The sequence below is a fragment of the Eucalyptus grandis genome, chromosome 10 (genome assembly GCF_016545825.1).
Source record: "Eucalyptus grandis isolate ANBG69807.140 chromosome 10, ASM1654582v1, whole genome shotgun sequence".
NCBI classification, from domain to species: domain Eukaryota; kingdom Viridiplantae; phylum Streptophyta; class Magnoliopsida; order Myrtales; family Myrtaceae; genus Eucalyptus; species Eucalyptus grandis.
Window position 1 is genome coordinate 12,460,438 of NC_052621.1, and position 60,948 is coordinate 12,521,385.

A 60,948-nucleotide genomic window follows, 5' to 3' on the forward strand; every position below is an offset into this window, starting at 1 on the left:
TCGAAGCATGTTGATTGTGTCGTCAATCTCACAGGAGTAAATTTGTATCGTTAGTATTTAAAGGGATAAATTGAATATTGTCAATTTTTTTTGCATAGAGAAAAGGTAAAGATTTTAATTTACTTATCCCTGCATGGGCTGGGTCGTATTGTAAGACCCCATAGATGGATGGGCCTTGGACTTCATGTTACTCAGGCTAAACAAATGATTTCTATTGGGTCGGATTCGTGTGGCCAATTTGGGCCGTAAAGCAACAGAACCATGTAGCTCTCAATCGATGGAAAACAAGGCACACCAATGCACACGTCCGGTGCAGCTCTGCAAACCCAGTTTCGGCTAGTCCGGCCCCGGCAAGAGCTCGGCGAGCGCCCGCCGGCAACTCTGCATCTCATCCCTCCGCCCTAAGGATAGCTCGTCCCCATTTTGCAGTCTCGCCATTGTCCCGAAATATCCGGCGGGACCGGCGGCTTAATGGACACCTCGGTCAAGTAACCACACACCGCAGTAGATGATCGCCTCTCCATGACGAGCAAATTATGTCGATCAATCCACATTGGAAAGTCGCTGCACTAGTTTTATTTATGACGTAATAACGTCTTCAGTGCAGAAAACATCTTCTCGTCTCGTGTGAGTCTGTACCAATAATTTTTCTGACTCCATCTGGGCCCTGATTTACTTTTCCAAGCTGCGCTATCTGGTTTTCTAGTGATGGAAAATTACATTTTTTTCCTTTTGGCGAAGAAAATCAAGAATTACATGTTATATAGCATAATTCTATTGTTCCATGTCAAAAAAAAAAAAAAATTACTCATTTTTCTTTGTGCTGGTAAATTTCAATAAATAAAAGTAAGTGCTCAAAACTGTTGGTAAAAGAAAAAGTACCAATAACTTTCTTCAAAGGAACTTATTGGTAAATTAGCAGTAAGTTTATGAAGTCACCATTTTTTCATAGTTTGTAAATTAGCAATATCTTATCAGTTAACTGAGTTTTAATTGCATAACTTATCAAAGCTCCGAATTTACTTATATGAAATTATCCATCTAAATGAGAATGATTTACCAATTTTGTTTAGATTAATTGTCAACTAGTTTTAGGTTACTAACATCCATTTACATTAATTACCAACATTTAATTATACTTTAAAAAATGTGTCGACTTTTCAATTGGGTTACCATTTTTTATTCGTTTTGGTTAGCAACCCATCATATTTACTAAAACCGGTTTGATAACCCAAATAAGCGCTGAAAACTAAAAACTAAGCACATATTGAGATTAACCTTATTTGATCACCCAAAATAAAACGAATTTAAATTATTCAATGGGATCAAAAATCCTCCTAATATAGTAAGTAAGGGACTGGTTACTTAATTCTATGAATAGAAAATAGTTTTTTGCTTGGATAAATAGTGTCGTTTCTTGGCCTTGTAGCTAAAGCCCGAACTCAACCTCAAATCTCTAAATTCCCACAAATCAATCCCTCTCATTCGAGCCCTAATTCGGTAATTCCTACGAGAAACCCCAATTCCAATCTTGGCGGCTATAGTTGAGGCAAAGATGAAGATGAAGATTCTGCAACAAAACGATAATGAGTGATCATGTTAGGTTTACATTGAAGTCTGCCATCTTCAATTTTTGACAAAACACAAGGAGAAAAGGCAGAGAATCAGTCCAAGTTGTAACTTCGACTGTGATCCTTCTAACAGTGTGTTGTCTTTTTATAATCCATTTGCATTTACTTGTGTTGATCTCTTCACATGTGATATGTGATAAATTACTCAAATAAAGATTGGAGAATTTATATAGAACATGATAAATTTTAGAAATTTGTAAGAAAGACAAAGAAGCGTTATTGAAAAAAAAAAATCAAGAATGTATAAACAGTAAAAAAGAATTGGTAACTTCATCGAGTTATCAGTAAGTTATCAATAAATTATTGAAAAGTAAACTTTTTGACACTTACTATATTAGAAATCTATCAATCTATTGGAAAAAGAAAAGGGAGGAGTTGCTTCCAAAGCGAGTTTCCTCACTGGTACCGGTAAAACAATGGCTAAAAACTAAGAGAAAGTCAACTCAAATTGCACATCTAGAGGCAGCCATTCCTTCCCTCTAAAGCTATCAATTTTAACATCATAAAGAAACAAGGTCATCACTGAAAAAAAGGGGTGAAGTTCATAATTCTTCTCAAACCTCTCCACTCTGCAACGCCCTTCACCGATCAAACTCTGACCTCCGAAATGCAGATCTCATCTCTGCTCTCGATCTTCATCCTCTTCTCTTCCTCCTCGCTCGCCTACGCTTCAGGAGTTCACGGTAAGTCTCACTATGTTCCACTTCGAACGCATGCAGAGCTCAAAGCTTCATTGATCTCCTATGTGATTGGCTTCTCTTCTTCTTCACATCTTTTTTCTCTCCAGATTTCGCGCCAACTCCAGAGCCATCTTCCCCTGCTGCCGCATTTCCGCCATCAGAGCGCGAGCCACTTCCAGACGACGGCTTCGGGTTTGCCTCTGGCGATTACTCCCCGCCGGCACCACCACGGTCATCCAATCTCCCGTCGCCTTTGCCGGCTCCGGCGTTGGCACCAGCGGGGCAGAGCGGTCTGTCTCCGGCCTCGGCGGAGGGAGGAGCAAGAGGAAGTGCGGATGAGGACTCCGGCGAGAGCAGCTCTCCGCCGGCAGCAGCGGCGGAGTCGGAGGAGACGGTGAGGTGGTGCACGGTGAGGGGGGAGATGGAGGATTGCCGGTTCCTCCTGAATCTGTTGAGCCAATCTAGTAATTACACTTGGACATGGTAAGTTTTTTTTTTTTTTTTGGTCGGTAACATGGTAAGTTCAAGAGAATAAAAATACCCAGCCTCATAAGTTTTAATAAAGTAAAGGAACAAGTGTTTTGAAAATTCTAAACCTTGTTATGAAAATATAATTGAGTTCTAAAAATTTCAAAAAATGTAATTAAGTCATAAAACTTATCACGAAAGTAAAATTAAGCCATAAAACTTACTAGAAAAAGGAAATTTAGTCCGGAAATTATCAAATTGGTTCAATTTAGTCATTTTGTTGATTGCACTAGTTTTATGATTTGATAGCGCTGTTTAAAAGTTTTGGAACTCGATTGTGCTTTCATAACGGGTTTTAGCATTTATTTGCACTTTTTTTGTGACTCAATTGTATTTTCGTGACATGTTTTTGGATTTTTAGTACACTTATCTCTTAAGTAAATGATGAAAAACCTTCACAAGTTTCTGCCACATTTTTCGCCTCTTGCCAGTGTCATTAGAGACAGCACCGCTGAATGCCTCGACTCCATCAGAAAAGGCGAAGCAGACATCATAAACTTAGAAGCAGGCGCGGCGTTCGCCGCGTTCCTCAACTCTTCGATGAAAGCCATTGCAAATGAAGTCTACTGCAACCGCGCCGAGTCCTACGAAGCCGTCGCCGTTGTCCCCCGAAAGTCCTGCGAGGCCAAACGAGGCCTTAGCCTAATGGACTTCAAGGGCCACCGGTCTTGCCACGGAGAATACTCCTCTGCCTCCGGGTGGACCTACCCCATCGATCACATCAAGAAGTCGGTCGGTTCCACTTCCGATAAGATGGATGATGTCGACGTTGCTGCAAATTTCTTCTCCAAGGTCTGCGCTCCATCCAGTTCTGGCCTTGGCAGACGAGGGATTTGCAGCGGATGTGGTGACGAGAATGAGAACGGCACTAGCTGCGACCGGGACAGCTTGTACTATGGCGACACAGGCTCGTTCCGGTGCCTCATGGAAGGTTTGGGTGATGTTGCGTTTGTGAGAGGAGATACTGCTCTGCTTTATTCCATGGAAGGGCCTTATAACCAGTCATGGTCCAAAAGATCAGTAAGAGACTTCATGTATGTATTTCAACTCCTGCATATAGCTTGAGCTAAGTAGACATTACTTGAATTTTGCAGTTTGACAGTTTATGATTCAACAGGATCATCGATATAGTCTGATGCTTCCATGTAATGCAGGTACTTGTGTCCGCAGGGAGGCTGCAGAGAAATAAATGGCTACCCCGGCGCTTGCTCGTAAGTTCTAAGTCTTGTTAATTTGCCCATAGCATAGGCTCAGATTGGACCGTCCCCCGAAAAATAAATCTAGGCCAGAGAAAAATGAAATTGAGCAACATTGTCGAGGCCCTTGTCTGTGATCGGGCGATGATCAGTTTTACGCACCGTGTCTTTTGATCATTAAAATGGATATGTATCAGCATTAGGAAGTTCATTTGAGTCAGAGAGCATAAGCCTATTCCCCTACATTAATCTTTTAAAAAATTGTTTAAAGGTGCGCCAGAATAGTAAAAAGACGGTCCGTGTAAAGCAAAGCAGATGTATATTCGATGTTGCGCTTGCAGATTAACCAAAGGCAAAGAAGTTACTAATCTTGACAGTTTAGTCTCAAGTAAATTAAGCTGCCGTTTTTTCCCCTTGTTCTTACTGACCAAAAGCCTACTGGTCATGACAGATTCGGAACTGTTCCAGCCAATACAATCATGGCAAGTAATTCGATCCAAAACCACAAGAGATTGCACGTCCTGGAAAGATTGGCGAACTCGTCCTGGATAGAAGCTGCCTATGTGGAGAGAATAAGCTCCATCCACATGGTCAGTCCAAGGTACAGACAATTTTTTCGTTCGAATTCATAAGCAAATCAGTTCATCTTGTTGCAATTATGTTATCCCGAACGCAAAGCACTTCCTTTCTGCAGCACTCAGGAGTTCACACAGATCAAAACGCTCACGCGGTCATATCTGGGGCGATCAGCTTCCATTTCTGAGAGCATACAACATTCGAAGACCCAGAAAACTGAGAGCTCTGCCTCTGGCACAAACTCATTCCCAGGTCAGAGCCTATTCTTATAAACAAAGGGAAAAGAAAACCTTGTTGCAATTGTTTGCAATTGTTCTCATTCTCAGTTCTCAACTGAATCATCTGTTAATGTCTGCGATTGTTCGACAGATCGGTATTCCATGCTGTGGGTGCTTCTGTCAGCTGCACTGGCGTGCTGCTTCTGCAGTGTATGATGGGGAGAAACCAGGCCTCTCTTCGGTTGAAGTGATATTGCAATTCCATCTTACTGGGTTTAGTATCAATAGAATGGAATGTCGTATTCTAACTGAAAAGTAAGCTGTGCTGTATCTTCTTGAGACAGTCTTCGTTTGACTATTACAACATGAAAGCGAGTGTATCTGGGCAGAAATCTTGATTTGGAAATTGATATTCCCATTATTTCCTTTCTTTATATAGACTCACAAGATCTATATATTTCTTTTCTTTATGGATACGAAGCATTAAGTTCCTAAGGTACTTTTGGAAAGACAATATCTTAGATTCGCCAAATATACATCTTCACATCTTGCCATGAAATAAACTAACGTTCGCTAGCCTATAAAGCAGCAACCCCAGCATTGCCTCCGCAAAAGAAATTCTTAGTCCATATCTTTGCAAGAAATTCGAAAGGGAGAGATAGTTGAGTTGCTACTATTCTTCTTTTGATTCGCAAAAGATGGAATTGAAGGCGTCGATGGTGAGGTGCGTGGCCTTGGCCTTGGCGGTGGTGATGCTCGCCACGGTGGCAGCCTCCGCGATGCCCGAGATAGCAGCGACTGTGATGCCGGCCTCCACGACGGCCAACATAGGCGCGAGCCGTGTCGAGGTCATCATCGATTGCAGCCAACCGGACTGCACCAACAAGTGCCGGGCGGCGTACGGGGCCAAGCTCATCCAGGCTATCTGCCAGGTCTTGCCGGTTGGGAAGCTTTGTGTCTGCCAACACAAGCCTTGAGACTCGATGCGATACGGAAAGGGAAGAGAAGAAAGGGACTCTTGAGTTAATACTCTAGTTTTTGGTCCCAGTTTGCTTTATAAATGAAGAATTATCTTTTTCTCAGGTGTTTGTTTCTTTTTCCGAATGTTTGGATTATGTTACTTTGTTTTCTCCAATGGATGATATTTTGTGGGGAAGATCGCACCTAGTCCTTTATATTGATGTATCATGGCCGAGCCCTAAATCAAATACTCGACATTCAAAAAGTGTAAATCAAATCATAAATCTTCACTAAAAGGTGTATGTACGTCAGAAAATTGAATTTGAGTTGCCACATAGGCTTTTCGAGTGTTGCACGGTGCTTTTTTTCACCGAAAAGATTGAAAGTGCACTTTTTAAAAAAGGGTTTAAGATTTGATTATACTAATTGAGAGATTTAAAAATTAATTGCATTTGGTACCTTAAATACAGCACTAATCAAAAAGTAGAGAGTGGTGCTTGGCTGCTGCCCGCATATCAACAGATTTGGGTCCTTTCTTTTTAACCCGATTAGAGTTAATGTGTTATTATAATGTTAAAGTATAGGCGCGAGTAGCTGGGTAAGTCTTTACTTATGAAGTACGAAAAGGGTAAAAAATTGGAAAGTGAATAGACACATTATTCCGATCAAATATATATATGTACGCACACCATAATAATAAATAAGTTGTAAATAATTTCCTAAACCAGATTGATTTTCCAAGATAACTACAAAGTTCTGGATTGCGACTTGATTGTACATTGAAGATTCACATTTGATACACTTCGTGTTATTTAGGCTCTATTTATTATATGAAAAAAATGATTTGAAAAAACATTTGATAAACTTAATTGCTTATATAACTTATAAAAATATGATCAAACGGAAAACATTTTCAATTTTCACAAAACATGTTTTGACTTAATTTACTGTCAATAATGAAATTATTTTAATATAAACAATCATTTTCATAAAAAAAAATATTTTTTGAATCATTCATTTTTTGTGAAATAAAATAAGTTGAAGATTTTGATTCATGGATAGTAGTTCATTGAATGTACCCTCGCATTCCTTGATAGGCTAAGCAGAACAAAGTTCAGAAACTTTTGAACTCCAGACAATTAGCATGATTCATAAAAGACTCGTAGCAAAGGATCACGGGATTCGTTACAGATGATCACGAAGGGATTTTACAGGATGTGTCCAACTCATACAGGAGACTCTTCTATCTTTCTCGATGTCGTTTCAAGGCGAGACCGTTCTGGGAATGAGGATGTCCCCGATGTTGTTGTGCCACGGATCAGCAAGGTGCGTCGCCAAGTTCTCCAGGGGCCCGGTGCCAGGGTAAGCCGTTTGCTGGATGCAGAACCCGACGAACGCCAACAACGCCAGACGACCTTTTCCCCAACACATTCATAGACACAGGTTAGGCAAATTCAAATACTCGATCGGAGAAATTTCATCAATCAAATGTTAGTACGAACTGCCGACAAGAGCCTCAGGAAATATTCTCGAGACCGCATCGGTTTCTTACCGTTCTTGATCTCCTTCACTTTGAGCTCCTCGAACTTGACGGGGTCCTTGGAGTAGCCGAGGGGGTCGAAGGCGCCGCCGGGGTACTTCTTCTTCTCCGGGTCCTTCTCCATGCTGCGCTGGTGCTCGACAAAGGCGATGGAGATGAACTCGATGGCGAGGATGGTGGGCAGAGTTCCCCACGGCACCGGGTTGCCCAAGTAGGTGGCCTGGCCTCCGGGCTTGGCCGCCCACTCCTGCGCTTGCACCCAGTTTCCTAAGCCCAAGGCTTCCGGCACCAAGATCCCGGGCTGCGACATGCACAAGAGCAATTAGCCAATTAAACAGTACACTCCGAGAAATCTTAAAGAGAAAATTGAAGAAAGAAACAGATCATCTTCATGAGCCAATCAATGGTTCAGCAGTAATTCTTGAATCTCAAGAACAAAATTCTGTCATCTACATTTTCCAAGCTGCATCACCATGAACTATCTTGCACCATGATACCAAGTCCATGTATCAGCTACTAGGTAGTGCAGTACAGAGTACTTACAACAGCGAGCATAGCCCATCTGCAGTGAATGAGTTCAGACTCCTTGAATCTCTCCAGGTTCTCCGGGACTTCCCCGAGCCGAAGCGGGTCGAACCCGAAGTCACTGCATCCACGGAAACATCCTTTCAAGATAGGCCGCAATCGAACATGCTCTTAGTAGGGGTTGCTGCTATCAGCGTCGAGATTTTGCTTACCCGGGTGCCGAGCCGTCGAGGTAGGGTGGCCGGGGCGAACCGGGCATCCAGTCGGCCGACATGGAGAAGCGCGACACGGCATTCGTGGAGGCGCCGCTCGGGAGTGGGACGGCGGCGGCGAACTTCGACTTGGAGGAGGAGAGGACGGATGGGAAGGAGGTGGTGGAGATGCCGCAGCTCATCAGCGAGTTGGCGGCCATCCTCGGAGACCGGAGACGATTGGTGAGTCTTCGGAGAATGGAGCGCGCGAGAGAGAGAGAGAGAGAGAGAGAGAGAGCGAATGAATGGACGAAGTGGAATGGAGAAGTTCGTACTAGTTGTAGCAGACAGCTTTGAAACGAGGAGATATTAGCGAATCCGAACGTAGGTTGCCATTGGCTCATTATCTGCAGAGACCCAATGGGATTGCGCCACATGTGTTGGTCGATCCAGTCTGGTGTGTAGGTGGGATTTTTTTTTTATTAGATCTATGTATGGCTTTTTCTATGGTGGAGATTTGTGCTGCATTATTAATTCAAGTTTTTCCAGAAATACTTGTGAAAAATGGAAAGAAAAAATGGAAAAAATAGCTTTCCCTCTCTTCATGGGCGTTCTTCACATTTATGAAGGATTTCCTTTGATCTGTTTCTCGATTTTTTAAATTTTCAATTTCACCTAAAGACATGTAATATGAGATTTTCGAACTTCAAATTCTGCTCTTAACATATCCAATATGAAATATTTGCCCTCTCAAATCTAGTTCCTCGAGGCGTCTAATTATTTCCCTGACATAAAAAACTACGAAAGATCTTCCTTCTTCTTTAGACTTCCATAAAATCCCTGTGACTGTGCGTGGGGCCGGCAAAATGTCCATGCAAGGCCACCCGCCCCGCTCGTCGTGAGGCGGGGATGGAGATGGAATTCCCACCGTGGTCGGGGCGCAGGGTGGAGATGGGGACTCGTCAACCCAGCTTGCCTTGCTTTTTTTTTTTTTATTAAATTTTTTTATTTGATTATTAGTTGTTATCTTTATGCTCCTATTATTAATACCGCAAAGTTACTCATTTCGAAAATGCCCCTTGAATGTATATCCTGTTACATCTAAATAATTATTTTCTTAAAACATTTATACATTTATTACATAGTCATTCATTTTAATTAAATTTGGTTGGGGACAGAGAGGGAAAATTTTCTACTCACGGGCCAAGGATAGGGCTTAGGGGTCAAGGGTGCCTAGCAGGGAATTTTACGAGAGGATTGAGTCTCTCACAATTTAATTGTCAATGAACTTTCAAATTGTTCAATGGGACAGCACTTGATTGGTCTAGCTGAGAAAGTTTTAATCTGTACCAAATACTCAAATGGCAAAGAGTTGGGCAGCCATAGCCTTCTCGGACCTCTATTGAAAATTGGAAAAAAAGACCCTGGTAATTATTGCACCGAAGATACAACGAAAACATCTAAAATTTATCTCAAGGAACACCCAAAAAGTAAGACGACTGAAATCAACTCTAAAGCCATACCTGAGGTGGTGCGCATGCGCATGTAAACACTTGATCTTTCTTTCCACTTTCCGACGTGGGACTTGGTCCAGATGCATTCACGTCACAAACTAGGCTCTAATCATCCCCATTGTCCGCGCAACGAGCCATGAGAAGAGCTTGATCAGCATGTCCATCTCTCTCTCTCTCTCTCTCTCTCTCAAAGCAGCAGCAGCAGTAGCAGTCGAGGTGACTGCCCAAAGCGAAGCTCGATGGAGGCCACTGTGCGATTGCAAGCTTGGCCCAAGGCGGCCAGGCTAGATTGTGGGAGGAAAAGAATTTTACATCGAGTGTGCGTTTATTTCACGGAAAACTCAATTATAAAGGAAAATGTTTTCCGGGAAAGCATTTTCCAAAAATACGGTTTGTTTTCCTTTGTTTGGTGATGTATAATTGAAGATGTTTTCTGCCGTTTAGATCCCATTAAAAAATAATTTCACACTTCATCACAGGAATTTTTTTTTTCCTAGCTGGCTTTACAAGGGTGAGCTCAATTCATTTTGCGAAAAATAACTTTAAAAAAAAAAAAATTCGAATTTTCAGTTGTTTTATAGAAAATGAATTGGTTAGGGAAACATTTTTCATCAACAAAAAAATGTCCTCTAAAATAGAGGAAAATGTTTTCCGTTTTTAAAAAGAAGAAGATATTTTCCTCACTTACTCTCTCCTGTTTCACATCCCTACTAGCCCACTCTTGTTTCTTCTTTTTTTTCTTTTAAAATATTCTTTTTTCTCCTTTTTTTTTCCTTCTATCTCAGCCGATCGTCAACCACAAGCAAACCTTGAGTTCACAGCCTCAATCAAGCTTGAGGCTCACTAACCTGTAGCGAGCTTGAGCTCGCTGAAATTTGGTGAGCCTCGAGCTCACCTTTGGTCAGTTGCCAACCGTCACCATGGCTAGCGACCAATCGAAGAAGGAGGGAAATAAAAACTAAAAGGAAAAAAAAAATTAAAAATAAGAAAGTAGAAAAAATTTAAAAAATTTAAAATTTCGTTTTTATAATAAATAATTATTAAAGGGTGTGCACGAAGAAAAATCAAATCAAATTTTCCATACCTAAAAGCGAAGAATATTGTATAGTTTATTTTCAAGTTTCAGCAGAACACCATGAAATATTGTTATTTTCCTAAAAAATGGCTTCCTAGTAATGGCACATTTTCCATAAAATGAATGGACTCTATCCAATTCTTAATTGAAGACTTATATAGAGAGTTGGGTGCTTCATCACGTATGCAGATTTAGGAAAAACTATTCAAAAAGTCTTAAACTTACTATGCAATGGCCAATTCATTCACATATATTTTAATTATGTCAATTTAGTTCTAAATCTTTTGACGATTTGTTAATATAATCATTCCAATTAATTTTGATTGAAAATTATTAACATAGACTCTAATTATCCTATATGGCGCGGATGACACTAACATGAACAAAATTTGAAATTTAACAAAAATTCCGAATATTCTTTCTTTCTTTCTTTCTTTCTTTTCCAATGTAGCTAAGGAGAGTACCCTTGCCAGCCATAATGAAAAAAATATAGAAAAAATAATTAAAAATAGAAAATTAAAAAAAAAAAATTGCAAAAATATATATATTTACGTCACCATTGATCATGTCACGTAGGTTAGTTGGTATCCACGTTAAGATTTCTTATCAAAATTGGCTAAAATGATTATATTGACAAATCATCAAATGATTTAAAATTAAATTGATATAATTAAAAGGCTTAAAATTGAATTGGTCGCCTTATAATAAGTTTATAACTTTTTTTGATAATTTTTCCCAAAAAAGAGTCCATAAAAAAAAATGATGATGAATGAATATTGTTTTGATGGAAGAAAGTCGCTTTAATATGGGAGACAAATATTCAATTTATCCTCCTTGAAAATACTAAAAATCACTCATAAAAAATGAATGAGTGAGATATGAGCGGGTACAAATAATTTTAAGTTTTTGTTTTTATTTTAGTTCCAACCATCAAGCGAAGGTTAAAGATATAGAGTCCCGTTCATCAATATTTTATTCTACAAATCTACGATAGGTATAAAATCGCTATTATCATCTCATTCGTGGAACAGATTTCTTTTTATCCATCAAGATGCACCAATTATGACTTTTGGCACATGCCAATAAGTGCCCAAATCAAAATTTTATCCATTAGCTGAATTAGGATACTCTGTTAATTTAAGGATTAATTAAGAGGGCTTTATACCTTTTTAAAAGTATGGCACATTTTAAAGACTTTCGCAACCACGTGTAATTGTGTTGTGATATGTACTTAGCGTAAGATGATTTCAAGTTTCTAGATGAATCATAGAATTGTGCTACGCATATGTGTCAAGCATATATCGCACATATCTCGTGCACGTGTCATCAAGGCCATAACAATCACAGGCTCATCGAATCGCAAATCAACCTCTCTCCATCATCAGATCAAACAATTAACCTCTCTCGCACAACCTTTTGGAATCGTCGCCATCACCATGGATGGGGATTGAGATATACGAGCTGTTGCTTCTCGATTAGAGCAAGAGCGTCGATGGCGATAGCTAGGAGAGGATCACCTACTGGAAGGACCAGGTCATGCTCTGAGGGCTTGTCATGACTGTTATGCTGGGGAGCTGGTTCTACATCATCACTCGCGATCTCAACCTAACTTTCGATGTCATACCGTCCCTGAACATTGCCGCCCGACTATTGGGATTCTTTTTTGTCAAGTGGATAGGGCTCTTACTGCAGTTAGGCCTCTCGATTGCACCCTTTAGGGTGTCCAAACCAAACTGTAAACCGAAATTTAACCAAATCGAATCAAAATTTTCTACATTTTCGATTCGGTTTTCGGTTCAAATAATGGAAAAATAATCATTTATCTTGCCGATTCAAATTCGTTTCAGTTCGATTCGATTTATAAACCAATTCAAGCCATTAAAACTTAATAGTCCTGAACTAAAATAGATCTCTAAGTGACTTTATTTGCTCACTCGACTCCTAAGCCTAAGACCTGGAGAGGTCGAGGGAGAGGGAGAGGGAGAGGGAGGTTGAGAGACGGCATATTGGTTGCACACGACCGCGAAGGCAAGGCTGAATGACGGCATGTGGGTGGCGAATTTGAAGGTCGGCTCTTCAATTCTTGATGCTGGTGAGCGAGGCGACTGGGTTGCGTGCAGCAACCTCATCTTCGTCATTTTTCTGTTCTTCATGCTCGACCTCTTTAGGTAAGTTCTTTTTTTTTTTTTTGGTCGAAAAGAACTGACATTTACTAAGATTAACTCGGAGTCTTACATAATACCGATGGAGAAAGATCGGTGCACAAAATATTCCAGAGAGGAAAAGGAATAGAAAACAGCCAATTAGATGGTAGGTTGTTGAGACGATGATTCCGGACGATCCAATCCGCTACGGCGTTTGCTTGTCGTGGGCAATGGATAACCGTAATGTTTTTGTTTTGGGCTAGCCCATTCCTGCATCGCTGGACGACTTCTTTTAGGTTCCATGGAGGTTCGGCCCGGCCCATCACCATTTCAACTATCCCGGAACAGTCGCTTTTAATGAAGCACTTAGCAGTTCGACTTCCAGAGTTCTCCACGTGCGGCTTCTTTAGTTCGTGTGTGCGCCTAATCCCGTGTAAAATCGCCTCTGCCTCAGCTTCACTTGCAGAAGAAACCCTAGCAGAAGCCGCGAAGCCGTTAAGGGTTCTTCCTTCGGAATCGCGCATCAAGCCCGCAACCGAGCGAGGGAATTCGCCTTCTCGCCAAGCCGCATCCACGTTGAGTTTCAGATCCTTCCCTGCAGGAGGCTTCCAATGAGCGGGTTTGTCTCGGTTGGGTTTCTTTTTGCTGCGATTTGATTTTCTTCTACCGAAAGAAAGATGCTGGTCTTGTGCTTTGTGATCACCCAGTCTCTGCCGGTGCTTGGGTGCTTGCTGTCGAAAGATCCAGCAATTTCTCATCTTCCATATGTTCCACAAGACCATACCCGTAAGTTCTGGTTCAGGTGAGTCTTGGTCTTTTCGGAAAGCGTTAACCAGCCACTGATCTGTTCGGTTAATGTTGTGTGTTGGTCTGATTGTGATAAAAGCCGGGTCTTCCCAGATTTTCTTGGTCCATTTGCATAAAAACGAAGATGCTCTATGGTTTCGGGTCTTTTACCGCAGAGCGGACAGAGGGGATCGCTGACTATTTTCCTTGTGTATAGGTTTTCACGCGTTGGGAGGGCGTTTTGACATATACTCCAGAGGAAAGATCGGACCTTTGGTGGCACGTCAAGACTCCATATTTGCGTCCATAAGGTGCGAGGTGGTTGATATGAGCATGAGGGACGGTTGTGATCTTTTATTTGTGTTTATGATTGCTCATTATATCCACTTTTGACGGAGTATTGTCCTCGTTCATTTACCCGTCCATATGAGCATGTCTGGCTGTGGTTGATGGCTTAGGGGAACTGCTAGAATTTCTTTTGCAACTCTTTCTTCGTACAGTTGATGTATGAGTTGTTGCTTCCATTCTCTGGATTCTTCATTGATCAATTCCGATACTAAACTGGGTTCTGTTTGATTTACTTCCCCGCCAATTACTCCTTGTGATAGCCATATGTCTTCTCTGATTCGAATAGATTTGCCATCTCCTACTGACCATTTCGTGTTTTCCTTTATGGTGTCTCTGCCAAGGATTAGACTATGCCAACCCCATGAGGGTCGGTGTCCCTTTGACGCTGTCCAGACGTCACCGTGGGGGAAATAAATCCCTTTCATCACTTTGCTCCATAGAGCTGATGGAGAAGTAGCAAGTCGCCATACTTGTTTGCCTAACATGGCCCTATTAAAGGTGAGCAGATCTTTGAACCCGAGGCCGCCTTCATCTTTTCGAGTTTTCAAGACTTCCCATCTTTTCCAATGCATCCCTCTCTTAGCATCTCCGTTCCGCCACCAAAATGACGCAATGCGTTGTTCTATGGCTCGCAGATGGACACCGGCAGCTTGAAGATAGACATTGCGTAGGTAGGTATAGATTGCACAACACTCTTGATTAGCACTTCCTTTCCTGCTTTTGTCAATAATTTTTCCTTCCAACCCGCTAACTTTGCATTGACTCTGGCCAGGATCCACGCAAACAGCTCTTTCTTGGAAAGACCCCACTCGGTAGGAATACCCAGGTACTTTCCTGTTTTCTGTAGAATAGGTACTCTCAGTTGTGTTGCCAAGTTGTGTTTCAAAGCTTCTGGACAATTGCCACTGAAAACAACCCCTGATTTATTTAGATTAATTGCCTGTCCTGTAGCGTAGCAATATTGGCTGAGTATTTGGGCAAGATTCTGACACTCTGTCAAGTTTCCATCCAGAAAAAATATCGCATCATCGGCAAACATTAGATGTGATAGTTTGGGACAATTTCTGGTTATCTGAATGCCTTTGAGTGTTCCGTCTGCTAATGCTTTTTTCATCATCCAGGTTAACACATTGGATATCAAAATGAATATATAAGGTGAGAGTGGGTCACCTTGTCTGAGGCCTCGCGAAGGATGGAAAAAAGAGGTAGGTTCTCCATTGATTTTCACACTATAAGTGACTGTAGATATGCATTGCATGATTAGGGAGACCCACTTGGCATGAAACCCCATTTGCAGCATGACATCCCTCACAAAATCCCATTCTATTCTATCGTATGCTTTCTGCATATCAAGCTTCAGAATAGCCTGATATTTTTTCCTGTTTTTTGTGGTGCGCAGGTGATGCAGAACTTCCTGGACAATGAAGATGTTGTCCTGAATTTGCCTTCCTGGAACGAATGCGCCCTGCTCTGGTTCAATGATAAGTGGCAGCCACTTTTTAAGTCCGTTTGCCAATATTTTTGAAATGACTTTATAGCTGAAGTTGCACAGGCTAATGGGTCTGAATTGGCTGATATTTTCAGGGCTTTTACTTTGGGATCGTGGACAATATGGGTCTGATTTAGTCGATTGTCGAGGACACCCTTCTGGAAAAACTCCTGTACAAGTTGAGCCAGATCATCTTTGATGCTTTCCCAGGATTGTTGGTAGAAGGAGCCATTGAAACCATCAGGGCCAGGGGCCTTGAAAGCTCCCAGTTGAAAAACAGCTCCATGTATTTCTTCCAATGAAGGTACTGCCACCAGTTCATCATTAATATTCTCTGTTATCGGGGAGGGGCATTGATATAGGATAGGTTGGTAGTATCGGGAACCTTCGAGTCTTGTATAGGTTCTCGTAGTAAGATTGAATATGTTGTCTTTGTAACATCCGGGGATCTCTACACCAACTTTTATCCTCTAATTGCAGCATTGTGATTCGATTTTGTTGCCTCCTGTTGACTGTTGTAGCATGGAAAAACCGAGTGTTCTGGTCTCCCCAATGCAACCATTTGATGCGTGACCTCATTCCCCAAAACTGTTCTTCCTGCCTTCTCAAAGTATCGATTTGATTGATGATCTGCTGCTCCTTCTGCTTTGTCGTGTGCTGTTCTGTTTGATTCGTTAGTGCTGTGAGTGTTTGGTGAAGCTGTTTGATTTGTGTATAAGCATTTGTGAACTTCTCTCTGCTCCATTTGATTAATTGTTGTGATGTCCTCAACAGTTTCTCTGCAAAAGGGGAGGTTGGAGTTGTTTTTTCTGCCCATACTTGCTGGATGAGTTCGTGATACTCGGCATGTTACGTCCCGTAAAGCTTCCAGTTTGAACCTGTTTCTTCCTTTCTTTACTCCGTGGTGCATTCGAAGGATTAGGGGCTATGGTCCAACCGATTCTTCGGGAAGGGCTTGTACTTCGCCGCATGAAAGGTAACTCTCCACTCGAGGGAACAAAGCACTCGATCGAGTCGTTTACTAATTCTCGCCCCTTCTCTTTTATTTGTCCATGTGTATGCGCATCCATGACTATCGACATCCATCGAGATAGATCATTAATCATGTTTCGAAAGCCGTGATTCGTCTATTATCTCGCTTCTTTTTTCCCAACTTTCTCCCAAACATATAGTATCTCATTGAAATCTCCCATGCAGATCCATGGTTGAGAAGCTGGAGGTTTCAGGGTTCCTAGCTCTTGCCATAAAGCCAGACGCTCTCCAAAAACTGTAGATGTGTGGACGAAGGTAATCTGCATACCTTGTTTACTATCAGGGTCAATACACTGCACATCTATAAATTGCTTTGAGCTTGCTTGCACCTTCAAGTCGATTTCCTCTTGCCACATGATTGCCAATCCCCCTGCTATGCATGTTGGATCCACCAAATAAAGTTTCTGGAATTTGAGTTTTCTACGTATCCTTTCTACCATCGTTGCTTTATTTTTCGTCTCCATGATAAAAGTAAGTTAGGCCTTTCCCCGAGCTGTTAAAGCTCTTAATTCCCCGAATTGTCGGGGTTGCCCACCCGACAATTCCAACTCACAACTTTCATGGTTTTTGTGGTGGCTTATTAGGGCTAGCCACCAAAGCCCATGATTTGTCATCTTGCATCAGATTCACTGGTGTCTCCAATAGGTCTACTTCATCTAGGAGGAGAGATGATTTTTCTGGCATACATTTCTGTTTTTTGGCCTTCTGTACTTTCATTGTCTTCTTACTGCTTTTTCCTACTTTTAAAGGCAAAAGGTTTTGAGTTTCATGGCATATCACCTGTTTGCCTCGATCTCGGTCTTGTGCTTTGCCGTAGATACAGATTCGGTTAACATTTGTTCCGAGCTGCTTTACGATCTCTTTTTGTGCAAAGCTACTATTTGCATGTTTGGGGCTGGATCAATCTCAATGGGGTTCACTTCATTCGTTTTAAGTGATGGTTCGTCTTGTTTCCCGCACTACATGCTCCTCCTCCATTTTTCCGTAGAAAGCGTCCCAATATGGACTGTGATCACCGGTTTCAGCCTTCAACCAGGGGACCATATGATCCTTTTTTATTCATTGCCCGGGCGATACTGCATATGGTATTTCTAAACAAGTCGGTTGCATAGTGCCCAATTCTACCACAAGAGAAGCAAATGTGGGAGCCGCTCGTATTTGAACTCCACCCAAAGCCATTTGTTGCCGATATCGAGGATAGCTCCCGATTTCAAAGGTAAAGCCAAGTCAATCTCAACTCGACTCGACCTCCCTGTTACGTGCATTTGCTTTGTTGCATCGGAGTTGGACTTCTATTACTTTTCCTATCCTTTCCCCAGGTCATTGAACACTGTATCTATTCTCCAACCAGGGGGAACTCCTCCAATGCGTACCCAGAAGGCGGCCTTAGTAAAATCATAGCAATGTTCAGGGACTTCTGGGATACACTGCTGTAGAACAAGCAAATTAGTTGAGTATGACCAAGGTGAATTCCTCATTACTCGCTGTTTTTCCTCCTCCGTTGGAAATACAAATGTAAAATGCCCCCGTTCCTTCGTGAATGATAACCCCTTCGATTTCCATGCTTTCTTCATTGTAGTTATGAAAGCAGGATAGTTCACATTTGGTTTGGAGAACAATTTTCCAAAAGAGTACGTCTACATTCCTCCCGTTTACTTTGGGGAATATCATTAGACACTTCAACTACGTCATCCTCGGACCCACACAGTGCCCAAGCCTTTTACATAAAGCAGCCACTCTCATTTCATTTTCTTCTTTACTCTCCATTTGCACTAATCTTTAGAAACTTGTTTAGGGCTCGGTCTAGACTTACCATCAACCGGCTCAAGTTTGTCTCGGATCCGCCTTCGCCACGCCAAACGGATCCGCCATACACTGAACTTCGGGAAAAGCGAGGCTGATACTTAGATCGGTGCTTAATGCGGCAAGGAGTACTCTTTCTGGTGAATTTTTCCCTCCATGGTCATCCCGGTTGAAGGATGCGAGCAGGCCCCAGATCTTTGAGAATGGGTTCCAACATATTGTTCGTGATTTTTTTTTTTTTTTGAAAGCTGGGAGGAAGAAAACACTATGGAAAAGACACGGGAATCTGGACAAAACTCCTGTAAATTAGGATTTAGGGTGAACACTACGGAAAGGAACAGGAATCGGGACAAAACCTGTAGATTAGGGTTTGAAAAAGGGGGGTTGACGCTACCAAGCGGTAGAGAGCATCTCGCAGAGGCGAGGAGGAACTTTTTTGGCCGCCGGAGGGTTTCAGTGGGGTGGATAACCTCTTTAGGTAAGTTCAAAGTGAAATTTTTTTGTGCATTCATGTGTATTTCAGTCAATTTCTGAATAAGATATAAACAAAAATCGCCCTTGAAATGTAGATTTATTAGTAATCTAATTGAATTATGTCGTGACTGAAACTAATTATAGATCGGACTGAATTTCATACCTTGTTCTATATGCTAGTTTCAAATTGAACTTGACAAAATCCTAAAACGAGATCCATCTAAATTTGCCTCTTTTTATTGGTCATCGGGGCCGAATCATCCCACTTTATATCATGATGGTTGCTTTGTTAATTGTTGAACAAAATTTCTGATTATTGAGTAATTGTGGAATGCCCCTTGAATATGCTTTTCTTTGTTCATGGTTCTGTTTATTCCTTTGGCATTTAATTGTGGTTGTCGGTGAGGAAATGGCCACGAATTTATGTCACGTGTGTAAAAATGATTAATCCTGGAGGTGGGGAAGTTGTGGAACTTGCATTGCAGGAAAATCTTTTTATGCCTTCATTTGTCTTTTAGTCAATTCCTACTATTTAAATGAAAACCAAAAATCAAAAACCCAAACTGATATGAACCGAACCCAACCAAACCGAGGTTTCAATTTGGTTTGGGTTGCATTTGGTTCGATTGAGCAGTTTTCCTTAACGGTTCGATTCGGTTCAGTTTTTCAAAATAACCGAACCAAACCAAATCAGTGACACCACTAGTGCCCTTCACTAGCCATGAGAACACAATGATCCAGACCTACATGGTCACGTGCTGTGGGCTCGCTTCTGTCAGTTTTTTTTTTTTTTGCACACTTGGATGAATAGATGAGAGTATGCTTTTGGCATGTCTTGGGTGAAAGATTTCAATGTGTGTTTTTTATGCTTATTCGGATATTTTTCAAATGGTTCTTCTAAAGACATACAATATTACGTTTAGTGAAATGAAAAAGCTACGATATCTTATCATAATTCTTGGGAAGCAAAATGGACCTAAAAATCCACCAATTATACAAATGATATTAACAAGTGTCCAAGCAATCTTTCACATTGAATAATTCTCACGGTAAGTCAAACCCTACACTTGCCTAGGAACTTGGCTTTCACTAAAATCGGGAATATATACATACCAAGCTCCCTATGCATGACACCCACACAATACATGGCGAACTTTTATATTTGAAATTAAAAACAAATTAATGAGCATTCCATATACTTTGAATCACAAAATAAACTTTTATTTATTAAATATTCTCCACTCAATCAATTATGACTAGACTGGCTTCCATTGGTAAAAAAAAAAAGATTGTGCAATTAAAGAAGCAATAAATTAGTGGGTTTTTTTTTTTTTTTTTTGATATCATATTTTAATGCTCAACTCACTCTTAGACTTTTGTCTTCTTCTTTGTAGAATGTGAGAGTCGAATCTCACACCTGAACTAAATGTTTCCACCCCTCTGAGAAAGCAAATTAAGCTGATTAAAAATAAATATGGATAAAGTATTGTTGAAGAGATGGGATTGTTGGAGTAAGAGTATGGGACTAATAGAGAGGAGAGAAAGTGTTCATGAAACTGATTTGGACCTCCATTTATTTTCAAAGATCAAGGTGGTGAGAATGTCGGTAGTTTTCTGCCATTTATTCATTTCTAATCTCAGAGAGTAAGTGGAAGTGAGCAAGAAAATGGAATCACCTGCAAATTGAATGAGAAATGCTACGGTTTTGTTCCTTTCGCTTTACCTCGTATCCTTATCGAATCTCATCCTATAAATATCTCTAAATCAATCGGCTAAACTTTTAACAATTATTGACATTTCCCTTTCAACACAATGACTCTCATTCCCCTCTTCTTCCTCCTACTCTCCTCTATCCATGTTAATATATGTTTAACCTCTAATAGATAAGTCTTGAAAACCCTAATCTTAATATAAGTCCAAGTTAAAAATCAAGATGGAAAGGTCTTTAAGCAACAGCCCTTCTAAAAGATGATAAAATGACATATGCACAACAGATACACAATATATGCACGCCAAATGCACGATGCACGATGCACGTACAACACATGGAAATTTCAATTAGACATTCGTCTTTGAAATTAAAATAAAGTCTTGAGCATTCCATATACTTCGACTTACAAAACAAATTTCTATCGTGTTAAACATATTCCACACAATCAATTATGGTCAAACCCACCTGCATTGGCAAAAAATGAACACATTTAAAGAAGCAATAAGTCAACTTTGGTAAAGATAATTAAAATCAATGTTGGTGCATGATGGATAAAGCGATTAGATTGTTGGAGTACGAAGATTGGACTTACAGAGAGTGAGAGAAAGAGGAAACAGAGGAGAGAAAGGGTCAATGAAATTGATTGCGTCTTTGGTTAGGTCTAATGGCGTAGCATGTGGGTTACGATGTTCATTGTCTCAATAGCTGATCTTATGTGAGATTTCAAGACAGGTAAACTAACTTTATCATATGCACGATTTTCATGAGTTAGCTTGTAGGAATTGCCATAAGTCGTATCATTGCCCCGCTCCCATTTTGGTTGTTTTGGACTACTTTTGATATCAGGTCACCTAACGGCCTATAAAAAGCACCATATGCAGTAATACTCACAAAATTGGCAATCTTGGGCCATACAATCTTTGAGCTTCCCTAGAACTATATTGCTATGTGCCTAGGTTTTTTGTGGCAACTTTGGTTATAAACCTCCCGAGGGATATGACTCCTAAGAAGTGTCGTGGTTCATTCTGATTCCAATGACTATGGCTGTCCCATTCTACATTGAAGCCCACTTTGCAATCAACATGTTTGTTGGGTCTATAATATTGTTCATCTAGGAGAGAAATAATAAGAATGATACAGAGGACTATGCAAGAGTTGTTGCTTGAGATCTAATATGCGATGATGTAAATGGACCATTGTCACTAATATTTTCTATCTTCAGGGACAACCCACCTATCTATATGTACTTCGGGCCCTCCTCGAGTGGCCGAGTGCCAATTCCCTTGCACCTTCATTGTAATTGTCGTCACATCACAAGCAACTTCTCAACAGATCACAATCATTTTTTCCCCTCTTCACGAATCACTAGTCGAGGATAGCCGCTCTCTATTGATGGTCTATTATATATAACTGTCACTTTTTCAGTTGGCCACTAGACTACTGAATTTGAAAGAGAAGAAATGGTTCCATCATCATCAACTCCAATATCAACACTTCCTATCATATATTTTTGTGAAACCTATGTTTAAATGGACTAACCGTGTGCACTTATGCTTTCGCAGGAGGATCAACATCCGTGTGCCGGGAACTCTGGACAAGACTAAGTGCTGTTTGTGCAATGCTCAGAGAACGGAATCATGATCTTCCATCATCTCAACAGGTTCTCGATTGAAGTTCAGAAGGAAGAGAGAGCCACTAGAGAGTACGCACCGGTCATAGTGGACGGTCTCAAGCTCAAGCACCCTAAGATACTTCTAAGCTTGTCGAAACAATCCTAAGCTTATTATACGATTACCAATTTAATTTTAAATCTTTCAGTCGTACCGGTTTAATCTTAAATCTTTTAATGGTTCACCGGCCTTTGGCTGAGGGCTGCGAAGCTTTCAACCAGTAGCTAATGACATGTGTAAAAAAGAAGAACAACAAGGAAAGAAAGAAAAGCTTTCACCCACAATAATCCTTTTATTGTGGAAACAAAAGTTTTTTCACTATCGATGTGCTGTCGATCTCGTGTTATCTGTAAACAGTAATTTTTTTTAGTAAGCATGGTTAATATATTCTCAAAACACTCGTTAACAAACCCCAAATGGAAAAAATGAAGGAGAAATTACACAAAGGTAGTGTATATATGCTTGCCCCGAAACTTTCACTGGTTAGACAATATCTCCCTAGTTTTATCCAGCAGTTAATCCACCATTATTATTTTAGTTGGCACGGGCGATGCATGTGACTTTTAAAGGGTAAAGGTAAACCAATGAAAAGTGTAATGGTTGCTCCTAAACGTATACCAAAGGGTCGAGATAAAGCAATTTATAGTGTATGAGATCAATAATCAATAAAACCAATAACATTTTTAATAACGGCGGAATGTACTTTGTTGGTATGACTGTTGTCGAAATAATTCTTATGAACTCTCTACATCATTTCACCTACTAGATAGTGAGTTAGAATTGTGTTTGAAGGGTTTAAAAGGTCATGGTCCCTTTTTTAACAAGAAGTCCTAAATATGTTCATGCTTATTTGAACTAAAAATGAGGATGCCCTCATTGCGTGCGACGAAATTAGCCCTCAATGGATTGTTAGTTTGATTAGAGATATTTTGCAAACATGGGAATCATGAATTAATGGTGGGTCACGATTCGATATTTCATAAGATTTCAGATGGAAACGTGACTTTTAAAGGGTAAAGTTAAACCAATGAAAAGCATAATGGTTGCTCATAAATGTATACTGGACCTAAGTCCTATCTCAATCAAGAGCTTGATGAATTCCCATCATCCATGTGGGATCATGGCCATCCATCTTAAGTACGGAATCAAGCGATTTAGTACACTTGCTCATATAAGTGGTGCTGGCTATAGAGTCTTGGCAAAATTGGATCATATCGGGTCTACGCACACCGAGCGCATCCTATCTATGTGGACCAAGATGTCCTTGCCATTAGAATTGTGGCTTGGACGGGGTCGTCCTTTAAATCCTTATTTGAGGGGCGTGATCATTGACTTCTTAATAAAAGAAATGAAGCCAAGGGATCTTTCATTACCTCCAGATGCTCTATTTGTGAGCAAGCGAGTATGAAAGATTTCTTAGAATGGTCCACCTTAAGAGTATGGGTTAAGGACTGGCGGGTCGAGATAAAGCAATTTATAGCGTATGAGATCAATAATCAATAAAACCAATAACATTTTTAATAACATCGGAATGGACTTTGTTGGTATGACTGTTGTCGAAATAATTCTTATGAACTTTCTACATCATTTCACCTACTAGATAGTGAGTTTAAATTGTGCTTGAAGGGTTTAAAAGGTCATCGTCCTTTTTTTAACAAGAAGTCCTAAATATGTTCATGCTTATCTGAAGTAAAAGTGAGGATGCCCTCGTTGCGTGCGACAAAATTAGCCCTCGATGGATTGTTAGTTTAATTAGAGATATTTTGCAAACACGGGAATCGCGAATTAATGGTGGGTCACAATTCGATATTTCATAAGATTTCAGATAGAAACGTGACAAGACTAGTATCATCACTGAAATAGTGTATGGAAACTAAAATCGATCGTTCTCAAAAGTTTGAGGACCAAAAGGGTAATTTGTTATGGAGGTTGACACCTCGGTGGCCCATGGCAATATAGCCGGTCTTGACTTTTTTCCGACTAATTTTGAACACAAATTTTTTCATGTTACGACTTATATTGTCGCCGAGAGTAGAACAAGGACTACTACTCTATTCGAACAAAGTATAAGAATTAAAAGTGGATTCTGTTAAAACAACAGAGGGCCAAAAATGTAATTTTTCCTAATTTTAAAAAAAAAAATCAAAGGGAATTTCAATAAAAATAGATTAACAAAAAAGAAATCATCGTTATCATTTCGAAAACTTGTCTCATCGCTAAATCTCATTTATGGGAGAACTCGATTTTCTAAAAATTTATATTTAAGATATGTGTATAAAAATTTGTCATTTTTAATGCGTTTTCCAAAAAATCATTTATAATATGTATACAAAAATGTCATTTTCCATGCATATGTCATGTGTTATGTGTAATACATGCATTAAATATAAAAATATATTTTAATAAGCGTGGTTAATAAGTTCATGAAGAACACTCCCTAACAAGCCGGCTTTACCTCACAAAATAGGGAAAATTATACAAAGTCCCCATGAATTTTAGGGGGTAATTTACGCTAGCCCACGTACTTGTTATAAGGTCTCCATAAATTTTCATCTTGCTACGGCTGTTAGTTCATCGTCATTATTCCAGTTAGCATGTGCAATATTCATGACTTTTTAAGAGATAAAAGTGAAAGATAAAAACAAATCGATTACTTCTAAAGGCTTTATTTATTTCTTAGAAAATGAATAATTTTTAAAAATATGTATTTTTAAATAATTATTTATAAAAATGAATAAACGAAAATATTTTCACCGTCCACGAAAATTCATAAATATTTAACGAAAATGACTAATTATTATAATATTTTTTAAGTGCTAAATGGACCATCAGATAAGACGATCAATTTTTTCTGAAAAGTCACCAATTTCCCAATAAGTCAACATCGGACTTTGCTTGTTTTTCACATAAAAACTCTCATCGCATGCACCATCCACGACGCGATTCATAAACGCAAAAATCAATTTTTTATTATTTTGTATTTTTTATATTTTCATTTCCATTTTTTTTTTTAATATATCCGTTTTTGCTATTTCCCATGCGCGTTGTTCTTCTTCTTCTCCGATCTAGGGGCTCTCTCCAGCCAGAAACGTCTCCCTGCGAAAACTCCATTTCCACTCCACCCCCAAAACCCCAACCGACTCGGATCAGCTCTCCGCCGCCGTCCCCGACGGCCGATCGGCTCGATCCAATCTCGGACCGCCACCGCCGCCTCCGCCGCCGCCTCCGCCGCCGCCATGAGTTCACTCTCCGGAGTACGCTTCCCCTCCGGACGGGGCGGGGCCGAGCGATCGCCTCCCCGCGCCGTCCCTGGCTTTTCTGCTTAGGGTTTTTTTTTTTTTTTAGCGGTTTTATTCGTGCGTGACGCGAATTTCGATGTGCGAATGTCGTGCGCAGGGAACGGGCTCGCTCGCCGGGTTCACGAGGCTCTGCAAGGGCATGGCCGTGGTGCTTGTCGGGGGCCACATTGTGGTGCAGATCCTCCCCGCGGCCGTCAATTATCTTGCTCTGATCCCCGCGAGGTATTGTTAGTAACGCTTCGTTGTAGTTTGGATGCTTCCTTTGTTTGAGATTTAGTGGCTTGAGTTGCTCGATGTCCGGGGGCGGAAGTCTGGGAGGTGGATTTTTGTGGTCCCGGTGCGTGATTTGTTGCTGTAGTGGCGGATTTCGGTTGCGATTGCTCGTTCCGTGTTCGTTTAATTTTGAATGAGTGGCTTGAGTGGAAGGTCGTAGTAGGATGCTTGAGGATAGATGTTTTGCACTAGTTGATCTGGCTTCCCAAGCAAGTACAGATTGAGCTTCTGTGACGTTAAGTTTCTGGCTGATTCGAAATTGGGACTCAGAGCTGCCGATTTGCCCTTTCGCAAGGTGTCTAGAGTGCAGAGGTTTCAAGTGCCTAGGGATATAAGGGCGAAGTTTTCATGCTTTAATACTAACATTTGACGTTTATCAGTGGTGATGTTCAAGATCAGAGGCATTTATCTGCTTCAAATGCTTGAGTTGGCCTCATATTCCTAAAGTATAATGGAGTCCTTTATGGATTGAAAACCTGTTGCCTTCAACAGATAATTCTTTATCTCGGCTTGAAAATTAAAGTAGTTAAGTTCCTATTAGATGAGAGGCAATCACGTGCTTACTATACTGTACTTCAGGAAAACATTTAAATCAGTTTAAGTTGGTCAATGAGAACTGAATAACAGTAAAATATATACTTTCATATCTATTTGAATTCCTTCAGGTTAGTTTTCAAGGTTTCAGGAATTTGCATTAGAGCATAATATGGGATGATTGGAGAAAAAATTGGAGGGACTACTAGTAAAAATAGCCTCGTATCAAGACACAGATAAAAAAAGGATCTGGAGGAGGGCGGAGGTGCTTTATTTTGCAATACACTCCTTTTAAACCTCTAAACAAGCTTTAACTTTTTGCTGACATAATTTTCCTGTCTGTGGAATTATTTCCAAACCTTCTGTTGGTACTTTCGAAACGTAAATGTGAACTTGATGGCATGTCACCTCCAAACGTATGCTATGCAGCTACTGAACCCACCTATAGCTTTAATACTGCTGCAATATAACTAGTTTCAGTTTTTACCCTGCTGAAGTCCTTTGGTTAACTTTGCACACATGCAGCTCTATTTGCCTTGAACTAATATGACAAGTTATAGGCCCTGAACTTACTGGCTGCTTAAGTTTGAGTTCGCTGCCACTAAGCATGTAGCAGATGAGATCCTGAACAAATTGCAAGTATTTTATGCGCGCATTACAGGCCTGAGATGGAGAAAATGTCATTAACAAGACCTTAGTTGGGATTCCAATATAGAATCTATGCAGCTATGTAAGGGTGTAGATGAGCTTATATTTCCTCAATATATAGATATACTGAAAAATCTAAGTTGATTGTTCTGGAAGTTCTTCATTGGACCTTCTAGAGTTCACATGAAAAGATGACCAGAGAAGATGGGGGAGATTAAGGGCCTGTTTAGATTGACTTTTCTTTTATTAATTTGGTTGATCTAAATCTTGTGGCTCACACATTGACCTTTCTATTAATAAATCTGAACATTCTACAACTTTCCCTATGCTGAACTGTTGACACGTGGATTCACATATATTCTGAAGAATACCCTGAAATTTGAATTATATATTTTAAATTTTTGCAGGAAAGCAAAAAAGTACCTTTTGCTTTTGTTTAAATGCAAACAAACATGCCCTGAGCTCTTCTTGGCCTTAATGTGCACAAACATTGTATGATGAGATTTTGAGGTATAACAGGGGCCAATATAATTTGCTGAGAGAATGGTATTTTCAGAAAGTGATGCCAAATGATCTATGAATTAAGAACTGTAGTTATGATTTAAATGACTAGAGAATAATTGAACAGCTGTTGCGTGACTTTGCTATAATACTATCTACCTTATTGCTAGGACATGGTTGGCATTGCCAAATTCAAGGTAGAAGTACTATTTCATAGTAGAAAAATTATCTACATCCTTGCTCCTTTTCAATAACATCTTTTCCTTGTTTCTCATAAAAAAAGGGGGGGGCTACCGTGGACTTACTTTGCCTTATAGTTTGTCACAGCAGAGGAGGATTTGTGCACTATTATCTAATTGGTTCTAATTATTTCCATGTAATACTTCTAATTACAGCAGATGACTGTCATATCCCTCAGCAGCATATGTTTTGAAGTGTCCTCTATGTTAGAGTTTCCAGCATGAGATCCAAAACGGTTCCACAAATAAAAATATTATGCCATGGATTAGTTTTAAGTTTTATCGTCAACTTCGTTGGCCACCTACGGTTCTTGGTGAAGGCTTAATGAATTATTGTTATCGTCTGATCATAGGTGCATGTTCTGGTATCGTTCTGGATCTCATTTGTGATTTGTTCTTCTTTGTAGGACAATTCCTTTTGCTTGGAATCTGATAACGGCTGGTTATATTGAGCAAACAGTATATGGGGTATAGACTGCATTAGTTATTCTTTTAAGCTTCTCTAGTGCCTTGCTTCTTTTGTTCTTGTCTTTCTCATTTCGTGATTTCAGTAAGCTTGTCTCTGCTTCAGGTTGTTATCAGCACTATTGGTCTACTATTCATGGGAAAGATTCTTGAGCCCATATGGGGTGCTAAAGAGTTCGTGAAGTTCATCTTCATTGTCAACATTTTAACTTCTCTCTGTGTTTTCGTCACTGCCATCGCCTTGTATTACATAAGAATGGAGGAAAATTACCTGTAAGTGCAGTATTACCTATATAACCTGAGTGCAAATTATCTTCCGACTGATGCTTTGAGAGGTTTTTCAACTTTCTGTGTGTTTACATGTTTTTCCCTTCTATGTTATTTTCGTTTACTATGATGGTAGAAGCAAACATGTTAGTCTAGAAGAGACCTCATAAATCCCAATTGCTCATCTGGAATTTAATGGTGGATCGGATATCTTAAGCATATGTTTATTGTTGCTGCTGCTTTATTTGAATTAGCACAATACATGTATCAATTCTTCTGTATATCAAATTTTAGGATTTTAGTTCTTTTATTATTTGCTCCTTGGGTATTTTACTGTTTTATGATTAACCTCCTCATTTAGTTTTGTGAAAATGCATGTCTAGGTACATGCCACTATCTGGTTTCTATGGGGTCCTTTCAGGGTTCCTCGTTGGCATTAAGCAAATTTTACCTGACCATGAGTTGCCTTTAGTGAGGATTAAAGCAAAGGTAAGTTGTAAAGGCGTCAACCTTTGTTTCAGCTCTCTCTAGGGTAGAATTTCTCGCTAGTTTCTAATGCACTGGTCGTCTTACTGGCCCCATGCAGTGGTTGCCATCTATCATTTTGCTACTGTCTGTCATTGTAAGCTTCTTCATCCCAGAGCCTACAGCTTATCTGCCGATGTTAATATTTGGCACATACACAAGCTGGATTTACCTTAGGTTCTTGCAAAGGAGGCCTGAAACTAAGTTCATGGGGGATCCAAGTGATGATTTCTCCTTTTCTTCCTTTTTCCCGGAGCTATTAAGGTAATTTCATGATTGTTTCTTTCTTAACCAATAAGATTGATGCCTTATATGTTTGTTTAGGTGTGCAACTGTTCTAGTTTTTACTTTTGTCGTTCTCATTCACTTTAATAGTGCTTCTTCAATCATCTCCTCTCCAGATTGACATCTCATGCCAAGTTTTTCTCTTCTCTGTTCGGCCTGCAGGCCCATAATTGATCCTTTTGCATCAATATTTGCTCGGTTGTGTTGTGGAAAACGCCAAACTTCGTCTGAGGCCCAGGACTATGAACTGGGCGATAACCCATTGCTGGGTTCTGATCCGATCGAAGCATCTAGGAGAAGGTAATATTCTCTTGTGAGTTTTCACTTACCAGTTCACAAATTGAACTTTCCATGTAGAAACAGTGATACACTGATGCTCATAAGTTCGGTTAGAGAAGGGAAAAACGGAAATGAGAGAAATGGTTCCCAAGACAAAGAGGAGAATTAATAGCCTGATCCTTCTCATTTAAATAATCCATGATGAAATAGCAAGTGACTTCATCCTGATTTAGTTTTGATAAAATTGAAGTCCTCGTGAAGTTAATGCCAGTCTACAAGTGCTGGGGCTTTCAAGTACAAAGGCAAATCTGAGGACACTAGTGCAATGTAAAATACCATGCAAAATCCATGACCAGACAAATTTACAGCTAGTTTCATCAATAATGATATATGACGGGAGCTCTACTGCTGCGATAAAAATTGTGGTCTGAAGATTGTTATCGTTGTAAGTGGGATGCAAGTTATGGATAATTTGCAATTGGCTTTTATTTTAGAGAACGAGGCGCCCGGGCTTTGGAAGAAAGGCTTGCAGCTGAGAGGTTAGCAGCTGCACAGACTGCGCAAGAATCTGGGAAAGATGCCACCGAGAGTGTTTGACAACAAGAGACAACTTCCAGTTTGGAGCAATTACGGCAGAAAGTATCTTTCTCATGGTGAAGTCAGAAAGGATGCATTTCTGTGTGCCTATTTTGTGGATTATGTTACTCATGGTACAGGAATTTTGTCTTCTTTGATACATTTCCTTTGCACTATTTTGCTTTGGCTGTTGCTCAATATACGTCGGATGACTATAAAAAGAAAATTGTTCTTGACTCCTGAGAAGGGCTTCTTTCAATCGCTGTTTAGCATTCATTTGTTTTGGTTGACGAAGAATTCTCATGACGGTTAGAATATATTTAATTCTCATGACAGTTCAAATCAAATTCAATCCATTGACAAGTGACTTAACCGGTTCGACATGTTAAAAAACGTGAACTGTACTGTGGTGAATAGTATTGCGACTATGGGAATTGGTTAGGATGAGATCATCCATATCGTCATCACCACAAGACCTTGTGAAGGCAATCCATCGTAATATGTCGATGCAAGCAGTGAAGATCCATCGTGGAAATGGTTCTGCATTGTAAATGTAGATGACCAACTTTCAAATATTTACAAATCATCAGTTGTCATTTCAAACAGACCATGAATGCAGCTAGATCTCCGAATGAAGATTCGGCTGGGGACAAAGCATACAGACTTAATAGACAAGTTTACAAGAGTGACTGAAAAATGCAAGATTGTAGCCTATGTTGATTCATGGAAAGAGCGGAAGATAAAACTGTAGAAATGGTCAATAGAGTACAAAAATGATTCACCCAGGCTTCAAACCCAACTGATATCCTCCTCTCTAGTACACATGCAAACCTGTTGCGATCTGTAGCTAAAACTACGGGTTATCTTTAAGAGTAGCTGCAAACATATTGCCTCTGCCCAAGTGAACATGCTGATTATACTGAGAAGGGTCGTGGGTTTATTAAGAATTCCCTGCTAATGGAGTGGTCATCTTAACCCATCCACAGAGGAGAAATGACGATCCCTTTTATCAAGATCATTTACATTTTCCGCAAACAAATGTTACAGTAGAAGCAGTACAAATACAAATCTTAACAAACCACAAATGACGTACAAAGTCCCCAGTTTTCTCCGGACAGAAGTTGATTATCATCTTGAACAGACAAAGTGTTCACCCATTTTTGGGTCTATCATTGCCTAACAAATCAATCTTACAGATGCAATATTCCACTATCGTAAAAAAGAGACTATACAAGTCTAGATCAGTGTCGAGCTATTTTCTCGAATTCTAGAGAAAACTTGGCAATGCAATGTATCCCATGTGACAGTGAAAGTATGAATGCCCGACTGATCACTCTTCGAAAAGCTCTCCAGCAAAACTTTGTTTATGGACCATCTTTCTGTAATCTGTGAATTCAAAGCGACATAAATGTCTTAACCAATTGTACCAAAATGTTACCAGTCATATCAAAACATTCATCACAAACAAAGCGACATGGCGACTTTGTGCTTCTTGCCAGCATGTGCAAAGGTATTTACTCTTGTTTATGGCACAACTTAAAGGAGAAGCACAGGCAATGGGACGAATGCATCATTTTGGCTTGAATTATCAGCACATTACAAGAGAGATGAAATCCTAACCTTCTTTATTGTTCCACAAAGCTGCAGCACAGCTGTTGAAGGGACTCTCAAGATTGGGCTCTGCAAGAACACAATATTTGAGTGGAAGAAAACAAAAAGCAAAAACAGGAGATTGATAGAAATAGTTATTCAGACCTCCCAGCAGACTCTGAATGGACAAAAGAATGGTTCTGCAGTCATACGCTGATGACCACTTATCCTGTCGCCACATTCCACCAAAGATGTCATCAATTGCATAGACATTAAAGCAATAAAAAAGAAACAGTACAGAAATTTAGTAAAGAACTCAAAATTTCATTATTGTAAATCCATTACTCTTGAATTAATTACTCAGGCTATTTATTTCATAACAAAATTTTCAGTTTTCCTCATCAACAGAAGATTCAGCTTGGCCCATCACTTTTTCAGCTTCAGTCTAAAATACATTTACATGGAATTACCAATCACACTATTGTGAAACAAAGATGGAAAGTGGAAAATCAAGTAAAAAAGTCACAATTGCAACCCAATTATGCATTTGAAAACTGAAGGGAAAACGATTTTGAGAAGGGTCATATTTTCATCCATTCCTCCTCCAACTTAATTTTCTGATTGTTGAATTTGGAACAAGGACATCTCTCACATTTATTTGGCTTAAATCATGTGAGTTATCCCATATTTGGAACCCATTTATTATAGGCTTTGTCAGCGGAAGTTTCTACAGGGATGGACACTGTGGCCCTTTTGTAAAATGCCATGTCCTTTAATACACATCATAAGTTGATGTTTGATCCAAGAGTCTTTCCTTAAAATCCCACTTTGAATATTCAGCTTCAAGCAAATTGCTGACATACTAGGTTCCAATAACCTAAAATCCACCCCAACTAGCGAACCGGACATTCAAAACTCAGAATGGAAGAAACATTGTTCCAATTGGCAAAACCAAGTTATTGATGTCTGACTTGACTCTATCCTTGTAGGAAAAATGTCAGGAATGACCATAAGAAAGCAATAAGAGTAAATGTCCAAAATTTTTGCAAACGCCAGGCAAAACAAAAGTACAGGATTAATGTCAACTCCCCAGAACAAAGAATTCTGTGCCATCAAATGTCTTTGATAAGGTTTATTAAGAATTTTGTGCCATCAAATGTCTTTGATAAGGTTTATTACTTGCTGAGAAAGATGATACCTGAAGGATGTCAAGACATATATTGCCAAACTGATCGACATTCGGATGGAAACACAGAGTCTCAAACTTGACTTGCGGTGGCTTGAATGGATATTCCAATGGGAACCGCAATGAAAGCTTGTAAGAGAGACCCTCGTACACCGTGCCTTTTGCACCCTCAATTGTGCCTACCCATGAGAAAATACTTTCACCTTCAGGAAATGCCGATACTCCAAGATCTCCACTCATCTGCACAGGAAAGCATTCTCAAGTATTTTGATGAAATTGCCAGACAAAAACATAATAGAAAAGGAGAGACGAATGCATAAAGAGTTGAGGCAAGAGACAGAAGAGCACAAAATAAATCAGAAACTTATTGTTGGAAGCTTGAAAAGGTATCATATTTATTAATGAACTTTAAATTTTATCCAATCACTAATTACAATGCTGGCCGAAAAAAAAAAATGATGACTTGTTGCAATGTAGCATATGATTTTCTGTAAAAAGCAGAGTGATCTTGAACTTATTGCAAGTACTTTAGAGTCATTAATCATCTTCCCCCAAAGTCTCCGAAACAATCTCAGCCAACTTAACAAATTACATGGGCAACAGTATCAGTGCCTTCATTCTATCTTCAAAATACTGGCAAATTAGATGCTCCTTCATATGGGAGATGTAAATGTGGTACCTCAAGACTTGTGCAAATAGGAAGTGAAGACTGTTAATTTGGTCGACATCTAAGCAATAGTAGAGATTGCAGAAAAAGATGCAAATGCAAGGAGAAGTTTCATTTACAATGTGCATTATCTTTAGCCCAAAGTAAACTAGGGCCAGTGATTTTTCTTTTTATGGCATAATAACACATTTTTTATGTGATGTTAAAACCTGGAAATTTAAGAATTAATTCTGGTACATAAACATGTGAGTCAGATATATAAACATGTATAACGGTGTTTGCATGTGTATAAATGCATTGGATTAACATAAACAAGCTCACCTATTTGATTAAAGAAGTCTAAAATTGTTTAAACAGCTGCAGATGACTATCTTGCATGCACGACACTTTTAATTTCCACTTTAAACAAATAGGCCTATCTACGCCACAAACATGATTGAGCCTCTACGTGCCCGACACATCATTGATGAGCAACGCAACCATCCCAGAAGATGTCAATGCGATCGTTCAGGGACACCTAAGTAGTTCTTTGTTATGATCTAAACATGATTTCCTTCCTCATTTGCCGTCTGGAGAACAGAACCTCTTCTAATCCACACACAAGTCCGTTCCATCACCCCAAACCCATGGCCATGTGGTTTGCCTCCAACTTCACTACCAACCCCCAACGTACTTCGCAGTGAACTTCACAGAAACTATGACAACTCCACCGACTAATGACAGGAATTCCAACGACCATGGTCCAGACAATTCAAAGCAAAGAAAAAGAACAAGAAAAGGCACGTTCTTTGGCCGGGCACAAGCAGCAAAAGTCGATGCAGATGCGACCGGACTGGGTACAAATTCGTCAACAGAAACGCTATCCGAAAACACCCAAATGAACAAGGAACGCTGCACATACCATCAGCGCCATCAGTTCCTTCTGGAGCCTGCAAGAAAACAAAACCAAGAAGCCAACGCAGCAACGATCAAACCCCGAAACTCCTCAACAGCAAGAACCCAACAAAAATTTCCCCAAAGGAAAAACAAAAAACAAAACCCACCTCTGAGTGACGGAGGTCGAATCGACGGGAACAGGCGAGGCCTTGGCCTGCTTCGGCGCCTGCCGGCGGCCGGACACCGTCGACGAGTTGTCCGCCGTCGGGTTCTGCCGGACTTCCATCTTGCGATCAGATTCCCAGAGAAAACCCTTTATTCCACCTTAAATTCTTTAAAAAAAAAAAAATCACATGCTTTGCTCTTGCAATTTATGCACGAATCGCTCGGTGGGGTGGGGGAGACGACCGGCGCTGGTGGGCGGTGGAGGAGGAAGAAAAAGGGAGCGTCGGAACGAGGAAAAGGAAAGATGTGGGACGGTTGCTTAAACCGCAACCACCAAAATAATGCAAAAATGATTATCCTATCTTATCTATCATCATTATTATAATTATTACTATTTGTACTAACCAACAAATAATTGATGTGACAATCAATTAGGGCCCTTTTGATTCCATTTTTTTTAGATAGGCAGGAAAGTGCATAGCTTAATAAAGTGAGGTCTGGTTTCGTTTTCTTTTTATTTAGGCTTTTTCCTGGGGCTGCCAAAGAAAAATGAGGATCTTTAGTTTAGTTAGGTTCATCGTCCTTAACTTTTTGGATTTTTAAGGCAAAATTAGTTTGTGGATGCTAAAATCAGGATTGGCTTTATAGAAGTGGTAACATTTTCAAGTTAGTTTTTACTATGCTACGATAGATATATTTTTGCTGAATTCATGTGTGATTTAGGGTCTGTTTGTTTATGTTTCTTTTCAAAAAGGAACGTAAAACGCGTTTAGGTGCGTTTTTTCCTTTTTTGTTCTTTTGTTAAGAACAAAAAAAACAGAAATAAGAAAACACAAAATTTGTGTTTCTTATTTCTCAAACACATTTGAGAAACACATTTTATTTTCTTCTTATTTTTCTTCTTTTTTTTTTCGCCGCCGCCGACCTCGGCCATGGCCTGGCGACCGGCCGACGAGGGCCCGGCGGCCTCGCCCGCCACGGCGAGGCTCGCCGCCCCCCGTCGCCGCCCCCAGGCGAGGCCGAGGCTCGCCGTAGCCGGGCGAGGGTCGGCCTCGCCTTGGCAGGCGAGCCCTCGCCGAGCCTCGCCCGGCCGGGCGAGCTCGAGCTCACCCGGCCAAGGCGAGGCCAACCTCACGCCCGGCTGAGCGAGCTCGATCTCGCCTAGATCTGCGGGCCGAGCTCGCCCGGCGGTTGGCGAGCCTCGGCCTCGCCGGATCTGGACGAGTTGGCGTCGCGGGCGATGGCCCGCGAGGCCGCGCCTCGTCGGCCGGCGGGCGAGCTCGGCCTCGCCGGATCTAGACGAGCTCAAGCTCGCCCGGCCAAGGCAAGGCCGACCCTTGCCCGGCTACGGTGAGCCTCGGCCTCGCCGGGGACGGCGAGGGCCGGTGAGCCTCGCCGTGGGCGGGCGAGGCCGCCGGCAAAAGAAGAAAAAAAGAAAAAGGAAAAGAAAAAAGAAATAAAAATTATATAAATTTACCAAACGTGTTTTTATTTATTTTTTATTTCCTAACAAGTTTACCAAATGCGTTTTTGTTCAAAAATTGTTCCCCGGAACGTAAAACACTTTTTTCTATTTCTGTTTCTTGGAACAATTTTTAAACAAACGCAAACAAACGCACCCTTAGTGGAACTTGAATGAATATTTCTCTTTCTTTTTACCATGAGAATGTAGGTAAGTTTTGTAATTCAAACACGAGATTGCTTATAATTAAATTTTCATTGCCTCCTTCCTAAAATCATTCGAAGTTCTTCTTAATCTCACTATCTAACACTTGCTAGTACGTTAATAGAAGGATCTAAAGTTGTTAGTTCTATGTACTTTTTTTACGCATGTCATTTTATATGAGACATAACTAGAATTAGAGATAATAATTCTTCACATGATACAATAACATAACTCGAACATAATATGAATCTATTTTAAAAAATCCGAATTTGACACGAAATTAGAGATGAGCAAAAAAAAACCACCAAAACTAAACTGAACCGGTCGATTCTAGCCGATTCCTAGTTTCATGTGTGAAATCAACAATTGGATCACTCAAACCAGACCGATTATTTTATTTTTTATTTCTTTCAAATATGAAAATCCCTAATACCGTCACAAATGTTGCTCTTTCAAGCCTCTTTCCCTAATCTGAAACAAAACCCTAATCCCATTCTCATTCTTCACACCTCTCTTGCTCAATTTGCTCGACTCTCTTGTCTCTTGCTTGATTCAGTCACTCTCACACTTGCTTGACTGTCAAACACTACCCTCTTGCTTGAGTCGCTCAATGCGACCCTCTCACCCGATGTCTCCCTCTTTTGCTCTGTTTTTGGCTAACTGTGATCACAATCTCATTTCATCGAGATAGATATCCAATGCACTATTTTTATTTTATTTTTTGCCAGTGGTTCTTTCCCTTTTGTTCTTAAACAATAATGAATTGATTTTTTTTCTGTGTTTTGTTGATTCTCTAGTGATTCTATTATTCATATGTTGCTTCAAGTTTTGGGAATTCATAGTTGTTCATCTTCTTTCCTAGTCACCTTGAAGATTTTACGATGATCTAGATTGGTGTTTACGCTTTCTAACTTCTTTTTCGTTCCAGTTAAGTTTTTGTTTCTTCATCTTTTCCATTTTTGTTATTTTACGTGTGATTTGTTTATCTGTTGTTCTACAGAGAACCATCAAGTAGGAAAAAGAAAAAAAAAATGTGTCACCAGTTCCATTTACCCACACGAGATGTGGATTGGACTAGCCAAGTCCAATTCCAAGACCAAATGATCTGGTTATTGAATCGTGAGTGAAAAGAGGACTACTCGGAAATCAATTACCCTTACACAAAACAACACCTCTAACTTGAAACTAATTTTTAACCTTTTTTTTTTTTTTTGAAATTGATACATTTTTACTGTTTTCTTTGTTCTTTTCATGAAGGATACTTTCACAATCACATTTAAACCACTTTGTAAACAACATAAAAGAATCACTGAACTAAAGACAAAAAATACACCGACGCCACATGAATTGCCAGCCTTTAACGTTTTTGCTTCTCCCACCATCTTTTTTCCTTTCACTCTCGCCCTTATAAATACAACCAATTCTGAATTCAAAAGACACTTGATGCAAATTTGTATCAAATAATGCATACATTTCATGCTAAAAGAATACATAAAAGGGTCTTTTGCAGCGAGGATGAACCTAATTTTCGGACAGCCAAAGAAAAACGAAACCTTAAATTCCAAGAAATAGGTGATTTCAATCATTTATAGGGAGATTGCTTCTTATTGAACTCGGGAGGTGAACGTCCTCTCTTCTATAATCCTCGAACAAAGCCTCCTTCAACAGTCATGGTTAAAAAGCAAAGAGACAAACATCATTTTCTACCACAATGATGGAAGGACTTTGACCTTTTGATCCCTCGTTATTGTTTTTTCAGCTAATTATTTTTCCAACAGCTCCAATCATTATTACACCAAATTTCTTGGTAGATGTGTCATATATGATCATCAGTCTATTCCATGCTGGCATGCTCCAGCTGGTCTTGCAAGGAGACGATTGAGTTTTCCAATTATTTTGGAGAATCAAATGCAAGTTCCAGCTTCCCTCCAACGCTTTGGACAATCGAGGAGTCGATAGTGTCGTAATGACGCGAAGGAAAAGTAAAAATTTATCCGGACACCTTTTTGAAAATAGAGGAAGTTAAGGGACGATGAACAAGAATTCTTTGAAGCTTTACAATTCAGAAACTAAAGAATTGTGAAAACTATAGAAAAATAAATAAACTTCTGCAACTCCTCCAGCTCTTTCGAGCTTCGATGCTCCGTAACCGCTGTAAAACAGCCTTTATTGTTGGTGGATTTATTTACCAACTAAATGATGTCACCGTGCGTGGGGAGCAGTCGCTTGAGGCGGCATTGATGGCTGGTTTGGCAAGTCCGGCTGCCCTCCCTCCACAACATCAGAATGCCTAGCAATCTCCGAGTCGTCGGCTAATCCATGGTCATGAGAAGACTCATTGGTCATCTCTAACTGAGGCCAACGGTCACTTTCGATCTCATGAAGGCTCTCTTCACTTCTGTGGTTGTAGGTTTGCAGGAGATGAGCTGGTGTTGCTGGCCGGCTGGAGAACGGCGGGTCGGCATTGGAGTGGTGGCTTTGTTTGGTGTGTTTCTTCGCAGTGGTATGCCAGTGCTTGATAGCCGTTGCGACATGATCATTGAAGATGGTGGGCTTCATGGTCGATCCCATCTGCAAATAACCGAAAGGAAACCAAGATTTTATGCCAGTGAATCGCAAGTTTTCTATTTCATTTCCTTTCCGGTCTAAATTCCAAACATTCGTGACACCAATTTTCAGGAAATGTTTCTGTGAAATTTGATGGAAGGGGATTGATTTCGTTAGTATTAGTGTGCTATCGCCACAATCAAGAGATTCATTGTCATTCAGGTCCTCGAAAACACAAGGAGATTAGCTGATAAACTATAGCGAAAATTAATAACATAAGAATTTACGGACCTGTGTCACCAAAGCATAGAGAGGCAAGGTCACATAGCTGCAGAGGACCTGGATAAAGACCCTGAACATTGAAGAAATCAAATGAGGCATTAGCTTCAAGAAATATTAGCTAATGAACACAGAAAATTCTGTCTTGTTCATACTTTGCACGTGTATTATGCTTTCATGTTAATCCTTTTTTATCTATTTTGCTCAAAAGTATCGACGCTGAATAAGCCTTCTTCTCCATGTACCGCTGTTTTTCTCAAGTGATGTACGGAAAGTAATATGAATTAGGTAATACTGACCCCATTGAAACTCTGAAGATGATATCTGCAGTGCGTTCATGGAAGCAGTTCTTCAACCCAAATGAATACTGAAAACAGTGATGGGAACCATAATCAGGACATACGGAACTTGCAATTGACATGCACATACTTTCAAAAAGCGGTGGATCAGATCAAATGCTTACCGTGCCCCAAGCGAAAAAGGCTAGTTGAAAAGCATTCTGCAATCAAGAAAAGTGGACAAAGAACAAAATTTTGAGATAGAGATACAAAATATGAACAAGGTTTTAGAAAGAACATGAATTATACGAGGATGTTACTTAAAAGAAGTTCTCAGTACCTGGAAAAGGACGAAATGAATCAATAAAAGGAGGAGACGTGGGCGTCCAAACCAGAAAAGCTCATCACCGGGTTGAACCACAGGAATGCCCTTGACTATATTTCCCCTCTCTTGAATGCGCAGTCCCAGTTTCGTGATTATAACTTGCAGTTTTGTCCCCACCAGGAGTACTATCTGCAAGATCCACCCTTTGATTAATATATCATTCATCAACATTCCACTCCCAAAATCCTCAGATGAGATGTTTTGAGAGGATGAGGAAATATGGATTACTTCAAGCTTTTGTGCTTACAAACAGAGTAATAAACGGCAACCATATATAAGAACGCCATCCTGCAGAATAGAACAAAAACGAAAGCAAGTGATTCAGTAACCGATAGGAAACATAGAGCAGCCAAAGAGATTGAAATAGGAAACTAGATAAAAACCAGTTGTAAGATGTTGAATGAAAACTTAATGAAAAAGGCGTTAGCATCAGGATGCAGAGTTTTTGAAGACACTAATCAAAATTATATCCTTTTTTTGCAAGTGAAGGCAGCAATAATCATCCGAGCTTACCATGCGAATTGGTCAGAAGGAACAGCACTGCAGAGAACCAGATAATCGGGCTGCATGTCAAAAAAAGGGAATTGTGAGACATATATATGTAGTCAAACAAAACGAACTGCACGTTAACATTAGGTAGTTCCTACCTTATTCCAACGACTACTTTAAAATCATCCTCAAGTGATCTTTGGATGTAATCCTGGAAGTCGAATTTTGTCTCACTTCCAGGTGGCAAATGTGCCTGTAATTGCAATTTAGGTAAGCCTTTGATTGACCTTCTTTGTAACAATGATAGTACTTGGTGATGTGAATGTGACTACTTTGCATGACGATGAGCGTGTGCTTACCTTGATAAATCCATGTCTTAGTGTCAAATAATCAACCTTCGTGACTGATCCAAAGAACTGTCTGAAAAAGCACACCTGACAGAAGGGGAAGAAAACTTAGTTCAACTCTAGGGTGGATTTTGGTTTTTTTCCTTCCATTAGAAAAAGTAACTTTGTTTATATTTCTCAGAGAAAGATAAAAACATTGATCACCCCTGAAAACAAAGCTAAAATTGTGATCAAGTTTGAATTTTGCTACCAACACATATATTAACAAAAGGGCTGTGAATCTTCAAATTTGCATCATGTACTAACCGAACTCAATTTTAGACTCACAAAGTCAATTATGCGTTGAACCGAATTGCTAATGAATAATTTCTGTTTGAGAAATAATAAAATGATCTGCTGACAGATATTCGAAATCAACTTGGACTTCAGTACAATAGAGGTGTATGTTATCTGGGGAATTGTACTTACTATCCAGACAGATATTTTCCATCTGCTCCAAAAGCTCAAATGCCTTTGACCGAATGATGTCTCTCTTGTATACCTAAACCTCTCTGGATCTGCAACAGAGATTTGGCTCTGGCTTTAGCCATAATTGGACGAGGAGAAGATAACAATCCAACATCATTTATGTTCGACTAAAACTGAAAGCACCCGCTCATAACCAACCAATCGGGTATTACCTACCGCGACTTCAGTGGACAGAGAATATCAGACACAATTTCAAACATACAAAATTTAAACAATTCACTCTTGTCAATACCTAATTTTTCCACGTGAACATTTAAGGGGGTTAACCACATGGTAGTGGTTGATGGGCGTTTTTAGTGTAAAATTCATGGATGCTGACAGCGCACACAGATTCGCTAATTAGGCAAAGTGTAACCAAATATCAGTAATTTTTGGGGCATATTTTGTGTTCAGAGTTTAAAGGTTACCATTGAAGTACTTGTATTCATGTGTCTTCGTCTCTTTTTCCCATGCTTCCCATCGTCTCATCTGCAGCAACAACCAAACAAAGCCACTCAGAGAGAGAGAGAGAGAGAGAGAGTTCTTCGGTTTGTAACTTCATATTGTACCTTGATGTTGCCCAGAGCCAAAGTGGTGAGGCAGTACAGAACATGGAAGATGGCTAACACAAAGATGAATATATGGAGCTGATGAATACCGTACGCCGTGACAAAGGCATACTCTCCCTGCACAGAATGTTCAGTACAAGTGAATACTATATGCAGCGACAGAGATTTTATCATTGATCCATACTCAGAGAGACATGTAAATGAAGAAATGCACACTTTCTCCCGAGTGCACAGGGTAGTTTCTTGAACTAAGGGCATGTTTATGTGATTTGACCATAACTTTTAAAGGCGATGAAGTGATTTGACAGGGATATTTGAAAAGCTTATCATTACCTTTCCAGTGCAATTATCGTACCCTTTCGTGGCCAGACTCCGGCGGATAACCCCACCGAACTCCGAGAACTCCAGGAGTCTACGGCCGGACTTTTTAGCCTCGAGCCCCTCCTTACAAGGAAGCCAGGAGCTCGCGATTCTCCTGGGGACGCATATGTTCGATATTGGACCTTGAAGCACTGTCAGAAGCAATGATATGAACCCCAGCAGCATAAGCTCTGCCCAAGCGAACAAAAACAGAAAAAAGCAGACAACTCATCAACGAAGCGTGCTATGCCAAGGAATCATTAAGAGACTCTGAGTTTCTGTCAGTGGAAATTGGCAAGAGCAAGTCAGATCTTTAATCACCTGATTTAACCTTCTCTAATGCTTCAACAAGAGCTACCCTCCTCTTTCTCTTTAAGAACTGCAAATGGCAAGAACAAACCAATCAGCGACATTCATCAGACCATCGGAAAAGACATCGTAGCTAACACAACAGTTTAGTGATCAATCCAGTTAGTGATAATCAAGCTCTTCAAGATCACCTCACCTTTTCAAAGAGATGAATGGCATGTTCCAACAAGATGGAAATAGCAAGTATCACGAAACAGACGATGGCGACCGCCCATGTCGCAGTATACTCCAGAGTACGCTCCTTCTCATATTTCTCTGCCATTGACACACCGTGAAGATCCTCGACGCCTCACCAGAAGTCACTGTCTCCGGAGAATTTCCACGTCGAAAGAGAGCAAGAGGACACTCCAGTCCAAAACGAAGGAACCAAGAAAGGTAATGGAATGGAGGAGGAGAATGAGGTGGTATGGATAATATGTGAAGCAGTGGTGCTATTGATGAATGGGATTATATATCAGCGGGGTTGAACATTCAAACATCTTGACTTTTCCACGTGGTTTGCGTGGGAGGCGGGGCAAGGCGATGACGCATGACTTTCAACGCAGACCGGGGCCTTCGGACTTGATCTTCCGACCCATCTCATAGGATAATTGCGACTTTATTCGAGAACGAAAGCATATACTTAAAACAAATATTTCATTAAAAAAAGGTGTGATGGAGAATTTAGTATTTTTTTTATTAAATATAGTCATGAAATTGGGATATCTACGTGGTCAATTCTCAATTCCACTTTTAGAAATATTAGAATCTTTCGTGATATATTTATTAAAGTGACGAGAAACTCTAGAAAGATTCCTCCCTTTGACCGACTAGAGCTGCACCGTAAAAGATCAACATGGTTGGAAAAAGATGGACATTTTATATGCTCAATAGTGAATTCAGCGTTAAATAGTGACCGAAAATTAGTCAAATGTCTTCTAACCCCCACCTCACTCAAAGTAATGGCATTCCCAAGTTTATCCAAATTACTTGTATTTTCCAAAATAATGCATCACGGCATGCCCATATCTATTGAGAAAAAGTGTATATTTGGTCCATGAACGTACACCGTCTTTCTAATATGATCCTTAAACTTATGAATTGCATAATCGAATATATAACTTTATACAATTTTATAATCAAATCCCTTCATTTTAATTAATTGAACCTAATGTGATGATTGCCATTGGCTAGAAGTATGACAGTGAAATAATCGATAGACTATCGAATCGAACGCTATTGGAATCGTCTAATGAGGTGGTATGATTGTCATTTCGATAATTCGGTCGATGTAATTTGATTGTCTGTAATTTGTCCAAATCAAAGATTGGGACACTTTGGGCATATTTGTTTCACTAAAAATTAATGATTTTGAAAATACTTTCCTAAAAATAATTTTCCATATTGAATTTTTTATTGTTTATGAAGATATTTAGAAATAAATTATTGTCGATAATAAATCATCTTCATCAATTAATTCTTTCAAGCGACACAAAGAATTATTTTTATAAAAAAAGTTCAAATTATCTATTTTTGGGGAAACAAATAAAGTCTTAATTAGAAAATTCTACAAATTCAGGTGCTTAATTGCACACATCTACACATTCGAGGACTAGAGTGAGAAAAAGGATATAACAGTGCAGAATGTGTGCTTTTTCCTTACATTCAAAATAATAATAATAATAATAATTGCAAGATCGTTAAGGAGGACCATTTCCCTTTAATTATTTATTTAGTTCCTTAGCCGCCATCGAGGACCGCCGCCATCCATGCTTATTCAATCTTGTTTTATTAATTTTGGATGTGCTGTCAATGTCTGCTATTCGAATGGCCACTTGCCCTTTTTGTTTTTTTGTCGAAGAACGGTCATATGCCCTTTACCTGTCTCTTTCTTCTCTCCTTCCTCTTAGCACATAATTTAATTAAAAAACCTTTATATTTTTCCGCGCAAGTGTATGCGGATTCGTACAGAAAAGTGATTGTCGAATATTATTTTATTTTATTTCATTTTCCAGTAATATGGCTTTCATATAAGTATGAACGATTCCCATGTGGCACCTCTACACTTGCATTAGACTTTTGTCTTCTTGAGTGTCTGTCTTTTGTTTGTGTCAGGCTTCCATCTTGTATTCTTTATAGGCAAAATCTATACATCTCTTATCTTCACCAAAAAAAAAAAAAATTCAAACTTTTGGGTCAACAACCTTCAATCATGGGATGCAGAAATGGACATATGATGAATATATAAGGAAGATATATCATTTTTATAGCACCATTTGTTTTGCGAAAAATCAATTATTTGGACAACGTTTTTTTTCTTAAAAAAATTATTTTTGTTACTTATAAAAATAAATGAACGAAAAATATATTCCATTTTTTTGTTAAATGTTAAGCGTGAATTGTTGTCAATAATGAAAAAAATTTCTTGATTAATTATTTTAAACAACACAACCAAGTATTTTTTAGAAAAGTATTTTCTAAGGATTTTTTTTTTTTATAAAACAAACAGGGCCTATTAATCAAAACTAAAAGCTGGAGAGGAATTTTCTAGCTATTACATGCTTAATTAGTAAATCACACTGATTAATTATCAAGTCTCAGAGCACCTGTAAAAGAAGTAGCTCCCCGTCCAAGAGCTACTTTACCATATTCTGAATTAAATGGTTTCAACAAGTCCTCTACAACAGGTCGTCTTGGTCCGATTTAGAACTAGCCTCAATAGTTTGCAGCCATAGGTTTATTTTATATTTATTGAGATCCGTATGCCAAAAGAGATCATGTGATTTAAACCCGTGAAAGAATTGCCATAATAAGTTTTTACAAGAAAATTGAATAAAAACAAAACCCACTTAAAATTAGCTTTTAAAATCTTTTATCACGTATGCCGAGGTGAGGCCTTTTAGGGTTTTAATGGAGTTGTTTAATAGACCCGCGAGTCTGATGCATTTGTCAAGAAAGAGGTGAGCAAGATGAAAAAAGAAAGAAAAAAAAAAAAAAGGAAAAAAAAAAAAGTCTTTAGACGAAAATACCCCAGCTGAAATAAGATTTGACTGGCTTTCAACTTGAAACCCTTATTTAAGACTAAATCTGTCATTTCAATACATTATTTGATACAAATTTTTTGAAAAAACCAAGATAATTGCCCAAGTGGGTATCATTAGATTTTTGCAACTTCATCTTGCAGCTCTTTTTCTTTTTTCCTAATTAGCAGTTCTTAATTTTGCAGATTACATATATATATATATATATATATATATATATATGATATAAATGATGGGCCATCAATTGAGGCTTTCAATCCGCCTTTGAAGTTCATGATCTTCGTTGAAAAATTGAAAGTTCATTTGCATCAATTATATTCATATCCATTCCTTTTTAAGTAAGAATGATATTTGGTGATACGTTACTCCGCACATCATATTCATTCTCAATTATTGAACTAAGTTATAGACAAAGTGCACACAATGTGATTACATCGATATATATAATTAAATGGAAATTCTAAATAAGGATATAAAGTGTCCTTCTTTTCATTTAAAAAAAAAAGATTAAAATTGATCTTATTTTAAATAAAAGTTTAAAGTATTCTCATTTTTTTAAATTAGACCTAGAGCAAACATCATTTCAAATAAAGCATTTGAAGTGGTCACGTCACCTCAAAAAAGGCTTTACGTCACCAATTAGCTAAGGGCATTTTCTTTTTAATTTTTTTCTTCATTTTACCTTTTTCTATTTTTTTCTTTCCAAAAAGACAAACTTAAAAATAAAAATAAAAACTAAATTTAAAAAAAAAAAAAAGAATACAAGTAGGAGGGGCTGCCGCCCCATTGCTGGTGGGGCACCGGCCATGGTCAGCGAGCAGCCATAGGCAGGACCCTCCCACCTTTTTATTTATTTATTTGTGCTTTCTTTTTTTCTTTTTGAGTTTTAGCCTTTTCTTTTTCTTTTTTCAGTTTGTCCTTTTTTATTAAAAAGAAAAAGGGAAAATAATTTTTAAAAATGTTAATGACGGAAATTCCCTTCACCAGCTAGTGAGATCAAGCCTTTTTTAAGACTAATACAGTTACTTTAAGCCCTTTATTTTTAACAAGGTTCATTTCGGGTTACGAAATGCCTCGCAAGTTTCATGAACCAATTGAGCCTGGCCTATGTGGACTGCTGGCATCCAAAACAATTTGCATACTGTTAATGGAACATGAACATATGACTTTCAGTTTCTTAAGTGGGAAATCCCTTGGCGCCATAGCCAACTTTGCAAAATAAATAGTAGTTTAAATGATCTGAATGGCTCATAACCGCATATTCTTTTAGGAACTATTATATTTCCAGACGAGTTACCCCCTACACTACGAAAGAATACCTGTAATAAACGTGATTGCTATCTGAGAGCAATTTTAGAACTTAATAGATTTCATAACGCCCTAGGTGGCCAAGTCATATATGATCATCTCTAGAGTCATAGAGAGAATGGAGAGAATGTTTATTGGGCTTAATCCTAGCCAGAGTTGTATGATGTGTTTTTGAAATAAGTAATTACAGTGAGAATATATACAAAAACATAATTATAGGTACAAATGCATTGCATATTAATACCCCCAATCCGAAATAGGTATAAGAACCAACAGATTGGATCTCAATAATGCATGTCGTGAACTAGATTGTCCCTTGGTGAATATTTCTGCTAGGTTATCCAATATAGGCATGTAGCAAACACGTACATCACGGGAAGCAACCCGTTATCAAACAAAGTGAAAATTCAATTCGATGTGTTTGTTATAAGCATGAAACATTTCGTTTGAACATGAAAATTCTAAGGCGACAAGCGTGCCGCTAGACACCTTTTCAATTTGACATGCAAATAGATTGGTAAAAAGGGTTCGGGAGCACCTAAATCATTAAAACATCGATACGCATCTGGGATTTTTCAAGCACTAAATGATGTATTTGTTTGAACAAAAGAAGTTTTCAAGAATTATTTATTGTGGGCTTTCACTTGTTTGGTTTACTGAAAATGATCAGTTAATGGAAAACCATTTACAATCAAAGAAAATGTATATGGTCAAAGTTAAAAAAATGAAATCCTTAACCTAAAAAGGAAAAAAAAAAACTTTTTTGAAAAATGATTTCTTAGAAACTATCTTGATGATTTTTTAATGTAGTTTATCTGACTATTTTTTATCGAAAATTATAGTCAGTCACAGGAGTGCTGACGACTTAATGTAGAGAATTTTACCCAAATCAATGTCCCTTGCTTTAATTTTTGAGTTTTTTTTCCTTTTCTTTGGTCACTGTTCATCATCTTCTTCATCTCCCTTTCCCTGCATTACTCATCTCCGGTCAGACAATTTTGCTATTCTCTGGTTTCATTTTTGAGTGCTTGGTCAGGAATACGGAGATGGCACTCTGGCCTTCCGAAGAAGCTCGTCCATCAATCCCTCACCGCCAAGTTGAACCAGATATGATGTCGACCTTCATGCCGCGACGGAGTTCGAGCAACTAGATCTGGGGCTTGAGCTTGACACCCCGGCAAAGCTCGAGATCATCAAGCCTGGTTGACACCACGGTAGAGCTCCATGCCTTAGTAATATTCTTAACTTTCACAGCGATGGAGCCATTTTGAGATGATGGACGATCCCATTTTTCTTGGATTCCACGAATCTGACTTTGGAGGGATAAGTGTTCAAAAAGTCATAAACCTTTTGTATTTGTGTCAATTTAATCTTAAATATATTTTTTTTGGCCAATTTAGTCATAAACATTTTTATGTGAAGCCAATTTAGTTATTTTAGGCCAATATTAGCCGGATTTTGCTGATTAGATGCTTTGGCCGGCGACGTGGTATGATCGGCGCTAACGTGACAATTTTTAATAATATTTTATTTTATTTTATTTTTGATATTTTTTCTTTTTCTTTTTCCTTTCCTCCACCTTCCTCAGCCGATCGCCAAACCTTGGCGACCGGCCAAAGGTGACGGTCGGTGAGGTCGAAGGTCGACCTTGCTAGCCACCTCGCCAATGGCCACGAGGGCGGCCTCGCCCATGGTCGTTGAGGCTTGCCCGCCCGATGCTGCCATGGGCGAGGCTCGACCCTCGCCAGCCCGGCATGAGGCCACCCTGAGGCCGCCAGGCCCTTGGCGACGGGGCTCGCCCTCGCCGGCCATGGGCGAGGCTCAACCCTCGCTAGATCCGGCGAGGGCAAGCCTTGCTGCCCAGGCCTCGAGGGCGGCCTCGCGCTGAGCGAGTGAGCCTCACCGACCATGGATGAGGCCGTCGTCTCTAGCCGGTCGCCAATGTTCAACAACCAGCTGGAGGAAGGAGGAGGAGAAGGAAAAAAAGAAAATGAAAAAATAAATAAAAATTCAAAAATTCAAAAATATTAAAATATTATTAAAAATTATCTACGTCCAACGCAGATGAGGCCACGTTAGTCGCCTAACATCCAATCAACAAAATCTAGTCAAAATTGGTCGGAAATGACTGAATTGGCACGGCATAAAAAGGTTTAGAATTAAATTGATACCAAAAAAAGGTTTAGGATTAAATTGGCACAAATACAAAAGGTTTAGGACTTTTTTTAACACTTTTCCTGACCTTCGGACATGCTTTTTCTAAATTTGAAGACATCAACACATTAATTCGCTCTCTCGTCGAGAGATGAAGCAGAAGTGAATGAGCAAAGGTAAGGAGATTGAGTGTGAACTCTCGAATAGCTGTTTCAGTCGGAGCAAGGCATGAAATTCTTCACACCCCGGCCCGAGGATAGTTTCCCTTTGTGTTGAGAAACCAAAGCGCAAAATGTGTTTTGAGTTTGAGGAAAATTAGATGGAGGATGCTAGTTGTTCTTCTACAAAATGTGTAGAGTCCAGTTTGAATTTTGAGGTTCCTTTTTTTTTTTTTTTAGCGCTATGAGGGGCCATGCTTTTGAGGAAGAAGATAAAGAGTAAAGGAAAGAGAAGGAAAATAAATTTTAAAAAATAATAAAAAATAATAAAAAGAAGAGGACAATATCACAAAAATTCTAACTAGTATACATTTATTATAAAAAATAAAAATAAAAACTCTAAACTAGTACACTTATAATAAATTTACCATCCGTTAGTTTCTACTTATCATTAAATTATTGAGTTGGATGACATGTGACAATTGACGAGTATCTACTTTAAGGTTTTACCCTCTATTTATCATAGATGTATCGGATTGTGATTTTTTATGGTATTAATCCAATTATAGAAACTAACAAAGGGTATAAAGTTTTGGTAGTCAACAAATTAGTTTTGAGTAAATTTGTCATAAATATATCGATTTTGGATTTTTATTAGTCAAAACATTAGTTTGAAGTAAATTTTCATAAGTGTATTAATTTACAGTTTTTGTTGGTCAAAAAATTAATTTTCAATAAATTTGTTACATGTATATCAATTTAGAGTTTTCCATGATATCAACCTTAAAAAATATTAACCACCGCCCGCAGCAGCGCAGCTGGCTTGGGCTCTCTCCCCCTCACGAAGGAGAGGAATTCGAATCCCAGAGGCGTCGTTAAGGATTCTTACCTGGAGTACTGTGGTGGTGAGTCTTGTAGTCGCTCCCCCAGGGTTTTCTCGCCCGCTGTCGGCTTACGGGGTTCCCTAGGTCAAAAAAAAAAAATCTTAAAAAGTATTAAAAATTAAAAATAAAAAAAACTATAACATATTTCAATACAACAACATGTCATATCATTGGCTATCATGCCACATAAGACAATCGGCAATCGGCAATGACTAAACGTCACATCTACAATTTTGCGATAAAAATTGACTAAATGGACTACATTAGCCAAATTGAAAACAATTTAGGATTAGATAGCAGTCGTATAATAAATTTATGATTTTTTTGGATAATTTTCTCCTTTGGAAAAATGTTTGGCAAATTCCTTAGCAACTGTGTGCCTATAAAGTTATAGCTGGTTTTACCTAAGTTTGAGAGATACTGCAGTTTTAAAGTACAATTGTTAAACATAAAACTTACAGCATAGTTACAAGCACAACATGGTTATTGTTCGACCACAATTATACCAAACAAGCCCTTACTGTATTGATCCAATCTCTAGGGTCTTAATCGTATGAGCAATGACACTGCTCAAACAAATTGCCCAAATGTCAAACTTATTTTTAGTAATTTTTCTTTCTATTTTTAAAAATTCCAGGCCAATTAAATTCTAAACCTTTTTTTATTGGGTGCATTTTGGCCTGTCTAGGGAGCTCATGGAGAAATTTGCAACATATGCGCCAATATATGATCTAAGAAGGTTAAAATTTGTGTAGTTAAATTCTAATAGTTTTTATAAGGTGCAGCCTAGCTACTCCAACAAAATCATGGCCAAATTTGCTAAGGAGGAACGCTAAAATTCAGTGTGTGTTATGAAATACATAAATGAATATTCATTATATTTATCTTATTTAATGTACTTATTATGGTACATTTGTATCATACATTTTAAGTACATCTCCCTATACAATGAATATTCATCTCCCTATCCAATACATGATACATTGATATTAATTATAAGTACATTCTTATTTTCTTATAAATAGGAGCTTAGTTTTTGTTTTTGTTGTAAACAATAACAGTCACAACATAATAACCACCCGTGGTAGCAGCATAGGTGGTTGGGCACTGGTGCCTCTCACGAAAGGTCCAACGTTCGATCCACGGTGTCGTCTGCCTTGCAAGAAAGGAACCCATGACTTACCCAGTAGGTAAGGGTGGTGGTGACTCTACCTGTCATCCAGGGTTTACCCGTCGGTTGCTAGCTGTACGGGTTCCCTGGGTAATAAAAAAAAAAAAACACAACATAATAACAGTGAGATATTGGAAATAAAATTCTTTCATTTGACTCTCTTTATGATTTCTGGTATATGATTTTCTCTACTCAATATCTCTATTCTCTCTATTATATATTTGCAACGCAATATTTTACAACACGTTATTAGTACGAAGATCTACCGACTGAGTAAGTAATTTTTGCAAGGTGGGTATTCTTTTTATTAATCAACTTATACTTAGGGGTGAGCAGTTCCCGATTCCCGGTTCCTTACAGGTTCCGCTTGGAACCTGGACCCTACCCTCGGGTACAGGTTCCTCATTTTTTGGAACTTGGAACCTACCCGTCAGAACCGAGAACACAGGAACCTACCACCATCACAAGTTCCGAGGTCGGTTCCAGGTTCCAACAGGTTTTTTTTTTTTTCTTTAGTTAAAAAAAATGAAAATGAATGCAGCAATAATAAACAAACTTGTCATTCGTCGAAGATAATATAACACAAACAGCATTTTAGAAGCAATAAACAAACTGTTTTTACACTCATGAATAATCCAGTAGTTCGAGCACATGATGGATGAAATGTGCTCTGACAGTGACCATAATTACATTGCAGGCATAAGAGCCAGACTTAGCTTCATCTACTTATAATGAACACAGAGTTCATAAAATCATAAAGGTAAGTTCACCCGCACGTTTCTATCAAATGATGTCTTGGGAAAAATTGTGCATTCCCTGCTATCCTACTAACTTTATGCAGGTGGCATACCTGGGAAAACTTGTTTAAATCAGCAAAAGACTCATAGCTCATGCTTTGATGCAGCTTCTAATAAAATGTCTTCAAGTTCCTAAAGATTTTCGCCAAAGTCAGCACTCCTCTGCTGGAAATTGGAATGGCTGGATGATCCCTCCACTGAGAACGAAGAGGAGGTGCTACTACTAGAGGTGGAATACCTGCCATTTCTGGGCGTAGTCTGTTTGTGGCTATGCTTCCATTTTTCAAGACGTCGCTAGTCAAGAACTCCAACACTAAAAGCTTTCTCCGGAACATTTTTCCCCCTCTCAAGAATAGCTGGCAACTTCGACATGTACTTAACTAGTTCATCATCCTCAGTTGTATTTCTTCTAGTTCTAGCGTTATGTTTATCGTCCAAAGGATAAGTTGGTTCATCTTCTATAGCATTCGTGATTTCACGATCGAAATCGGCATATGACAAATTAGCATCTACTTGGAGAAGAGTCGTACCTTTCGCTTTTCTGCAAAGCGTTTCGCAAAGAACCTTTAAGCATGTACTATGTTATTGTTGCCACAGAACCTCCAGGACCATCAAGCACAACATCGTAAAAGGCCACCACATTTGGATGATGCAAGTCAGCAAGGTTGATTGCCTCATTCCAGAAATCATATCTCTGTCTCAGCATAGCAATAGTGCCAAGGATTTAGAAAGAATACTATTAAATATCAAAAACAACAAAAAGCAAGAAGATCCATACCATTCACTCTTGCTCTGAGGGCTTCCCAGAAAAGCACCTATCAATATCATTGATTCTTTTGATGGCTACGTCAGTACCCCTCCATTTTCCATGATAAACAGTCCCATAAGTGCCAAAACCTAATTCTCGCAACTCTTCAAGATCACCATTCTTAATTATCTACAGAATGGAAATTCAAGCAAATTAAGAGCTGAGTCCCGGAAAACCAAACATGTATCATAGTGAAGCAAATCTCTCACTTGCAAGCGACCAATGCCATCGATCTTGGAAACCAGAAATTCATCCTCTCGCCACTGTAGAATTAGCATCCTACATGAAAATGTCAGATGTACATGATCATCAAAATGAATGCACTTGAAGGACAAAGCAACCTCATGTATACAAACACTTTATGAACACAAAAGAGCTCAATCACCTTAGTGTCAGCTTCTTGCTGCACATTTTTATCCTAGTATGCTTCATGAGTGGACTCATTTCCTTCATAAACTGTTAAATCAGGATTAGAAGGAAGAGCCGACCGAAGAACAGAAGCAGCTACACCCTCAGCAACATTTTGAAGATCTTGCTTGATGAGATCCTCTACTGAACCTTCAGAAGAGAAATTAAACAACTATAAAAAAATATAAGGGGGAAAAACAGAAAACTGACTTTAGAAACATAGAATATCCTATAAAGAACAACCTTCGGAAGATGGAAAATGTTCTGAATTGACGTAGTTTGCGAGATTATTGAATGGTTGCTGGACTCCATCCTCCAACGGTAGTTCTGCATTCAAGTCCCCGACCTTTGCAGAACGGTTATCCAAGAATTGATCCTTAGCTCCAAGGCCTTCTTTTCTTAGTGCAACTTTGGTAGGTTTTGGAGGAGGAAAATGAGTATCATGATTAAAATTTCAGGTTCTACTTGGACAACTATCTTGGATTGTGAATTTGATCTTGGGATACCAACATTAGGTGCTTGAGACATGTTTTGGAATTCCACCAGTCGAATATCACGCAAATAAGGAACTTCCGTGCCGAAAGGGCGAGAGGACTCGGAAATTGTGGCTTGAGTAGTCTGAGAAAACATATAGGAAGTATCAGGGAAAATGTCCCCTTTCAGATTTTTCTGTACCTTTTGCTTCAATATCTCTGCCTTTCTTTGTTCTTCACTTGGCAACCTACCATGCTCAATGGCCAGCATCTCAAAGGGCCTTATCAGTAGATTTTCCATTCTCTTATCAATGGGCTTTATAGGATCCATGGAAATAGAATAGTCCAGATTGTCTACTCTAGATTCAACACCAGGAAATCGAGAATATTCTTTTGAAAATTCATGAACCTAGTGTTCAGAATCCAGATGACTAAGCAGGTTCGCCTCCTACAGGACAAGAATCAGCAGTAATTGGCTTACTAGCCTTGGCCTCCAATTTAGGCTGGGCTTGAGCTGGCATAAAATGATGCTGGACAACTATTTCAGGAGAAGGCTCTGGAACAACAACAACGCCCTGCTTCCTAGAATCAGGATAGTCCACTCTTAGAAAAGCGGCGCCACAGTTTTCACGTCTTGCCCCAAATCTTCATGAAGCTTTTCCTTATGAGCAGAAACTTTAGGTTGAGTGCCATTTCCTGGATCAATGAAATCACGAATAATGGAATGAGGAAGAGAAGAGTGCAGTGGCCAAATAGAAGATTTGGTTCCTGCATGACCTGCCAGATATTCTCGAGTACAACTGAGATTGAATGGATTGATCGCCTAATCGAGCAGGTGTCGGCGAGCGGTGGCGTCGAAGGCGATCGGCGAGCTAGGGTTAGCGGTGGTGCCGTCGAGGGCGAGAGGAGGTGGCCTCGGCGAGGGGTCAACGGCGGTGGCGTCCGGGGTGAGCGACGGTGGCGTCGAGGGCAAACGGCGAGCCGGGGTCAGCCGCGGTGCCGTCGAGGCGGCGAAGGTGGCCTCGACCCTTGAGCAAAGATCAACGGCGGTGGCGTCGAGGGCGACCGGCGGTGGCGTCCAGGCGACCGGCGGTGGCGTCGAGCGAGGAGGAGAACGGACGAGCGAAGAGAGAGAACGTGAGTGAAACAAAGTGTCGTGTGGAAGAGAGAGAATTGCTTTTGGGGTTTCTTCAGACCTAACTCGACTGATTTGGGGTTTTTTAGCCCTAACCGGTTCCGGTTCCAGCTCCCAGAGCCGGTTCCCAAAAAGGAACCGGGGGCCGGAACTCGCCTCTTGAGCCGAAACCGAACCGGACCCTCCCGGTTCGGTTCCGATTCCCATTCTACCCGAAACCACACTCACCCTTACTTATACTTCATCTTCTTCTATCAATTCTTCATTTTTATTTTTCTTAACTCGAAGCCAAATTTCAAATCTAAAAGTATTCTTCTATTTCTAAAGTGGCGGTGGATGTTTGGAAATCATTTTAATTAATCTAAGGATTTATTTTTGCAATGATTATAGCAAATATTGAAAAGCAAATTCCACATCCTGGAAGTGAGTGGAAATAATTATCTATCATGGTCCCTTGACATGAAAATGCACCTTCAAGGACAAGGTCTCACTAATGCAATTATAGAGGATGAAACCTCAAATGAAAAAGATAAAGCAAATGCTAATTTTTATTAGCCGTTATTTGCATAAAGCCTGCATACTCAATATTTATCCGTTCGAGACCCTCAAATCTTGTGGAGGAGGTTGAAGGATATGTATAATCATACTAAGATTGTTATCCTTCCTCAAGCACAATATGACTAGCAAAATCTCAAACTGCAAGATTTTAAATCAGTGTTTGACTATAATTCCGCTTTATTTAATATTATTTCTCAACTTGAGTTATGCAGTATCAAACTCGCTAATGCAGAATTGTTAGAGAAAACTTTCTCCACCTTCCATGCTTCAAATATTATATTGCAACAGTAATACCGGCAGCGTCAGTTTGTCACATATTTTGAATTAATTTATGTGCTCCTCACTATCAAGCAAACTAATGAATTATTGCTCAAAAATCATGATCTTAACATGCTGGCTCAAAAATCATTGCCTAAAGCACATGCTAATTTTGAGAAAATACTGGTCATTTTAAAGAGCTATAAGCATAGGTAAGAACATAATCCTAGAAGGGATGGTAGGAAATTTAACCACCCTAGAAAATCTAACTTTGGCCTAAATCATGGCAAAGAAAAGAATCCATAAAAGGTGATTAATGAAAATATTTGTCATCGCTATGACATGATTGAGCACTGGTCACATACTTGTCATACGCCAAAGCACTTTGTTGACCTATACCAAGCATTTTAAAAAAAATATGGGCAAGCATGGTGAATCTCATGCTATTAAAATCAATCCTACTGCCATTATCCACAGTTGAGACCAATAATATTTCCATTGGTAGGACTCCTCTTGCTCTTGAAGTAGCAAATGCATCCCTGGATGTTTCTGATTTCTTTGAGACCTTTATTACTTTGATGAGGCATTAGATTGGTGGATAATAAATTGAACTTCGAATTTTATTATTCTAATAATTTCTTTTTAGTTGTTTCATTTTAAATTTATTACTTTTTTATTGTTCTTTCATATGATTATGAAATGTTTATGAACCTTATATAATATTTATTTGACTCTATAACTAAGATGCAAGATTGATTAACCCTAGAAGTGGTTATATGGTCAATTGAGGGAGACTTTTATGAAATACATGAATGATTAGCCCCAGCATGAGATATTATGAACTATGCATTGCACTATTTTTTCTTTTTGTCCAGTTTTTTTCCCCATAGGATTTTTCCAGCTTAAAGTTTTTAATGAAGCAATTAATGCATTCATAAAATGGAGATATCATAAAATTTGTGCTCTACACTCTTTTTCCCTTTTGTCCGTTTTTTTTTTTTTTTGTCCCATTGGATTTTTCCGGCTTAAGGTTTTTAATATGGCAATATCATTCGATGCACATTCATAATGAATACAATAAATATTCAAGGAGGAGTGTTATGAAATACATGAATAAATATTCATTATATTCATATTATCTAATGTATTTATTATGGTACATTTGTATCATACATTCTAAGTACATCTCCCTATACAATGAACGTTCATCTCCCTATCTAATACATGTATCACATTCTTGTTTTCTTATCAATAGAAGCTTAGTTTTTGTTGTAAACAAGAACAGTCACAACATAATAACAGTGAGATATTGGAAATAAAAAAATTTCCTCCGATTCTCTTTATGATTTCTGGTGTTTGATTTTCTCTACTCAATCTTTTTATTCTCTATATTATATATTTGCAACGCAATATTTTACAACAATGTGATTGATTTTTAATATTTTTTTAATCATATGCGGCATTGGTGTGGAGCTACGTTAGAAAAAAGTCATGATGGCAAAATAATAGGATTTGTTATTGACTCTCACCTTGTTTTTCAGAAAATATATAGATTTCAAATGACTTAATATATATTTTTTAAATTTTCGAATGACCAAAATATGGAGAAAATATTGAATTTCTTTTTACACTCCATATTTATTTTTAAGAATTTTTTAAATCACGAAATCAGGTGGTGGGCATAATGTGTTACATAGTCTCAATTTTTTTTTGCAATTGCCTTAATTTGTTTCGTGAAAAAGAATTATTTGGAAACCATGTTTCCTAAAAAATATTGATTATACCACTTATAATAATTAGTCAATAAAAAATATTTCTTTTATTGATAATAATTTATATCGATATCTTCACCATTCATAAATTTTTTTCATTTATTCATTTTAAAAAGCACTATAATAAGAATTATTTGGAAACTTTTCCTAAAAACTATTGATTATACATTCTTTTATAAATAATTTATTTTATCTTCATTTAAATTATTTTTCATTTATTCATTTTAAAAAGCACTATAATAAATCATTTAATAGAGCTCCGGCCGGTTTACCGAAATGAACCAATGAAACCGCATACAGATAACTGTTTTGCTCTGTGTAATGGCATTGAAAACGTTACAACAGCTCTCAAAGAGAGATATGGCTATGCCGTACATCGAGTACGTCCGGAGATTGTGATAACGCAATTTGGAAGAGAGGACCAGCAATGCTTTGCCAACTTGGCGGAGAAATAACTCTTCTCGCTATCAGAGCGGCTCTTGGCGTGAAAGTAATCTCCGATTCTCATCGGTCTCTCAAGGGTACAAATTCCCGCAGGGATTGCCGATCGCCGATGGTACAGAGTCGCCTGCAAATTTGAAGCACTTGAGTTCGATCTCCGACTCGAATCATGGTAAAGTAGGAACCAGAAAAAGAAAAATCTTGAAGACCTCAAGGCTTTTTGTTGAAGCCCTGTCAAATTTCTGGCTTTTGTGTATAGTTTCTTAGCATGATTGTTGTGGAAAACGAGTCTACGTGGAGCTCATGATCTACTGGAGATCTTTGTGCGTGACTTAAACAATGACTTTTATCTTCTTTCCATGAGAAATTTCTTGCACGATGCAAAAACTGCATGGTGGAATGCTTGAGGCAATATTTAGCTTCTTAAAGCTGTGCATTAGAGACTTTGTTGGTGCAACAAATGCTCATCGGAATGACATTTTCTGACTGAAGATACATATCTCATGAGTACCGGGTGCCCTAAATTTCAAGCATGGTTTTCCTCTGCTGTGATCATCTCATCGTCTTCAATTTTGCATGCTCTTCTTTGTTGATTTCTTTACAAAAGGTAGGACATAAGCTGGATTTTTGTTTTTGAATCAAACTATATTGGCTCTTTATAAATGAAAGCAAAGGCCAACATTGCGTACAAATACAGCCGCATATTTTGATCTCTTTCTACAAGTTCCGTTTGAGATTTAATTCCTTATATTGGTGGCGTGTTGTAGATTCACTTTGTTCTTATAATCAATCGTCAAAGGAAGCTCAGGTTGACAAAATGGTACTCGCCATATTCACAGAAGGAACGAACTAAGGTATTATCCTCATTTTGAGACATAATTTCTTTCAACCTCATTAGGAGCTCTCATTGGATTAATAAGATTTGAGCGCCATAGTAAATTGATTGTTTGCTGAAAATCAAAACTGTTGGAGTTCTTGTTTGTTAATACTCTGTTAAGATACCGGTTATTTGCACCCGGTTTTAATAATGTGAAGACTAACGTCTTTCTATGAATGGAAATGTAACCTGAGAAGGTCATCCGAGAAATCAGTGAGTTAATGCTTCGTAGACATCACAAGATGTGCAATTTCTTCGAGTGGGGAGGTTTAAAGGTTGTCTACAGAAGGTACGTTGAGAAAGTTAATTTTGGCTCATTCGGTTGCACTTTATCATCGTTGATCGAGTTCGTCACAATCATGTCGTGCAGATACGCAGGTCTCTTTTTTTGCATGTGCATCGATCTTGACGATAATGAATTAGAGACTCGAGAAGTAATTCATCAATATGTAAGGATTTTGGATCGGTACTTTGGCAAAGTGAGTGAACGGCCATACCTTTTTAATCTGGTAGATTCTAATTTGTCCATATGAAATGTGCTTGGTTCTACCTTAATTCCTTTCATTACTTGCAGGTTTGCGAGCTGGATCTCATATATGACTTTCATAAGGTACTTATGTACCTTATGCTTTTCCGGTTGCAAAGATTTTGGAGTTCTGTGATGGGATACAATATTGAGAAATGCTTGTTGCTGTGGACATTTCAGGCCTACTTTATCTTGGATGAGCTTGTGATCGCTGGTGAACTTCAAGAGTCCAACAGGCGGACAGTTGTACGGCGGATATTTGCTCAGGTCTCTCTCTCTCTCTCTCGACATACAGTTGATGAGTTGGATATGTGCTGAGCAGCTTTTGGTTGTCATCTTCGCTAATTTGAGACCACCTTGCTATCTGAGTATAGGATGCTCTAGTGGCAGGAGCTGGCATGACAATGGACTACGTGATGACAATGTCACGGTGAAATACCACTACCAGTACCAGCCATAAAATCAGAGGAGGGCCCCGCTGTGACTTCTATCTTCTCTTTTCCGTCTTTGTAATTTGTGGCCGATGTTTGACCGTCCGCTTTCTAATCAAACACAACGGTTATGCAAGCATTTCCCATTCTCTTGTGGACGCTGCAAAAGAGAAGACCCTGGCTCAGTAAACAGTATAACCATCCCATTCATATAAAAAATTAATGATTGAATGATAATTTTTAATCTATTATATAAATAATAATCTATTTGAAACCATAAAATTAAATTAAATATAATTATAAATTATTATGGACCTTACTTTTTCAAGAATTTTTTTAATCTATTATATAAATAACAACCTATTCGGAACTACAAAATTAAATAAAATATAATTATAAATTATTATGGACCTCACTCCTTCAAGAATTTGTGATTCGTAATAAACTATTATTTTCATAATAATTCAAAGACTATTATGCTAATAAAGTACATCCACAAAATGAAGGCCATCGGACGTACTCTATTCATCTTTTTAGGTCACATACATGCTCCCAAGCCACCAAGTTGGATAAAATATGCTTGTCGCTGTGTTTTCTACCAATTTTTTTTGGGTCAGCGTGTTCCCTATTCATTGAATTCGAAGTATTCTTTATTTGACGCTCCAGTTTGCGACTTTCAGCAAGATAATTTCAGTTTTGGCTGCGGACGTACTGTATCCGTGGTTATAGTTGTGTGACATTCCGTCCTGCCTTAAATATTTTCACATTTGCAAACAAAGGTCTTTTTTTTCCCGCAAGAGATATTGCAACGAAGTAAAATTTATTTGGAAATGATGTTTCTCTTTATCGAAACCTAGTTTTTGGCAACCCCATTAGTTGCATAGAACAATTAGGGATAAACAAATATACCATTAGCATATTTCTTTTTTGCATTCTATTTAAATCATACATCACATGCAAGTGTCACGACCCAAAAGAAGGTCAATCCAAGAGGTTCCTAAGGGACGGCCGTGACTCAACCGTGGAGGATCTCCTATGCTCACTTGACTTCCCGACGAGCTTTCTTCCTGAAGTTTCCAAGGGCGGGCGACACCGTCATTACGCATAATTCTAAAAAGCTCTATCTTTATTTTATTTATGCCGGTAGCTAGTAGTTATTATTATGTCGGTAATTGAGGCAGTGCGATCTCGTCCGCCGGATCAAATCTAAATCAACGGATGTAATCAGAGGGCCTCGAATATAAGAAGGAGTGCCTCCCCCTCATTTGTATCCATCCAACATTTCAAGTAATACAAAGCTCCTTTCTTTTCAAAGCTCCTTTCTTTTCAAAGCTCCTCTCTCTAGAAGCTTTCTCTCTCTATGATCCGGGTGTGCGAGCGAGTTGTGCAATTGATCGAGCAAGGCTTAGCTTGGGTGATCCAAAATTGCCCGAGTCACCGCGCGGTCACGATCCTAATCGATCAGCCCATTACACAAGTCACGTGGCCTTAATACGATGTTGCCACG

The 60,948-nt window shown here is 39.1% G+C and overlaps 6 protein-coding genes and 1 long non-coding RNA gene across 7 annotated transcripts; 4 read left to right on the forward strand and 3 right to left on the reverse strand.

Annotated features, from left to right (window-relative positions):
- The first annotated feature begins 2,179 nt into the window (after positions 1-2,179).
- LOC104421797 (lactotransferrin-like) lies at positions 2,180-5,263 on the forward strand. The gene is made up of 7 exons (XM_010033901.3): positions 2,180-2,314; positions 2,419-2,794; positions 3,271-3,873; positions 3,994-4,050; positions 4,487-4,636; positions 4,730-4,863; positions 4,981-5,263. Exons 1-7 carry the CDS (start codon positions 2,239-2,241, stop codon positions 5,043-5,045), a joined length of 1,461 nt encoding a protein of 486 aa, XP_010032203.2. The 5' UTR covers positions 2,180-2,238; the 3' UTR covers positions 5,046-5,263.
- Positions 5,264-6,854: 1,591 nt separating this feature from the next.
- Positions 6,855-8,371, reverse strand: LOC104421798 (chlorophyll a-b binding protein 6, chloroplastic). The gene is made up of 4 exons (XM_010033902.3): positions 8,067-8,371; positions 7,873-7,975; positions 7,342-7,630; positions 6,855-7,204 (listed from the first exon to the last, which is right to left on the reverse strand). The coding sequence occupies exons 1-4, from the start codon at positions 8,264-8,266 to the stop codon at positions 7,053-7,055; spliced, it is 744 nt and encodes a 247-aa protein (XP_010032204.1). The 5' UTR covers positions 8,267-8,371; the 3' UTR covers positions 6,855-7,052.
- A 9,214-nt stretch (positions 8,372-17,585) lies between these two features.
- LOC120289054 lies at positions 17,586-18,061 on the forward strand. Its single transcript, XR_005547001.1, has 3 exons — positions 17,586-17,649; positions 17,785-17,898; positions 18,013-18,061. It is a non-coding gene; the product is annotated as an uncharacterized LOC120289054 (long non-coding RNA).
- A 7,044-nt stretch (positions 18,062-25,105) lies between these two features.
- On the forward strand, positions 25,106-30,228 carry LOC104421799 (rhomboid-like protein 19). Its single transcript, XM_010033903.3, has 8 exons — positions 25,106-25,345; positions 25,488-25,612; positions 27,993-28,053; positions 28,157-28,323; positions 28,701-28,806; positions 28,904-29,106; positions 29,290-29,427; positions 29,901-30,228. Exons 1-8 carry the CDS (start codon positions 25,328-25,330, stop codon positions 30,001-30,003), a joined length of 921 nt encoding a protein of 306 aa, XP_010032205.1. The 5' UTR covers positions 25,106-25,327; the 3' UTR covers positions 30,004-30,228.
- A 671-nt stretch (positions 30,229-30,899) lies between these two features.
- LOC104421800 (probable ubiquitin-conjugating enzyme E2 C) lies at positions 30,900-34,802 on the reverse strand. The gene is made up of 6 exons (XM_010033904.3): positions 34,469-34,802; positions 34,327-34,354; positions 32,771-32,998; positions 31,738-31,801; positions 31,603-31,662; positions 30,900-31,368 (listed from the first exon to the last, which is right to left on the reverse strand). Exons 1-6 carry the CDS (start codon positions 34,585-34,587, stop codon positions 31,313-31,315), a joined length of 555 nt encoding a protein of 184 aa, XP_010032206.1. The 5' UTR covers positions 34,588-34,802; the 3' UTR covers positions 30,900-31,312.
- Positions 34,803-38,109: 3,307 nt separating this feature from the next.
- Positions 38,110-42,679, reverse strand: LOC104421801 (MLO-like protein 2). The gene is made up of 15 exons (XM_010033905.3): positions 42,399-42,679; positions 42,215-42,272; positions 41,867-42,084; positions 41,534-41,650; positions 41,393-41,453; positions 40,926-41,014; positions 40,470-40,544; positions 40,269-40,363; positions 40,135-40,184; positions 39,869-39,909; positions 39,577-39,750; positions 39,422-39,457; positions 39,258-39,325; positions 38,971-39,031; positions 38,110-38,703 (listed from the first exon to the last, which is right to left on the reverse strand). Exons 1-15 carry the CDS (start codon positions 42,522-42,524, stop codon positions 38,335-38,337), a joined length of 1,638 nt encoding a protein of 545 aa, XP_010032207.2. The 5' UTR covers positions 42,525-42,679; the 3' UTR covers positions 38,110-38,334.
- A 14,914-nt stretch (positions 42,680-57,593) lies between these two features.
- LOC104423552 (AP-1 complex subunit sigma-2-like) lies at positions 57,594-59,630 on the forward strand. Its single transcript, XM_039302816.1, has 7 exons — positions 57,594-57,722; positions 58,375-58,461; positions 58,682-58,773; positions 58,855-58,963; positions 59,059-59,094; positions 59,191-59,278; positions 59,587-59,630. The coding sequence occupies exons 1-7, from the start codon at positions 57,594-57,596 to the stop codon at positions 59,628-59,630; spliced, it is 585 nt and encodes a 194-aa protein (XP_039158750.1).
- The last annotated feature ends 1,318 nt before the right edge of the window (positions 59,631-60,948 follow it).

Bases quoted from the DNA above. Each gene is read 5' to 3' on its own strand.
- LOC104421800 (XM_010033904.3), bottom strand. From the start codon at position 34,587: ATGGAAGTCCGGCAGAACCCGACGGCGGACAACTCGTCGACGGTGTCC. The intron at 34,355-34,468 runs GTGGGTTTTGTT...GTTTTCTTGCAG, and splicing joins TCGACCTCCGTCACTCAGAG to GCTCCAGAAGGAACTGATGG. The intron at 32,999-34,326 runs GTATGTGCAGCG...TTTCCTGTGCAG, and splicing joins AGGAACTGATGGCGCTGATG to ATGAGTGGAGATCTTGGAGT.
- LOC104421797 (XM_010033901.3), top strand. From the start codon at position 2,239: ATGCAGATCTCATCTCTGCTCTCGATCTTCATCCTCTTCTCTTCCTCC. The intron at 2,315-2,418 runs GTAAGTCTCACT...TTTTCTCTCCAG, and splicing joins CTACGCTTCAGGAGTTCACG to ATTTCGCGCCAACTCCAGAG. The intron at 4,637-4,729 runs GTACAGACAATT...TCCTTTCTGCAG, and splicing joins ATCCACATGGTCAGTCCAAG to CACTCAGGAGTTCACACAGA.
- LOC104421801 (XM_010033905.3), bottom strand. From the start codon at position 42,524: ATGGCAGAGAAATATGAGAAGGAGCGTACTCTGGAGTATACTGCGACA. The intron at 42,085-42,214 runs GTGATTAAAGAT...TCGCTTGGGCAG, and splicing joins ATTAGAGAAGGTTAAATCAG to AGCTTATGCTGCTGGGGTTC. The intron at 40,185-40,268 runs GTAGGAACTACC...TTTGACATGCAG, and splicing joins AAAGTAGTCGTTGGAATAAG to CCCGATTATCTGGTTCTCTG.
- LOC104421798 (XM_010033902.3), bottom strand. From the start codon at position 8,266: ATGGCCGCCAACTCGCTGATGAGCTGCGGCATCTCCACCACCTCCTTC. The intron at 7,976-8,066 runs GTAAGCAAAATC...CCGTGGATGCAG, and splicing joins CTCGACGGCTCGGCACCCGG to TGACTTCGGGTTCGACCCGC. The intron at 7,631-7,872 runs GTAAGTACTCTG...TGCATGTCGCAG, and splicing joins GATGGGCTATGCTCGCTGTT to CCCGGGATCTTGGTGCCGGA.
- LOC104421799 (XM_010033903.3), top strand. The intron at 28,324-28,700 runs GTAAGTGCAGTA...ATGCATGTCTAG, and splicing joins AGAATGGAGGAAAATTACCT to GTACATGCCACTATCTGGTT. The intron at 28,807-28,903 runs GTAAGTTGTAAA...GGCCCCATGCAG, and splicing joins TAGTGAGGATTAAAGCAAAG to TGGTTGCCATCTATCATTTT.
- LOC104423552 (XM_039302816.1), top strand. From the start codon at position 57,594: ATGCTTTGCCAACTTGGCGGAGAAATAACTCTTCTCGCTATCAGAGCG. The intron at 58,462-58,681 runs GTATTATCCTCA...TAACCTGAGAAG, and splicing joins CACAGAAGGAACGAACTAAG to GTCATCCGAGAAATCAGTGA. The intron at 58,774-58,854 runs GTACGTTGAGAA...CATGTCGTGCAG, and splicing joins TTAAAGGTTGTCTACAGAAG to ATACGCAGGTCTCTTTTTTT.